Source organism: Callospermophilus lateralis, chromosome 5 (genome assembly GCF_048772815.1).
Source record: "Callospermophilus lateralis isolate mCalLat2 chromosome 5, mCalLat2.hap1, whole genome shotgun sequence".
Classification (NCBI taxonomy): domain Eukaryota; kingdom Metazoa; phylum Chordata; class Mammalia; order Rodentia; family Sciuridae; genus Callospermophilus; species Callospermophilus lateralis.
Window position 1 is genome coordinate 9,607,184 of NC_135309.1, and position 72,089 is coordinate 9,679,272.

Consider the following 72,089-nt stretch of genomic DNA (forward strand, 5'->3'; position numbering starts at 1 on the left):
AAAAAATGCTCCACGTCTCTAGCAATTAGAGGAATACAAATCAAAAACCACGTTGCAATTCCATCTCACTCCAATTAGATTCACAATTATCAAGCACACAAATAATAATAATTGTTGGCAAGGAGGTGGGAAAAAAAGTTATGCTAATCCAGTGTTGGTGGGACTGCAAATTAGTATTAAACACTCTGGAAAGAAATATGAAGATTTCTGAACAATCTGAGAATGGAACCCCTTATTACCTAACTATCCCACTCCTTGTTATTTATTTAAAAGAACAAAATTAGCATACTAAAATCAGTGATTGAGTCACTTCAATGTTTATTATAGCAGCAAAATTCACAATGGCCAAGTTATGTAATAAGCCCAGATGCCTATTAATAGATGGATGGCTTAAATAAAATGTGGTGCATGTACACAATGGAGATTTACTCAGTCATAAATAAGAATGAAATTATGGCATGCACCAGTAACTGGGTGGAACAGGAGATTGAAATAAGCCAGACTCAGAAAGTCAAGGATAGAATGTTTTCTCTAAGGAGTGGAAGATAGAGAAAGGCAGGTAGAAAAAAGGAAGGGTTGGCTACCATAAAGATAGAGGGAGTAGAAGAAGGAGTTCCGGGTGGTGGTGGAGGAAAGAATAACAAATTTGACAACATTACACTGTGTGCATGTATACATAGGTGAATTTCACCTCTATGGATAGCTATAAAGCACCAACTGAAAACAGATAAGTGAAAGAGCAAGAAGAATAGGGGAATAGACATGGGAGGAAAATATGAAGGAGGGCAACTTGGACAGGAATTGAGTCCTAAAATTTTGTGCATGTCCAGAGAAACCCAGCTTTTGTGTACAACTACACTGCAGTAATATAACAGGAGAAAGTGGGAGAGAGAGAAGAGAAGGGGGAGAGGGAGAAAGAAGAAGGAGGAAGAGACAGAAGGGGTGAGTATGAGGGGCAAGAAGGAGAAGGAGAGGGAGGAAAGGGGAGGAGGAGGAAAACAGGGAGGAGAAGTAGGAGAGGGGAGGAGGAGGAGGAGAGGGAGGAGAGGAGGAGAAGAAGGAGGAGGGTAGGGAGGAGAAGGGGGAGGAGGAGAGGGAGGAGAGGGGGGAGGAGGAGGAGAGGGAGGAGAGAGAGGAGAGGGGGAGGAGGAGGAGGAGGAGGAGAGGGAGGAGAAGGGGGAGGAGGAGGAGAGAGAGGAGAAGGGGGAGGAGGAGAAGGTGGAGGAGGAGAGGGAGGAGAAGGGGGAGAAGGAGGAGAGGGAGGAGAGGCAGGGAGGAGGAGGAGGAGGAGGAGATAGAAGGGGTGAGGATAAGGGGGAAGGAGGAGGAGAGAGAAGGGGAGGAGGAGAGGGAGGAGAAGGGTGAGAAGGTATGAGGAGGAGAAGAGCCAGGAGGGAGAGAAGCAGCAGCAGCAATGTTAATTATGGTGACTTGACAAATACCTAGAAAAATAATGAAAGAGAACATTTTCAGGGTATTTCCCGGAAGTTAACAGGAGCAGCTGGCACTGGCGTGAAGATGGGGTCCCAGGCTGAGCCGCACACCTAGGGAACACACTGAGGACAGTGAAAGGACTCCGGTGTAGTCCCTGACCTCTGGACCTGAGCCTCCCGGCTGCTCGCTCTCCCGGGCAGCCTTGGTCAGGAGGAGCCACCCCGGGACGCCTGGTGGACTCGGGGCGGACCACGCACCTGCACCTCCGAGAATGGTGGCTCTGCCGCACACTGCAGCGCACACAGCCCAAGGGTCCTCAACCTACCGGTCTGACCTGACCCCTGCTTCTGGGCTATGGAGCATCCCCAGCAGCCACTTCTAGACCCCATGGAGGAAGAGGAGTCCACAAGAGTGTGATCCACAGGGGCAACGACCTCAGTGTCCCGAGAGGGAGGTCGGACTGAGGCCACCTTGGGCTCTCGTCCTGGCGTGGCTGTAGTATTGCACCTCACAGACTCCTTTCCCCCACCCCAGGAGCTCCTCTCTCGTGTCCTCCAGTGTGTTACACCCCATGCGTCTCTCAGTTCTCCTCTGCAGCACACCCTGGGTTATGCACCTGCTGGACCAGCCCAAATGGACTCCTCGGGTCACTCGTGGCTGTTTGACTTCACCTATCACCCATCTGACTATCACCCATCACCCATCTGACTCCTTAATGTGGCAGCACCGAGGGCAGGGCTGTGCCTTATTCCTCACCATTCAGGTAAGAATTTCAAGATTAACATAAACCACTCCACACACAATCTGTGATTACAAAAGCTCTCCCTAGAATTGGAGACAGGTATGTTTAAGGAACACAGGAACCTTTATATCAAAGCACACATACATGGCCATCCAGTTGCTCAATTGAAGGACTGTATATGGCACTTATATGCATTCAATTAAAATAAAATATCCATTTTGAAGTTGAATTACTAATGAGACCTGTAAATTGCAGGTCTTCTATCCCAGTACCTTATAGAGGGTGACTTTTCATAAGCTGTAATCACAGTTCTGCTAATGCAGTCACATGCTTCTCTGTGACAACATGGTTGGAACCAGAGCCTCCCTGTCTTCCTGATGGCTGGGTAGTGCCACCGTCATCACACTGGCCAAGCTGTAGAGGGGTTCCTGCAGAGAAGCCCAGCATCCCTTTGGGGCCATACTTGACACTTCAGAATCTTCAGTGGCCCCTCTCCTGTAGCCCTGACTCTGGGCATCTGTACTGGAGGAAGTCCTAAGGTTTGGTCAGTGCTCATGTGGTGAAGCCCCCAGTGCAGGTACAGCCCCACGTCCCTGTAGACACCGGCCACTTCCACTTCTTCGCCAAGTGCCAGGGAGTGAGGAGAAGAGGGAAAGCAGTGAAACCTTCATTTAGCAGAGTATGAAGCTTGCACTGACACTTGTCAATCCAGATGTGCTTCTGGCACCTGGGAGGGATAAGTTATTAATTTTATTTTCCATTCTGTACTATGAAAAAATGGTCTCTTGAATTCAGATGAATTTAAATACAAGAAAAGTAAACTGACCTATCAGAATGGTAAGATAGTGGAAGTAAAATACAAATAAAATCAACTTCAACAAAGTAAAAATTAAAACCTGCATGGTCAGAACCCATCGCTAAAGCAATCAATCACCAGCTGTTCTGTGTGGACGAGAGCCTCAAAGTACAACAGATTTCTTGCAGAGGGAATACCACTGAGCTACATCCCCAGTTCCTCTCATATTTTTCTAAACATATTTATATGTTTCCACATAAAAGATTTTTAAAAGTAGGAACAAATGAAATCATGAGTATTAGCACATTTTCCTTTACTATGTCGGCATTAGGTTGACTCACTTTTATCATTTTTAGAAAACTATTAGGCTACATTCTGAATGTGTTTTGAGCATCTTAGCTGGAGCAGCCCACACAGCTATCACAGTGTCTAGAGCATCAAGGGAGCTCTTCCAGGGCCACATTCTGATGTGGTGGGAGACCTTGATGCAGCTGTACCACAGGATCTGCAGCCGCAGCATGACTGCAAGCAACAGAGGTGCTTGGCTGGAAGTCACACCATCCACATGAGCTAGGGTCAGGGTGGCGGAGGCTTCTGGATCTGAAGCTGTCAAGTGTGGTGATGAAGATGAGCGTTCCAGGACAGCTGGAACATATAGAAAACCACAGTGGCCTTCCTCAGAACCAGCTTGGGTACAAATGACTCATACAACATGACATGAATGGACCAAGTGAATAGAAATGTGATTCTCAAAAGTCATCTTGTCTGTAGCTAGAAAGGTGGAGTAATACCTTTGAATGCTTCTTTTATTCTATTTTATTCCTTAGAATTGATACAGAATGATTTGTTTCAAAGAAATGATTAAAATACTTAAGTAAATATGAATGTAAGGATAAAATGGGATCGTAGGTCTCATACTGAGTGTCCATATTCAACCTAAAAAGAAAAATAAATTATCAAACACATGATTACTTAATTATGAATATAAGAAAAGAAAAGTAGTTAAATCCCAATCACATTTTTGTGTGTTTCTGTAACACAATCTGAGCTAGTGAGGCATGTTTCTAATCAACATCAAGGGCCTCTAGGCTGGGCCTTAGAGTGGCCACATTTTTCAGGATGATCTTTTACTTGCTTGAATCAAATGATGATATTTTCCATATTGAAAGGACCCTCGACCCATGTCCACCCAGTCTCAAAGTTTTATTAATTCCATGATTTTTCTCGAAATATAGTCTTTTCTCAAGGTAACCTGCCGCAGTCTGGCTGGGCACAAATCACGAGCCACCCATAGCTTTGTAGATTCAAACAGCAACTCTTTATTCCCGAACTCACACCGGCCTTCTACAAACACGTTCTGGGGAAATCCACGTTCTCTGCCCAAATTCACACCCACTGGGCTTCTGTCTCCCCAATATATTCTGAATCCCATGAGAACTCAAGGGGAACTCAGGCAGCAGGATATGCCCTATTCTAAATGGGGAACACCCTAAACTCGGATTATCCTAAACCGGGAATACCCTAAACACGGATCCGCCCTGGTCCTTGAGCAAGGTCACCTTACATGCAATGTCGCTGCAAAATGTCCTATTTCCACGAGTCCTTCCACTAAAGAAACATGGGGGTACACTGACAAGGAAATTGTCATACCTACTTGGCTGATGGCTCCCAGTAGTAACCTTCTCAGGAGCCCCCTGCCCTGCATGCACCCCCTTCTGGAAATGTTATCTTCCTTGGATCCCCAACTCTTCTGGCCCCACTCACCTTGTAGCTTGTAACTTCCTCATACAGACTTCTTTTCCTTCTAGAATTATTTGTTGACATTATATTGTTGAGCAGAAGACAAGAAAAAGACAAAAATGACACTATGAACACTTCATGAAAAATGTTCATTTTGACAAGTGTTTTTGATATGAAAACCTTGTGAACATTAAGTCTGACATGAGCATTTAGATTTTTTACTATAAGAAAATAACAAATTATTCTGAGACACAGTTGACATCATAATTGCAACTCATATCAAAAATTTGAGATAGGGGACTTAGCAGGTTAGTGACCAGATGGTTGAAAATAGCTGGTTATTATTCATAATTCATCAAATGACACTGAACTTTCACCCGATAGGCAGCAGTCAGATGCTGAATCAATATAAAGATGAAAGGGATGTGATCCCTTTTGTGTTACAAAAGGTCTTGTGAAGAATGACTGCAGAAAGACATAATCCTCCACCCTATCTAGGTAGGAGCACACCCTTGGCACAAGTAATTATGAAAAAATAGTAATGGACAAACTCTATCTCCTATGAAAAGAAAAAAAGAAGAAAAATTAATCATATGTAGTTTAAGAAAAGATTCCATTTGGGGCCTTTTTGTGCACAATCACCTATGAAATTACATCTGCAATAAATTTCTAATAAATGCAGTGAGTCACAATTTTGCTTTGATGGTTAAACAAGGCATATTAAATAATGTGAGAGTTGGGTAAGGAGCACAGTCTGCCACAGGATGTTCTCAGGGTTTGTGCTCACCATTGCTGTCTCTATGATTACTGTGTCCTTGTTAATGCTACTATCCTGTCACCATGGCTTCCATCTGCTTCAAAGAGACCGTTAGAAAGTGATCTAAGATATAAGGGAATGTGACTGAGCCAACCAACATGCAGGAGAAATGTATTTTGTGCTTACTGATGGGTCAAAATGTGCTCACATTTTGCTGTGGTCCTGAGCTAAAGGGGAAGATGGTCAACCACTTTGACCTCTTCTCTAATGCCCCTGTTCCAAACTGTTGCTAAAGTAAACTCTCCCAGGGATTTTCTCTCCATACAGGGAGTTATACAGTTGTTAATTATGCCCCCTTCTTGCCCAGACCATTCCATCTTGGCCCCTCAATCCCATCTGCCCCTGAGGAGCTGGGGCACCTGGGTCGGAATGCTTGCTGTGGCTTCCCATATGTGCAGGGCTGATGGAGAGAGGGTAAGGCCATGTTCCTCCCATGAAGTCAACCACCTGAACCCACAGGCCCACTTTATACCAACCACTGCTTGAGTTTGTCCCTCTGAATTTTCAGAGCACTGCTTCTTAATCCATGAGATAACTGCCTGGTGACCATCTGTCATCTGCTAGTTGTTGTCACTGCCCTTGATGGGAATCTGTGATCAGGTGTCACAGGGACATCATCTCCACCAGGTCTGACATGGACCTGCACAAGTGAGCCCTCTGACAGTAAAGGTTTCCACCAGGTGCAGTAGGTCAAGCCAGAAACCAGCCCACCAGCTCGACCATTCATTGCTGCCCATTCCTCACAAAGCACCATCGGCTATGCACTCTTCCAACACAAATGTCTCTGATAAGCTACTGTCTCTTCTCTATTCTGTCCCTGTGTTGCTGTGGTGGCTCTAAGGCATGCCTTCTCCACCTCTCTTTTAATTCCACAGAACCTGGGTGGGCTCAGCACCACCCATGTGGGACACGACTACTCTGCTCCCTTGAAGCAAATTGTGTGGAATTGGCTGTGTGCTGGAGGATCTCAGCCCAGGAGCTGGGAGGACTTGGAAACACAGCCTCTATCCCCTCTTTATCCTGGGTTCCTCACGTGCTGTGATGGTCTATGTCCCTGCAGGGCTTCTGCCAGCTTCACAGGACCATCCCTGGGGATTCAGATGGAGAGAGAGCTGGCACCGCCACGTACTGCTGATGATGAGGTACCAGCCCAGTTTCCATCTGCCAGAATCTGCCCCATCCCTGAGGGACAAGCAAAGAATGACCCTTCTCTGAGTTCTCTACAATAACTACAGTTGTGTGTATTTGAGATTTATAACATGATAACATGGGGTGCATATCAACAGTGAAGTGGCTACAGCAGTGGGGCAGATTGATTCCCATCATCACCTATGGTTACAAATATCTGTCATCACATTGCTATTTTTGTGAAATAAAGAGCTAAAATCTAGTCATTAAACAACATTTCTTTATACAACATCATCTTATTAAATTTAATCTTTAAGCACATTTGCTTATTCTTCTTTTTTAAAAATTTCTATGAGGTCATTCATACTAATGACAAAACCTAATTCTCTAATGATGCACTATAAATTATAACAATAGAGTTTAAAAACTATTTCCATGCTTTGGTGGAGGAAATTAATTGCACAGACTCAAGGAAGTCTGAGAACCTATGGAGGTGTGTAATGTGGTGATTATCGGGGTATTAGATTACTCTGCTGCCTGTTTTAGCCTTAGAAGGCAAAGGATGTAGCACATGAGATATAAAATTCCAGAAAAGTTTGCGCTTTCACTTGCTATTTTCAGCAAAGAACCATGAGTGAGATGAGTGAGGAGTGATGGTCTAGTGGCTTGAGTGGACACAGGCAGGTGGAGGGGAAGGGAGAGGAAGGAGGAAGCAGAGCCCTTGGGGACTGTTCTGTTCCTGGACCTTCCCCACCCCCCTCTCCCTCTCTCCCTCCTCTCTCTCTCTCTCTCTCTCTCTCTCTCTCTCTCTCTCTCTCTCTCTCTCTCTCTCCTTTCTGGCTGCCATGAGCTGAGCAGCTTTCCTCCACTGTGCCCTTCTGCTACAGAACTTCTGCCTTGGAGCCAGCAGACCATGGACTAAATTCTTTGAAACTAAGAGCCACAATAATTTTTTCCTCATCTAAGTAGTTTTTGTTAGGTGTTTTGGTCACAGTGATGACAGGCTAACACAGTTTCCTACAGTTCTCTGGAATTTACATTTAGTTAAATTTAGATTTAACTGATACATAAAACCATACACACTGTGCATAGTAATGGGGTTCCATGTGGTGTTCAACAAATGACTCCATTGTAAAATCTTTAAATCAGCCGGAACATGTATATCTCCTCAAGCATTTCTCACCTCTTTATGATGAGTACTTTCTAAATCCTTTCTTCTAGTTTTCTGAAGTGTGCAGTGTATCATCACTACCTGTTGTCACCCTACTGTGCAATAGCACACCAGAATTCCTTCTCCTATAACTACAGCGTAGTCACCAATGATCTACTTTCCCCATCTCTCCTTACCCTCTATGCCCCACCTCCTGGTGACCACTCTCTCACTCGCCTATGAGATAATTATTTTTCCACATTTGAGTGAGAGCATTGACCATTATTTTTCTGTCCCCATCTTATTTCATGTGACAGAGTGATCTTCAGTTCCATCTGTGTTGTCATGAATAACAGAATCACATGTGTCCATGTCTGATGGTGTGTCTTTTGTGTGTCTGTACACATTTCCTCTCTCCATTCTTCAACTGATGGACTCAGAGGTTGCTTCCATTTCTTGGTTATTGGGCACCCTTCTGGGATGGACACAGCACTGTCAATGTTGCTTGATGTGCTAATGTCATTTCATTTGGATATACAGGGTGGGGTTGGTGGGGCGCGGTGGTTCTGCTTCTAGTTGCTTAAGGCACCACCACACACTGCTTTCCACAATGACTACACTAATTTCCTATGTGTTTGGGGGAAACAACTGTTTAATTAGATTTTGAGGCCAGTTTTCCTGAGAGAGCTTTGAAATTTTGGGGTACATAAATTCACATTAGTTTCTTATAGTGCCTGTTCACACATTAGTCTGAAAAAATGATTCATTTTGTACTGCCACCTGCTGTGCAGAACTGACAATATTGAGTGGCTTTCACAGAATTAGAAGGGGCAGTCAGAGGAAAGCACAGCTATATGGAGTCCTTCATGGATTCTTCGTGCAATTCTTCATGATTTCAAGAGTTTTCACAACTGATTCTGCTGAAAAGAGCTGAGCAGCATATGGTGGGATACACCAGATTGCTGACACAGCCTTAATGGTCTCATTTAACACACAAGCAATTTGAATTTCCAAACATGTGGGTCCTGAAGTTTGAAAGCCATTAGATTGTGTTGGCTCTTGTCAATAATTTACCTCCAAGTACTCTCCCACCATAGTGGTGAGCCAGCGCAAAGGAAGGATGAGCAGATTAGTATGAAGAGACCTATTTCTGACACCAGAATTAGACAAGAAGACAGGATAGATAGGAAAATCGAGTCAGGTCGGATAAAGGAGGCCAATTTGAGTGAGTTCGGGAATTTGGAGACTGTTCCCTGAGGCACTGAAATGCCTTTAGAGCCCTTCCTTCACCCTTATCAAATAACCTGCCCCTGCTCAAACCTTAGTTGCTAAGGTAACCTGTCCCAGGGATTGTCCCTCCATACAGGGAGTTATACAAGTTGTTAATTATGCCCTCCTTCCTGCCCAGATCATTCCATCTTGGCCCCTCCAGCCCATCTGCTTCTCACCTTTGGGCCATCACACCTGAGCATCTCCTGTGCCTAGTCACATATGCAGGAAGGAGAGAGATAATGGAAGAGAGGAGGAGAACAAAGGAAGCCTGAGACATATTAAAAAAGCAAAAGTATCTCACTTCTTGAGATACCAGGATACCAGCTATGGTCCCCTTTTCCCTCCTGGGAGAAGTCCATGTGATTTTTAGATAAACCCTGCATTTTATGCTTGCTGCGGTGAGCTTCTCTAATGCTATACTTCAACATGTGAGGGAGCAGTACTCGTCACTGTTAACTGGTAACTGGTGGTATCATTTTCACCCATGAAGGAGGTGGTTGTGTGAACATATTCTTTGAGCTGGTATTTTAGGATGAGATTAAGTTTTTTCCTACTTCACTACACACAAATGTGCTGAAGACAGATTAGGTTTAAAACCAGCCCTAATTCTAGCTCCTTCTTTCATAGAAAATGTAAGCTTCCACTCCTGAATTTCCCTCATGTATTCTATACCTTATCAGTGATATGAAGACAGAGAGACAGGTCTGAAAAGCTATTTGAGACAACATATAGTGAAAACTGACTGCAATCCTTTGTGTGAGTTGTCACTGAAGAGTCACTGCAAGCAAAGTTTCTTAGGGGTTATGCTGTAAGGACAGTACCTCACAGTCCACACTGACCACTAATCTCCTACTCCTCAAGATGTGGATTGGCTCATGTCAGGGCCGAACCCTGTGTCCTCCACAGATAGGACTTATTCTGAAGGGGCACAAGGGCAGCCTGCTCCTGTGAGAGTCACCAGGAGGCAGGACACAGCAGGGCAGAGGGCTATACTGCAGAATTACTGCCAGCCTCAGAGGCCACCTGCAAGCTGAGGGTAATGTTTACCAAGCAGGCCAGGGGTCCTCAAAGGACCGTCTCTTTGGATCTTATTCTTTAGCTTCTGTAACAACCTTGAACACCCGCAATAAGGTTTGCCCGCTGTTATTTTTGAACATGATGCATCTCAATAAGTGAGTCTAAATACCTATCCACACAGAAGGGGAATGTCGTGCAGTCTGTACAGGGAGTTACACTGGGAGAACTGGGGAAGCTTTTTCTTGGGAGCACTGGAAGAACCTAAGGCCATGTGGTTGCTGATATGAATGTAGGCTTTCCAGAGCTCTTGGATAAAAATCATTAAGGTTAACGCAGACACAGTTTTTGCCTGGGTTTACTCATCCAACATGTTTATGTCATTTCTACGTAGTATTCAAGATGATAAAACATTGAGTTTAATCTAAAAACAAACAAAGACAGAGCATTTAGTGTTTCATGATTGAAATAAGACTAACTTCAGGCAACTTTCCTGTTCATTTTCTATATGGGAAGGTACTTCTGAGCACGTTTTTCATGGCCGTCAAGACATCTTTGTTCCGAAAGCTGTAGATAACAGGGTTGAGCGTGGGCATGAAAATGGTGTAGAATATAGCTAAGAACTTATCCTGGCCTGGAGTGTGGTATGACTTGGGTCTCATATATGTGAAAATAAAGGGTCCATAGTACATTATGACCACAACCATGTGGAAGGAACAGGTGGAAAAGGACTTCTTCCAGGCCTCTGATGACTTCATCCTAAGGACAGTGAGAAGAATTTGCACATAAGACACTGATAGCACGAGGAAAGGAATCAGCAGGAAAATAATGCCACTCACATAAACCCTTCATTCATAGTGTGAAGTGTCTGCACAGGACAGCTTCAGCATGGCAGGAACTTCACAGAAAAAGTGATCGATGGCCCTAGAGCGACAAAAGGGGAAGTGGAGGGCCAGCCCTGTGTGCACCATGGCGTTGAGGGTTCCAACCAGCCAGCACCCTGCAGCCATGAGCAAACTGACCCTCTCACTCATGATCACTGGGTAGTACAGGGGGTGGCAGATGGCCACAGAGTGGTCACAAGACATGGCAGCCAGGAGGAGGCACTCACCACCCAGCAGCATGAGGGACAGGAATACCTGGATCCCACAGCCTGCAAAGGATATAGCTCTGCAGCCTGACAGGAAGTCAGCAATCACCTTGGGAACGATGTTGGAAACGTGCAGGATGTCCATGAAGGACAGGTGGCTGAGCAGGAAGTACATGAGGGTGTGGAGGCGCGGGTCCCTGCGGATGAGCAGGATCATGAGGGCGTTTTCTGTTAGGGTCACAATGAAAAGGCCAAACAGGAAGGAGAAGAAGACCACACTGGAGTGGGAAGAGGAGAAGAGTCCCAGGAGGATGAAGTCAGTGTTGGCGCTGTGGTTGTCGGGCCTCATCTCGATTCTGCTTTTCCTAAAAAGAGAGAATTAATTAATTAGAAAAAGAAAACAGTGCTGCATCTCGATGTCACTTACATAGGTCTGCCTGATAAGTGAGGTTACTGATGCATGCTTTGTCATGAAGACCCATGGCTTGTTTCACAGAGCGGGCCTGCACTTGATCCGCTCCTGGGTCATGCTTAGCTTGCTCAATTGGCCTTTGAGTCTCTGTTGGGTCTCAAAGTGTCAGTTAATTCCACGTAACAAACTGAAGTCCAGTCTTTGGTCAGCTCTCACCTTCTCAAGGAGGCCTACCCTGCACAGCCTTCTTAAAATCCCAATGCTCCTGCTGGACCTGGACTCCTCTGGTCTCCTTACTGTTCTGCTGTGTGGGGTTTGCAGCCCACCTTGGCCTTCTGTTTATTAAATGAACAGGTCAATTCCACTCACCTCTCATTGTCGTTGCTCCACCAGGGTTAACCTCATGATGCACACTGCCCAGGACAGACCTGACCTTCAGCACTTGCTCAATCATGGGTGTTGAGCTCATGACTAACATACATGGGCCATGCTAGAGAGACCATTCTACCATGAGCCTGGTATGTGAGAGTCCTCTCTCAAGGGCCTGTGCCACAGCAGCCCATGAACAAATGAGTAAATACACAAATAGACACATAAATATCATGACAATAAAACTTCATTTTAAATAAGTAGATAAAACTTACAAAGGATGAAATATAGGATGATTTTAAACATTTTCCTTCTCTATATGTAAGAAATGAAAGCTATATGTAGTCAAAATCAACAACGTATCTTTAAATATATATTTTACTTTTCTCTGTTTTCTTAATGTGTAGAATTTGAATCATAACTTTTTTATTCTACATATGGGAAGTCATAGGTGTTCATGTTATTTATTTATACTTGGAAGGTGGTTACTTGTATCCTTATTTAATACTTATTTGTAATGTTCTGTATATATAATCTCTACCTCAATATGGAGATTATATATATCTATGATTAATATATATAATTAATATATAGACATATAATTATATAATTAAGAACAAAAAAAAATTGATCATCTCATTGATAATTACTATTGAGCTTAAATATAATTAATTTTTATATTTGCATATATGAAAATTAAGTCACTAACAGTGCATAAATGATTTAGCCTTGCATATATTTTTTATAAATGCTGTTTCTTTATCATGCACTAGATCAATTCTTAACCTTATTTCTAATTCTCTGGACTGCTAGCAGCATTTTGCTGTGGTCCTTTTTTTAATGAAATGACCTAGAAGTGAGTCAAAAAGACCAGCGCTGAATGAGGTTTGTGACCCTGCCTGTGCCCCTGTCCTGGCTGTTCCAAAGGCTCTGATCCACAGTTCAGAAGCCTTGATGACACACTCAGGTGGAGACTTCAGGCAATGTGCCTCCTGTGAGCTGGTTGGTTACAGACATTTCCCACATCAGTGAGAATCACTCACAACTCAAACTGAGCAATACTGTGTCTCTGGAAGCATATTTTCCCTCTGGTTTTGCTTTTTCAATTTTCCACTTTATTGAAGTCACCCCCTGACCATTTACTACTGAGATCCCTGTGTTTAGCAGACCCCGTGCCCATTGCAGGTGCCACTAAAGACTTACCACAGACAGAATTCTGCCCAGCGACCAGCGCTGGCTTCATTAAAGAAGGTTCGAATTGTGAGAAAACGCTAGGGAGTTTTAAATTAAAGAGACAAGACTCTAATTACCTTTAAAACCAGCACCAGGACGGCTTCTCCTAGCTCCAGCTTCTAGCCACCTAGTGTGGTAGCAAGGTTTACTAAAGAGACTAGTGAGAGAGAGAGAGAACATGCCAGGGAGTGGACTTTTATTGGGGAACAAAAAATTCCAGGGAAAATCACATCCAATGAAGGTTAAGGGGGGTAGCAACCCAAGGTCAGGGGCCACGATTGGGTCTTTGGGTCAGTGGTCAGACACGCCCTGCAGAGACAAGCCCTTGGACCTGGAGAAGGGTGGGGAAAGCTCTGACACAGCTGTATCTGCCTCTCATCCAGCCAAGGAGGTAACTCAAATCACGTGCAAGGATAGCCTCCCACACAGAATTTTTAAATGGACTACAACATCAAATATTTTCAATTGCTCTTAAGTTCTTCCTCCTGTGAATTTCGGAGTTGACTGTGTTCCTGTGGTGTTCACTGAGTCTACACAGCCACATCCACATTTTCCCTGCAGCCCTGGGAAGCCAACATCGCTCACTCCTTTCTCCCTCAGTATCCTGCATCTACCTCCGGGGGCAACTTCTATAAGGCATCTAGAATTTCCACAGGCACATTTCACGACTCTGCCCACCCTTCAACCCAGGTCTGGAGCACACTCCTTAGATGCCAGGATTATTAATGAAACTATACCTTCTGTGCCATTCAGTGCCATCTGGATTGACAAGCAGAGCTACACCTGAATCCAAAGATGAGTGCTCTAGCAGCAAGCTAGTTAATGTGTGAGGATAGAGAAAGAAGCTGGTACACACCTGGCAGCTTCTCCCCTGGACATACAACTCTTTCCCAGAGTGAAGTCTGTTTCCCCACCTCACTCCACAAATCCTTATTAATGTTGGAAAGACATGCAAAACAGACTTCCTACCCACCTCTCCTCTATAATCTTGCAAGCTGGCCCCAAAATATGCTCTCCACATGAGTTTCAGACTTTAATTTTTTCATGAATTTTATGTATGGATGGATACATATAATACATTATATATATATATATATATATATATATATATATATATATATATATGTATGTATATATGTATATATATATATATATATATATATATATATATATATATACATATAATCATTGTAGAATGTTATACATTTTGAAATAAGAATTTATTCCAGGAACATATTAATGAAAACAAAATTCACTAACTTGGGCAAGTGAGATCTGGGAAGGGAAAATCTACTGCCTCTCATGACAATTGGCTGCTCTGAAAGTTTCTATTAAATTGTAATTTGGGGAATCTTCAACCAAGGATAATTCTAGTACCTTTTACTCAAAATGCTGAGCCCTCACCATTTCATGAGATAGAAATTTAAAGTAGTAAGTTATAAAGAAAACTAAGTTAATTATCGTCCTCTAGTTTTGCCACATACACATACAGTTTCATCCTAATGCAGACATTTCTTTTGGAACTCATTTTTGAGTCTTTCTTTTTTTCTTTTTTCTTTCTTTCTTTCTTTCTGTGCGGAGGGTTGAACACAAGGGTTTGTGCATGTGAGGCAAGCACTCTACTAACTGAGGTATATCTCCAGCACTTGGAACTCACTTTTAAGTACACACCACTCTGCTACATCACATTCCCTCACTCCTCCTAAGTCCTGGTCTGCAGGCCCTCCACTGGAGTCTGAGAGTTTGGGTGGTGGATCTTACCTACCTGCCTCCCTTCCAAGCCTGGATGCTTTCTGCAGCACACACCCTCCACCCAGCACTCTCAGAGGATTCAATGTCTTCAGTTCTCCATATTCAGTGGTAAAGTCCCCCTCCACTGGATCTCATGCTCTTGGCAAACAGATCAGTCCCCTAGAACCAGGCAGGCCTGGCAGGATGGATGCCCAGTGCACTGGTGAAGCATCAAGGTGGGTGTGCGCTCTGCTGCAGGCTCACCCTGGAGACCCGAGTCTCACATGTGCACTTGCAGGGCTGCCTCCACCTCCCTGGACCTCACCAGGTAAACACCACAGGCAGCATTTCTCACTTAGCCTCCTCTGCTCACTGGGGCATCAGTAACCCTCACCCCAATGGCCCTGAGCCCTGGCTTGTGCAAAGAGACATATCCAAGAGAGTGGCTGAGGGCACCAGAGCTGCCTGGACTTGGCACTCCTTCAGATGGGATGGATTTGGCAAGCACACTGCACAAGAGTCATTTGGAACCAGCAAGCAAAAGCACAGAGGACAGGTCTTAATGGGAGCCCTGTGGCAAGTGGCCTCAGGGAGAAAACAGTGGTCTTTTCATAGGGCAGCAGAAGGAGCCAGTCCCCATGGCATGGCCTGGGAAGGAGGGGGCGGGAGCAGGCCTAAGTATCATGGTGACAGTGGTGGACACCTAGGGCAGCCCTGGCACTCCTGCAGGAGCAATGGCAAGGCTGGTTCTCAGGGGAGAAGGGATGGACTGTTTTGCCATCAATTAATCATGTAGAATTAAATTTATGGTAATGATGATAACAACAAGAAAAAAAGATCAAGAAAAAACAGTTTTTAGAAGGAACAATAAAGTTTTCCTTAGCCTCTCCACCCTGGTCTGTTTCCTCAGCATATTTTATTCCTGCTCTGCTTAGAGTCCTCTGCAGCTTCCACCACCTGACCAGGGACAACTACTGAGCCTCAATCAAGAGAAGAAAAGGTGGTGAAGAGGGGAACCAGATCCAGACAAGATTATCAGAAGAGGAGAAAAGAAACACAACAGTAAACACTGTAGGTGGTATTTTAAACCACAGCCTTGGGATGGTTTTTTTAATTCACTAGCTTTGTCTTTGAAGATTACACAAATATATGTGAAAGATAGGTCTATTAAAAATGCATAGCCATGGCGATCTTAGTTTTAAGGGTTTCTCTCCTGCACTCAGGCGGACCTGGACTTGGGAAGTACAAGGAGGGGTCAGGCTGGGTCGGCGGGGTGCTGCGGGTATGCTCAGTTCATAGAGCGTCAGAGCTGTCGACGTCCAGTGGTCTTGCTAAATTGTGGAGGCTAGCCTTGAACTTGGATTACAGGCATGTGCCACTGCTCCCGACTATCGTCTCCATTTTACAGTGAGAGAAGTGAAGGCTTGAAGAGTGTCCTGACTTGCCAGACCACAGTTGACTATAAGTAACTAAAACAATGGAAAGTGAAACCCTGGATAAGAGGGGAACTACTGTGTAACTGAAGACCCATGTGTGCCCCACCAGAATGACCTCTCCCTGTGCCCCCAGAAACTATTACCTGAAACGCGAGAGATTTGTCCGCATGGAGGGTCACGCTGCGTATGCAGCAAATCGCCCTGCGGCCAGAGTCTGCGGCGCTCGCTGGGAAACGACGGTAAGATAACAATGCAAAGATACAGTGCTACGGATTCTGCAGGCTCCCGCCAGCTGTGCAAATACTGTACTCAGAGCTGAATTCTGGGCTTGAGACGGGGAAGGAAGCCATCCAATTCGGTTCTCCACATCGGTCAGACCACAGAGGAAGCCAGCGGCCACCATCTTGGAGAGCTGACGTCATCATCTCTGTTTTTTTTTTTTTTTTTGACTGATCACAGCTCTTTCAGCTATAGATCAGCGGGGAAAACTTAAGGGCCCCTCCCAGCTCTCCTGTGAGCGCAATAGCCAGACCGAGGGCGGCACGGAGCCGGCGGGAGCCGCGGCTTCAGCGAGGGAGTCGGCGGCAGCGGCGGCTGCGGCGAGGGAGACGGCGGCAGCGGCGGCTGCGGCGAGGAAGCCGGCGGGAGCTGGGGCTGCGGTGAGGGAGCCGGCGGCAGCCGGGGCAGCGGCACGGGAGCCGGCCGGAACCGGCGGGAGCCGCAGCAGCGGCGCGGGAGCCGGTGGGAGCCGCGGCGGTTCTGGCACAGGAGCCGGCGGGAACCGCGCGGCGCGGGACTCCCAGCTACCGCTCCCACCAGTGCTGACAACTGAGGTCTCTTGCACCGACTCGCCTTGGCATGGGACTCACGGCTACAGCTCCCACCGGTGCTGACAACTGAGGTCTCTTGCATCAGATACGGGGGCGTGGCTACCAGAAGGTAAGCAAGTTTGCTGGGGGTGCTCAGCCCCAAGCTCTACAAACTAAGGGCCTGAGGGAGGCAAACAAGGAGAGTGTGCCCAGGCACTAATGAAACAGCTGCTCCACGCGTGTGCAAGGTAGGCAGAACTGTGACCACCGACAAAACAGGCCCAGTGGACTGCCAGACACATCGCTCAGGTTGGGGGAGGGGCAGAGCCGCCGGGTGCCTGCAAGTTACGCAGACCTGCGAATCACCAGCTGATCAGACCCAGCAACCGCGGAGCGGCAGAGCCACCCCCGGGCCTGCAAGGTAGGGGCACTTGCCACCCACCGGCAGGTCAGGCCCAACAAACTGCGGAGGGGCACAGCTGCCCCACGAGCCTGCTAGGTAGGCAGTACCCTGACCACCAACAGAACAGGCTCAGAGGACGGCCAGACACATCGCCCCGCCCCGGTTGGGGGAGGGGCAGAGCCGCCAGGCGCCTGCAAGGTAGGCAAACCTGCGTCTCACCAGCATATCAGGCCCAGCAACCCGCGGAGCGGCAGAGCTACCCCCGGGCCTGCAAGGTAGGCGCACTTGCCACCCATTGTCAGGTTAGGCCCAGCAACTCTCGGAGGGACACAGCTGCTCCACGCACGTGCAAGGTAGGCGGAACCGTGACCACTGACAAAACAGGCCCAGTGGCCCGCCAGATACATCGCCCCGGTTGGGGGAGGGGCAGAGCCGCCACCAGCGCCTTTTAGGTAGACAGACCTGCAACCAACAGACAGAACAGACCTAGTGGCCAGCGGAGGGGCAAAGCCGCTGCTCACGCCTGCAAGGTAGGCGGACCTGTGACCACCGAAAGAACAGGCCCATCGAAAGTACAGGCACAGCGGCCTCCCGGCGTGGTAGGCACATTGCCTCAATTGGAGGAGGGGAAGAACCACCGCCAAAGCCTGCGAGGGAGACTTTGCAGCTATACAAGAGCAATATAAATATATAGGGGGAAAAATCAATAACACAACAGTTTCACCAAGCAGAAAGAAACGCGATCAATATGAAAAGACAAGGAAAGAAAGGACCACAAGCAATGCAGGTCAACTCAACTTTAGAAGAGGTAATTTCTGCAGCAGATGGAATGTCAGATAAAGAATTCAGGATATACTTGCTTCAGATGATCTGGAGTCTCAAGGAAGACATTAGACAGCAAAATCAGTCAATGAAAGACCACTTCGACAACTTTGACAATCAATTACATAAACAAATCCAAGAAGCAAAAGATCAATTATACAGGGAGATAGAGGTTATAAAAAACAAACAAACAGAAATCCTGGAAATGCAGGAAACAATAAACCAACTTAAAAACTCAATTGAGAATACTACCAGCAGAGTAGAACACTTAGAAGATAGAACATCAGACAATGAAGACAAAGTATTTCAACTGGAGAAGAACATAGACAGCTCAGCAAAGCTGTTAAGAAACCATGAGCAGAACATTCAAGAAATATGGGATAACATAAAGAGACCAAACTTAAGAGTCATTGGGATACAGGAAGGTACTGAGGTCCAAACCAAAGGAATGAGCAATCTATTCAACGAAATAATACGAGAAAACTTCCCAGACTTGAAGAATGAGACAGAATCCCAAATCCTAGAAGCCTACAGGACGCCGAATGTGCAAAATCATAAGAGATCCACACCTAGACACATTATAATGAAGATGCCCAACATACAGAATAAGGAGAGAATTTTAAAAGCTACAAGAGAAAGGAAGCAGATTACATTTAGGGGTAAACCAATCAGGATAACAGCTGATCTTTCAACACAGACTCTTAAAGCTAGAAGATCCTGGAATAACATATTTCAAACACTGAAAGAAAAGGGGTTCCAACCAAGAATTGTGTATCCCGCGAAATTAAGCTTCAGGATGGAAGATGAAATTAAAACCTTCCATGATAAACAAAAGTTAAAAGAATTTGCAGCTAGAAAACCATCTCTTCAAAACATCCTTGGCAAAATATTACAGGAAGAGGAAATGGAAAATATCAATGAAAACCAACAGCGGGAGGTAGTACAGTAAAGGGGGGGGGGAATAATCAAAGAGGAAAACAAACCATGTTTAGTAACATAAATAAACAAATATGGCTGGAAGAACAACCCATATCTCAATAATAACCCTAAATGTTAATGGCTTAAACTCACCAATTAAGAGACACAGGCTAGTAGAATGGATCACAAAACAAGACCCAACAATATGCTGCCTTCAGGAGACGCATTTGATAGGAAAAGACATACATAGACTGAAGGTGAAAGGTTGGGAAAAATCATATCACTCATATGGACTTCGGAAACAAGCAGGAGTGTCCATACTCATATCAAATAAAATAGATTTCAAGCCAAAGTTAATCAAAAGGGATGAAGAGGGACACTACATACTTCTTAAGGGAACCATACACCAACAAGACATAACAATCATAAATATATATGCCCCAAACAATGGTGCAGCTATGTTCATCAAACAAACTCTTCTCAAGTTCAAGAGTCTAATAGACCACCATACAATAATCATGGGAGACTTCAACACACCTCTCTCACCACTGGACAGATCTTCCAAACAAAAGTTGAATAAGGAAACTATAGAGCTCAAAAACACAATTAATAACCTAGACTTAATTGACATATATAGAATATACCACCCAACATCAAGCAGTTACACTTTTTTCTCAGCAGCACATGGATCCTTCTCAAAAATAGATCATATATTATGTCACAGGGCAACTCTTAGACAATATAAAGGAGTAGAGATAATACCATGCATCTTATCTGACCATAATGGAATGAAATTGAAAATTAACGATAAAAGAAGTAAGGAAAAATCATGCATCACTTGGAGAATGAACAATAGGTTACTGAATGATCAATGGGTTATAGAAGACATCAAGGAGGAAATTAAAAAATTCTTAGAGATAAATGAAAACACAGACACAACATATCGGAATCTATGGGACACATTGAAAGCAGTTCTAAGGGGTAAATTTATTACTTGGAGTTCATTCCTTAGAAAAAGAAAAAACCAACAAATAAATGATCTAATACTTCAACTCAAAATCCTAGAAAAAGAAGAGCAAAACAACAGCAAAAGAAGTAGAAGACAAGAAATAATTAAAATCAGAGCTGAAATTAATGAAATCGAAACGAAAGAAACAATTGAAAAAATTGACAAAACTAAAAGTTGGTTCTTTGAAAAAATAAATAAAATCGACAGACCCTTAGCCACGCTAACGAAGAGAAGAAGAGAGAGAACTCAAATTACCAGCATACGGGATGAAAAAGGCAATATCACAACAGACACTTCAGAAATACAGAAGATTATCAGAAACTATTTTGAATCCTTATACTCCAATAAAATAGAAGATAGTGAAGGCATCGATAAATTTCTTAAGTCATATGATTTGCCCAGATTGAGTCAGGAGGATATTGACAACCTAAACAGACCAATATCAATTGAGGAAATAGAAGATACCATCAAAAGACTACCAACTAAGAAAAGCCCAGGACTGGATGGGTATACAGCAGAGTTTTACAAAACCTTTAAAGAGGAACTAATACCAATACTTTTCAAGCTATTTCAGGAAATAGAAAAAGAGGGAGAACTACCAAATTCATTCTATGAGGCCAACATCACCCTGATTCCTAAACCAGACAAAGACACTTCAAAGAAAGAAAACTACAGACCAATATCTCTAATGAACCTAGATGCAAAAATCCTCAATAAACTTCTGGCGAACCGGATACAAAAACATATCAAAAAAATTGTGCACCATGATCAGGTAGGATTTATCCCTGGGATGCAAGGCTGGTTCAATATACGGAAATCAATAAATGTTATTCACCACATCAATAGGCTTAAAAATAAGAACCATATGATCATCTCGATAGATGCGGAAAAAGCATTCAACAAAGTACAGCATCCCTTTATGTTCAAAACTCTAGAAAAAATAGGGATAACAGGAACATACCTCAATATTGTAAAAGCAATCTATGCCAAGCCTCAGGCTAGCATCATTCTGAATGGAGAAAAACTGAAGGCATTCCCTCTAAAATCTGGAACAAGACAGGGATGCCCTCTCTCACCACTTCTGTTCAACATAGTTCTCGAATCACTGGCCAGAGCAATTAGACAGACGAAAGAAATTAAAGGCATAAAAATAGGAAAAGAAGAACTCAAATTATCACTATTTGCAGATGACATGATTCTATACCTAGCAGACCCAAAAGGGTCTACAAAGAAACTATTAGAGCTAATAAATGAATTCAGCAAAGTGGCAGGCTATAAAATCAACACGCATAAATCAAAGGCATTCCTGTATATCAGCGACAAATCCTCTGAAATGGAAATGAGGACAAGCACCCCATTCACAATATCCTCAAAAAAAATAAAATACTTGGGAATCAACCTAACAAAAGAGGTGAAAGACTTATACAATGAAAACTACAGAACCCTAAAGAGAGAAATAGAAGAAGATCTTAGAAGATGGAAAAATATACCCTGTTCATGGATAGGTAGAAGTAACATCATCAAAATGGCGATATTATCAAAAGTTCTCTATAGGTTTAATGCAATGCCAATCAAAATCCCAACAGCATTTCTTGTAGAAATAGAGAAAGCAATCATGAAATTCATATGGACAAATAAAAGACCCAGAATAGCAAAAACAATGCTAAGCAGGAAGTGTGAATCAGGCGGTATAGCTATACCAGACTTCAAACTATACTACAGAGCAATAGTAACAAAAACAGCATGGTACTGGTACCAAAACAGGCGGGTGGACCAATGGTACAGAATAGAGGACACAGAAACCAATCCACAAAACTACAACTATCTTATATTCGATAAAGGGGCTAAAAGCATGCAATGGAAGAAGGATAGCATCTTCAACAAATGGTGTTGGGAAAACTGGAAATCCATTTGCAACAAAATGAAACTGAATCCCTTTCTCTCGCCATGCACAAAAGTTAACTCAAAGTGGATCAAGGAACTTGATATCAAATCAGAGACATGGCGTCTGATAGAAGAAAAAGTTGGCTATGATCTACATACTGTGGGGTTGGGCTCCAAATTCCTCAATAGGACACCCATAGCACAACAGTTAATAACTAGAATCAACAAATGGGACTTACTCAAACTAAAAAGTTTTTTCTCAGCAAAAGAAACAATAAGAGAGGTAAATAGGGAGCCTACGTCATGGGAACAAATCTTTACTCCTCACACTTCAGACAGAGCCCTAATATCCAGAATATACAAAGAACTAAAAAAATTAGACAATGAGATAACGAATAACCCAATCAACAAATGGGCCAAGGACCTGAACAGAAATTTCTCAGAGGAGGACATACAATCAATCAACAAGTATATGAAAAAATGCTCACCATCTCTAGCAGTCAGAGAAATGCAAATCAAAACCACCCTAAGATACCATCTCACTCCAGTAAGATTGGCAGCCATTAGGAAGTCAAACAGCAACAAGTGCTGGCGAGGATGTGGGGAAAAGGGTACTCTTGTACATTGCTGGTGGGACTGCAAATTGGTGCGGCCAATTTGGAAAGCAGTATGGAGATTTCTTGGAAAGCTCGGAATGGAACCACCATTTGATCCAGCTATTCCCCTACTCGGTCTATTCCCTAAAGACCTAAAAAGAGCACACTATAGGGACACTGCTACATCCATGTTCATAGCAGCACAATTCACAATAGCAAGACTGTGGAACCAACCTAGATGCCCTTCAATAGACGAATGGATAAAAAAAATGTGGCATTTATACACAATGGAGTATTACTCTGCATTAAGAAATGACAAAATCATAGAATTTGGAGGGAAATGGATGGCATTAGAGCAGATTATGCTAAGTGAAGCCAGCCAATCCCTTAAAAACAAATGCCAAATGTCTTCTTTGATATAAGGAGAGTAGCTAAGAACAGAGTAGGGACAAAGAGCATGAGAAGAAGATTAACATTAAACAGGGATGAGAGGTGGGAGGGAAAGGGAGAGAGAAGGGAAATTGCATGTAAATGGAAGGAGACCCTCAGGGGTATACAAAATTACATACAAGAGGAAGTGAGGGGAAAGGAGGAAAAATATAAGGGGGAGAAATGAATTACAGTAGAGGGGGTAGAGAGAGAAGAGGGGAGGGGAGGGGGGAGGGGGGATAGTAGAGGATAGGAAAGGCAGCAGAATACAACAGACACCAGAATGGCAATTTGTAAATCAATTGTTGTGCAAATGATGTGATTCTGCAATCTGTATATGGGGTAAAAATGGGAGCGCATATCCCACTTGAATCAAAGTGTGAAATATGATATATCAAGAACTATGTAATGTTTTGAACAACCTACAATAAAAATTAATTAAAAAAAAAAAAGAAACTATTACCTAATACAAGAACAAAGAAAAGCCTAAGTTTTCTTCTAGGATTTTTATAGTTTTAATTCATATGTAAGTGTTACTTATTTCAAGTTAATTTTTTATATGACATGAGTTAGGTCTTGTGCTTTTTTTATTCCTTTACTAGGTATGTTTCTAAATCATATATGATACTGCTTTTCAAGTTGTTTGGACTTTGTTTTTTATAAACGTAAATGAAACTTTATGATGACACCGTTTTTCCAAATATCCCTTTGTCCAATTGTTAAATGACTTTGTTCAAAATAAAAGTGAGCAAATAGCTTGAAAAAAAAAATAAATAAATAAAAATAAAAATAAAAATGCATAGCCAAATTTATTTTCTTTACAAATTCAACAATTTGTTTAAAGGTGTCAAATTTATTTCTTATTAATTATTGTGAGTATGTAATCATTTGTTAAACAAAGACTGTTCCACAACACCCAAGTCCCAATTTTAAAAAGTTTTTAGATTTTCAGTGGAATCTGCCCTCCATTGGAAGACCAGTAGTTTGTAAGAAATCATAATTAAAAGAAATAAAGTTACAGTTTCTAGCAAAACAGAGGAGGTGGAAGAGATCTCTCTCTCCCTCTCTCTCTCTCTCTCTCTGTCTCTCTCTCTCTCTCTCTCTCTCACACACACACACACACACACCAATTAAACTGGGCAATGAATTACAAGATATGTTAGAAAATTCGTAACACATGATTCATATTTCTAAAATTCCCAACCGTGTTCTGAGTGCCCTATTCTTTCTGTTATAAAATCAATGGCTGTGTTTGGTTTGGAAGTATCCACAGAATCCTTTTCCAAAACTGAAATAGTCCAAAAGACAAAAAGGAACATAAGCACATAGACAATCTGCTGATGACAAGTCCTCAAGGCCCATTCGTCATCAGGAAAATTCAAATGAAAAGCCAAGTGCTCACAAGAATTGGCCAAAATGGAAAAGTTTCCATAATACTGGGAACATTTGGGATCCGTGTTCATTGCTGGCTGAAGCACGCAGAAGCTCTGAAAAGCGGCTGAGTAAGTCACCGCCATTCCAAGACGAACAGAGGCATGCGACACATAGCGAGGCTGGAGGCAGCCAAGTCATGGTGGTTCGCACTGCACACTGGGCAGATGCCTCTCGGCTAAGCGATAGGCCGAGGAATGCGAAGGGAGGACCACTGGCAGGAAAACAGCAGACACACCAACAGTGCGACTTGGGACTCTGACCAGCGTCCTGACCTTGGAGGGAAACACCCAGGCAGAGACACCACCTGCAGCCACTTGGCCTCTAGACACAGTCGCAGAGCGGCCGCGCCCAGGGCCAGGGTAACAGCGCAGATGCGCAGCCTTGTAGGACGGGCAGGGGGCGCCGTCCTGCGACGCTGCATCTCCATATGCGCTGGCTGGGGGCTCCTGTCTCAGGAGCTCAAACTCCAAGCTTCCTTTAGTTTCCAAGCCTCCATTAGCACCAGGGTTGGGACAGGCTCTGCTGTCCAGGAGGAAGCGCTTCACAGGTTCTGCGGTTGGCCGTGGCTGGGGGAGGGGAAGGGACACTAAGGAAGAGCCCCCGCAGCTGACGCCGTTGGGGCAGTGAAGGGTGCTGTCCAGGCCCATGTCTCCTCCAGGATGACACAGCCTCCCTGCCTCGTTCCCTTGCTGAGGCCCAGGTCCTGTCCCAAGGGGTGCTCTGCCTTCCTGCCTCAATGGGCCTTGTTGCTTGAGGTGGGCGTGAGCTGCCAGTGCAGAGACTTGTGGAAACCTCTGAAGAGGATGCCTGCAGTCTAAACACCCAACTGTGGAAAGCATACACTGACGGGCAGCAAAGAAACTCAGTCCTCAAAATTACTAGACACTTAGTTCATTTTTTAAAAAAGAAACCACTGTGGTGCATGACATAGAAATGTTACTGACATTTTAACTGACAGAGTTTTAACAATCCACAGTTTGACCTGCTGAAGACAGCTCAGTAAACAAACTCAAAGTGTGGACCTTCAAGCATGATCCAGAGTAAAGCAGAAAAAATATATTTATATCTATATCTATGTATATATGAAAGTTAAATACCTTCTCCCTAAGAAATACCAAGGTCTTTTTACAGGCCTTCCTGTTTGGACAAGTAGATGGCCTTTTAGTCATTATTTGCATGGGCTTGCTTTTCCAGTGAGAAGGTACTCTGAACAAGGTAGAGGAGAACGTAGCTGCAGGAGTAACTAAGCAAGACCTCCAGAGAGCAAGCAGGAAGCAGGTCTGATTTTATTGTGCAGTTACCATGTATATATAATCAGGCAGTAGCTAAGCAGATTATAGGCAGCCACCAATGCAATTTCTACTAACTGTCCTTGCAGTGGCCAATCAAGGAGTGGGCCGTGGAGCAAGCACAGGGACTGCAGCACATGGCCTCTCACCCAGGGCTGTGCTTATGGGGTCAATGGTTTGTTGCTCACATGCCTAGCACAGGGGAGTGGCCTGCCACTCAGAGGCCCTTTACATATGCCATTTATGCAGTACCCCAGGCACTTGTCCCCACATCTCCCCCTTTGACTGTGCTTCAAGAACTTCAGCCAGCAGTTTGGGGAGTGCATGTGGAGGACAGCAGCCAGGATGAGACTATAGGAGGTCAGGATGAGGCAGAAGGGCACCAGGAGCATCAACACACAGCAGAAGTACATGACATCCTCAAAGACAGACGTGTCAGCACAAGCCAAGCACCCCAGCGTGGGGGCCTCACAGAAGAAATGGTCTATCTCTCGCCTGCAGCAAAATGGGAAGTTCAGGGCAACAACTGCCTGCATCAGCCCGTCAGCTGCTCTCAGGAACCAGGACCCCATGGTCATCCTCAGACACAGTGGCCAGCTCATGAGCATAGGATAGCGCAGAGGGTGGCATATGGCCACATAGCGGTCATAGGACATGGCTGCAAAGAGGAAGCACTCCAGAGTGCTTCTCACTCTCACACAGAGTGAGAAGGAAGAAGATCTGCAAGCCATGCCAGCAGGGGAGATGGACTTGATTCCAGTCAAGTAGTCAGCAGCCATTTTGGGCATACTGATGGAAACCAGCATGGCGTCCATGAGGGAGAGTTGGCTCAGGAGGAAGTACATTGGGGTGTGGAGCTGGAGGTCTCACTGAATCAGGAGAATTATTAGGGCATTGCCCACTAGGGAGGTGAGAGCTAATGTCAAAAACATCCCAAAGAGAAACTGTTGGGCACTGGAGTGGCCCAAGAGTCCTGGGAAGATGAAGGTGGAGCTAGTGTTCATGTTCACACCTGCCATGATTTCAAACAGAAGAGGCACCGGCAGTTCACTTTTTACAGGACAGGTTGACTAAAATTTTAGACTCTTGAGGGAAAGATTGGCAGTCTTAATGTTAAAGTTTAGTGAGAAGGATAAAAAAGCAGAAAGAAAACAATTAAGGTGTTGCTTAAATCTTGTGATTCCTCGTGGGATATTGATGGTTAAAAGGAAAGAAGGCACGTTTGCGTTCTACTATCTTTGGATGGAAAATATATGTCACAATTCAAAATCATCAGGAGGAAACTTTGTGGAAACAGAATAAAATAGAGCTGAAATTTGAAAGCCTCCAACTTCCTGCACCACAGTAAAGACAGAAAGACACACATTCTAGCCATTCTGCTTCTGCTTCTGTCAGTGCCTTGAGCCAACTATCACTTTTGAGCAGCTGCTGGCCCTGTGATGACACAGAGGCTTCTCTGGTTATCCCCACCCCCTGCTTTTTTTCCCTTGCAAAGCTTTCACATATTGAGAATGAAGTGGTGGCTACAGATGATTTCATAGTAACCGTCAATAAGCAAGGACAGCCACAGAAAACCAAGCAGATGCCCCAAGAGACCACACTGAAGTGGGACAAAAGTGTCAATGCATATGACATAGAAATGCTACATTCATTACCTCATGACAGGAACTTCTGAGGCTAATGGGGCCCACACATGATATGGGACATTCAACAATGAAGAAACACTAGATGGGTATAAAAATATAGCCTTTATGACTTCATCTTAGATCCCATTCAATTTATTAACCATCCCAGGAAGTGTTGGCACTGTAACATTTTAAGAATTTAGTACAAAACAAGAAACTTCTGGGGAAAGGTTGAAAATACAAAAATGAACAAATAAATCCATATTATTACAGGTGATAAAAAACAAATACAAATTAAAAGTGGATGATAGGTGAAAAGAACAGAAACAGTGCTTACTTCTGAGGTGCCATCTTGAACGGCATGGTTGAGTGAGACCTGGGTGCAGGACCTGATGTCTGAGTAGAGCTCTAGAAGAGGGAGGTGAGCCATGTGAGGGGGTGGGGACATTAAGCAGTTTGGTGCTCAGAGGAGGAATTCTTCTCCTGCAAAGGACAAAGCAGGCCCTAGACAGAGGAGCTGGAGAGCTGGCATGGGGCAAAGGGAGCACAGCTGGGGAGGAGAGCACAGAGATGCCTGGGACAAAATCTCAGAGTGTGTGAATCCCTCTGAGAAGCACTGGATTTTATGAGTGAGGTGGAATTGTGGCCATTGGGTTGAAACTCAAAATAAACACAATAAATATTGCCTGCAAAATATCAGGATAATTTGTCCACAGATGTTTGAGATTTTAAAGATGAACACACTCTTCAATTTTTCTGACACATAGTCTACATTAATATAAACAAAAACCAGAATGTGAATTAATTATATTTGATTGTGAATAGTTGTGTCTGCCTATGAAAAAATAGTTGCATTTATTGTTTTTTTGGGTATAAAAATGTTGAACTCAATAACTTGGTGATATCTGGCAATAAAATACTGTGCCACGTATGATTTATGTAGAAAAATAAGGCCTGAAATTAAATTGGACTGAAAATAAATTGGGGCAATAATATCAAATAATGTGAAGCATCTCTTTATGTTATCACAATACTGTACAGTTCTAACAATATGTGCTAAAGATGTTTCATCACTTAGAGGAAATAACTCTCTGGTAGAGCTGATTACAGGGGTACATTTAAACAAGGATGGAATGAAAAGAGCTCTTAAACACATAATGGGCCTGTCAATAGGTCCACTGTTCCTGGATATGGTACCTCCTCTCCCTTCTGGAGGCTATGCCTTCAAGAGCAAATCTACATTCCAAGCCAGTCACCATCACCATTGCTTTTGTGGCATAAATGGGTGGGAGTGGAGCTACATCAACATGATCAGCAGTGCCAGAGGAGCAGCACTGCTTTAATTCAGTAATGTTGAATTTGTATAAAAAATTCTCTCTACAAAAAACTTGGAAACTCCAACACCTAATAATTTCAGGTGAAGGTTTTCTGCTCACTGTGAGGCACATTTTATTTAGTAGATTTGTTCGAGTCCAGCTCTGGCAAGGGATCTCAGGAGACGAATGGATGGTGAGGAGGTGGCGATAGGCGGCCGAAAAACAACACGGACACAAAGTGAAGGTGCTGAATCCCAATCTTTACTTGTGAAGTTAATCATATATACTTTTCATTTTGGCAGGCTCCCAGTATTTTGTGGTTATAAAACAGGAATCATTATTCAAAGAAACAAAGTATTACGTAGCTACAATTAGATAAAAAGAATATATCTTGGCTTATGCATAAGCAAGCATTTTTACTTTCAGTCCACATTTTGCTTTGAGCTGTTTCTGCTTAGTTAGCTTTTAATAATAGTTAGAAATGTCCCAGACTATTGGCCTATACCTTCACTATTCATTCTTGACTTACTGACTAGAACTGGTGCCACGGTTATGGCAAGTGGTTAACTTGAAAAGAGAGGCTACTAATTTTAATCAGACAAGAGTAAGAACACCAAACCATTGTGCACAGGAACAAGAACAAGTTGCCCAGTACCAAGCACTAATCTGTCTTCTTAATATTAATTTCTCTTCTCTAGATTTTAATTTAATTTCTAAAAAACTTCCTTGACTGTTTTTCCTATAGGGGGTTTCTCATTGAACATTAACAATTTACATTCCACAGCTGAATCATTGCATTTAGAGCAAACAGATTTATTCTTTGGAAGTGGTTGCATTAATTGGGAAAGTCATGTTTTTTCATTCATACTTAATGGTCATATGAAAAGTTGCACCTATACTTATTATCAGGAATACAAAAACAAATCAGCCCATTCCCAGAAACATACTGCTCTCCTACAGAGGATGGATGCCTTGCAGGATCCACCTCAGTAGGGCCTTGCCTTTGCCTGAGTCAGGGGAGGGGCACAGCATAGATTGATAATATAATAAATCTACTACTACACTTTTTTCTACTTTATAGAGTTACAATTTCTTTTTGAATGTGAGTGTTTTTCTTGTAAAAACTGAGAGCCACATTCCTAATTCTATATATACAATTCATAGTATTTATAAGATTCTAGTCAAGAAACTGTCAAAATAATATTGAAAATTGTCTTCACAGATGTACATCTGGTCTAACTGGAATGCATGTGGAACTCTTTTCTGTAAACATCATCGAGAGGAATGGGATCACTGCTAGTGGCCAGACATTACCTGATGAAGGCCTGGAGCTGGGAGGAGGGTGTATCACTCCCAGATCTCCATGGTACCCAGTGCAGGACATGCCCCATCCATGTCCTGGTGAGTGTGAGTGCGCCTCACCTCTGCTCCACAGGAACTTTCCTTCTGCTTAAACTGCTGCAAACTCACTGGTCCCTAGGAAGGCTGTGACCCAACCACAGCAGACAAGAAAATGAGGAGCAAGAGGAAGGCTCCCAGAGCTTCTGCTTCCACAAGAACCCTTCCTTCTGTCACTCACTTTTCTTTTGCAAGCACAAGTCCTGAAGTGACACTGACATCAAAGAGGAAGAAAAAGGTTTACTGCTCATGGTGCATCAAGGGAAATCTTCCCCTTGTCTCCAGAGCTAGTGATCACACCTCCTCAGTCATATAGGAAGACACCACATGTGGATAAATCTTACCTTCCATTCTGTGTTTCGGTACAAGTGCACATTTGACACAATGTGAAAAGACAAACACAATGTCTTACTGTCAGAATTCGGACTCACTTCTCTCCCACAACTGCACAGTTAGCTGGTCATACACTCAAGTTGATTCCCTGTGTTGTACATCATTCCCCTTGGAGTAGTGAAGGGGGAGTTGCTGCTCAGAGCACGTGACTTCCTGATTTAGGGTCCACATCAAGCAGAACACTGCTCACAGAGTAGGCTGGGAACAGCAGAGCTCCTACGTCACCACATGGCATTCACCAGTAAACACAGGTGCCAAGTCAAGGGTCAGGAAAAGACAAGGCCTTGCTGAGCCTCAGAAACACAATTAGAGGAACAAAGCCCAGTGAACAGAGAAGTCTGAATTCACAATCAAAACACCAGCAACACAACTGGGCGTGTACCCTGGTTCTCCTTAGTTCAAAGTTTGAAAGGTGAATCCATTAAAAATAACCATTATTTATTTAAAAGTTCGCAAGATACAAGGTTATAGATCATGACTTACCTTGTAAATATGAGGAGGAAGTGGAGTTAAAATGGAGTGTATTCATATTTATGGATTTATATTTGTGGGGCTGGTGACAGAGTGCAGGTCCTTATTCATCCTAGACAAGTGCTATACAACTGAGAGACACCTGTCTTGTTTTAGTTTTTTTTTTCTTTTTGTTTTTTTGAAGGTAATCAAAGTAACCATTTGATTAATATAACCTGATATTACTGTAAAATAGTCCATACAGAGTTTGTGGTAATCACTAAGCAAAAAAAAAAAAAAAAGTGATGCAATGAAAATCAAAAGCAAAGATTCAAAACATAACAATAGATGAAATTGCTTAACTACATGGAATTCAGTAAGAAAAAAAAAGAATTAACATACAGCAAAAATAGATAAAAACCAAGGGAAAATAATAAGATCTTACCTATTAATTATTACATCATTTGAACATAAAACAAATAAATTGAACATACAATGAATAAATTCTTTGGTTCTAAAACATTAAGCAGCTGAATGGTGAAAACACCAAAGAGCAACCCCGTGTGCTTCCAAGAGAACCACTCACATGTGAGAACACACAGAGGAAAGTGCAGGAAAGAAGAAGATATTCCATGAATGGAAGTCAAAGAGAGCAGCCAGCTAGGCTTGAATTTAAACAAAATGACTGATGCTGAAAGAAACAAGAGTTGAAGTCACCATCTTTATACAGGAGATGATTCAGCAGGAGAATAAAACATACCCAATATATAAAGCAACACTTTTCACTGTGAGGAGAGAAACAGCAGTGTAATAATAACAGGCACCTTGAACACCTGCCTTCAGCAATGGGAACCTCAACCAGACAGAAAACCAACAGGGCAGCCCTGGGTTTAACTGTGACTGGAACCAAGTGGATGTGGTGGGCAGGCAAGAACATGGCCCCCAACCTGTTCTTATCCAAAGACTCTGGCATCTACCCAAGGAGATGGCGTTAGATCAGAACACAAAGAAAAGACGACTGACTCCAATTAAAATCAAATTAAAGCAAGCTTATTATTTCGACCAGCCAGGCTGCCTCTCAAAAAACACAGGAACAAGACAGCACTGCAGCTTTCTTGCAGCCCAGCTTTATAGCCCAGAAAGTTAAACAAAGGTGGGTCACAGATAACAAAACTCTGAGGATCAAAACACTAATGCTAGTTTACATTTTTGTTGGCCCCGAGATCAGAATTTATGAAGGTCATTAGAGCCTGAGTGAGGGTCCTTATCTGTCCAGGGAAGGCCAAGATTTATGAAGCATCATTAAAGTTTCGAGAGGGCTGCTATCTGGTCAGAGAGAGCCAGGCATGGGTGAGTTCAAGGCACGGCAGGCATTCCAAGCAAGATCAGAATTTGCAGTAATTTATAGTAAAGCCAAACTTTGATTTTCGTGTGGCAAGATGGTTCCCAATTTTAAGAGGGAATCAGACTCAGCCTATCACAATAAAATTTTTAACTGATTCACCAAACACTGCACAGAAATACTTTAAAAGGTAAAATGGCAAAGTGAAAACAAAATAAATTGAAAGAACACAAAATCAGCAGTTCAATAGAGCAAATAAACTAGTAACTTGTAATGACAGCACGAGTACATTTTGGGAGGTGCCATTTCAGTAAATCCTCATGTTGGAATCACATAGCATGTATCTTGCCCAGCCAATTTCTGAAAGCCCCCTTGACATCTTTATTCCTCACGCTGTAGATGAGGGGATTCAGCACAGGAGTGAAGACAGTGTAAAATACAGAGACTACTTTGCTATGGCCCACTGAGTTGTAAGACTTGGGTCTCATGTAAATGACCATGAGGGTGCCATAGAACAGCCCTACCACAGCCAGATGAGAGGAGCAGGTGGTTAAGGCTTTCTTTCTGGCTGCATCAGAATGCATTCTTAACACAGCAGCCAGGATGAGACTGTATGAGGCCACAATGAGAGACAGAGGGATCAAAAGCATCAGGGTGCAACAGATGTACATGAAAAACTCAAAAATAGTGGTGTCCGTACAGACAAGGCGCACCAACGAAGGTGCCTCACAGAAGAAGTGGTCTATCTCCCTGGAGTGGCAGTAGGGGAAGCTCAGAGTCGCACTGGCTTGCATCAGCCCATCAATTCCTCCCAAAAGCCAGGAGCCTGCTACCAGTTGCAAACACAGCTTGTGGCTCATGAGAACATGGTAGCGCAATGGGTGGCATATGGCCACATAGCGGTCATAGGACATGGCTGCCAGGAGGAAGCACTCTCCCCCTCCCAGAGTGAGGAACAAGAAGATCTGGGAACCACAGCCAGCAGGAGAGATGGACCTGGAGTTCAGCAGGTAGTTTGCTGCCATTTTGGGGATGATGGTGGAGACCAGCATCAAGTCCATGAGGGAGAGCTGGCTGAGCAGGAAGTACATGGGGGTGTGGAGTCTGGGGTCTGTGTGGATGAGCAGGATCATCAGGGCATTGCCCACCAGGGAGGTGATGAAGGTCATGAACACCAGAGAAAACAGGACTCGATGAGTCTGTGTGTGGTCAAAGAGCCCCAGAAGAATGAAGTTCGTCCCTGTGGAGTCAGTGGAGTTCTCCATGGCTGTGGGCAACCTGGAAGGCAGGAGGATGTCTGAGGAATTTGGCCTAGTTAAAATGAGGATCTGGAACTTCCTTAAAATGGCTTGGTCACCTGACAGAAAGCCTTATCCTGGAGGCCTAGTTATTTAATTTTCTTCTCTTCAGCAAAACATTTTCCTTAGCATTCTATGATTCATAGCTGCCAGGAGTTTAGTATATTCTCAATTCCAGCTAAATTACACAAAATGTGTACATGGCCTTATACAAGGCTCTCTCTCAGGCTGCAGCAGAGTCCTAGTCTGAGAAGGCTGATGCTTGGCCTGTCATTGCCAGTGTGATGCCTTTCATGTCATCCTGGCCCAAAGAAGCCATGTTGTGTAATCCCAGGTTTCTACATTGGAATATCTCCCTGTTGGAGGACTTTTGAATTCATGTAGATTAGTGGATGTTGCATTCTCTCTTGTGATTGTAACTTTTCAGTTTTCTCATACCTGCATAAGGGAGTTTCTGGAGATATCCTTCAATGCTAGGATGAATTGAAATTTAAAATTTGAATAAGCAATCTAAACAAAATATATAACCACTGAAATCAGACTTTGCTGTTTAGGAAAGAAAACATGAGTAAATTTCTCTATTCCACAAAGGTAGAGGTATGCCCCACCAAGCCCACCTCCTTATCTGGTCACCACTTCTCCTCCTGACCAGGAGCCATTGGTCAGTACAGCACCCTCTGGACAACTGTCTTCCACATCTAGTAGGTACTCAAAGAGCTGCTATGTTAGACTGAAAATTCTTATTTTAAAAGTTCATAATTTCTTAGAGGAACTTAAGTAACATGAAGAAACAAACTATGCTACTTGCAGGCCCTCACACTTAAGTAATCCTAGGTTCTTACAGGCAGGAGACAAGCGCCAGTCTGTTAATTAAGACTGGTCCAAACAAGCTTCTTCACATGAAGTTTGTGTTGAACACTCAGCGTGGATTATGAACAGGAAACAGAGCCTCTCCCTTAATAACAGAGATGGCTCTCTTGTAACTGAAACCTCCAGATGGCATTTCTATGCCATGATGTCCTGCATGGGTGAAAGGCTCTCTTCTCACACCTCAGTGAGATTTATCTTCTCCTTACAAATTCAAGTTTGCACAGAGAGCAATAGATTAATGACTACCAATAAAATAATGTGGGGATTCAGTCATAATCTATGTGTAGCAGGCCATTTCTGATTTATTTTTTCAATTTAATTAAAACCCAAGATAAATTTTGTAAGTGGGCAGCACACCTCTAATAAATTTTGAAGCTATTGTGACTAACATAGTATCCCAACAATTCTCTTTAAATTTAAATACTTAGATGTTCTTGTTATCAAAACAGCCATTGTTATAATTGTCATAATATTTAACATTATTGTTATTATACTGAACATATTAATGTCATGTCCTCTTAATTGCATATGTATGTAGATATACATCCAGTTTACAAATTCTTAATCACTGCTGTATCAGTTAGACATTATGCATATAGCATATTATACTTATAAATGACTGGTAACTCTCTAATACTCATATTGTGATCTAAGACCTTTACATGTGGTAAGAGTTTCTGTAGTAATCAATCTTAAATTGTTGCCTTTATTCTTTGAGGATAAATGAATCCCTTACTTTCTCACTATATTTACCTGTCAATCTTTTTTAATTCCTGCAGCTGAGATGTTGTTAGATATTTTTAGGAGAAGTAATAATTTGCCAGTCATAATACCGTGAAAATAAGTTTTGAGTCACATTTCCCATGATACCAAGGCAGAAACTGTCCTACTCTTTGACCCCTGGATTAATCTGCAAACCCATTGTAAAATATTTTCCTCTTCTTTCTATTGAAAATGTTTCTTACACATCTTGTTATTTATACACAATTGCTTTATTTTATCATTTATATTTATTGTAGATATCTTAACTGAACTATTTTATAGAATCGAAAATTTTATAACACTATTTAGGATCAAATTTTGCATTATATACCCCCACATTGGTGCACTTACATGCTGTTACTCATATGTGGATGGGATGCATTATGTGAGTAGCTTTTCAAATTTGAATGCTCTTCATAATTTTGGGATAAAGGTGCCACTCTTTGCTATGTAAACTGTATACATAATCACTGAGTTTGGTATTGATTTTCACTGTTAGCAAATAGTGCTATCATATATCTCAGTCTTACAAATGTACTGGTCCGAGCTTGTCTCCCCACTGCTTGATGTGGCTGTGCTCTGTGACTGGCTCAACCACAAATGAAGGAGGGCATGCTGTGGCTAAGCCTGGCAGCACAGTGTATCATGGATAGAGATGTGATTATGGTGGCTTAGCAAATAGTGCTATCATATATCTCAGTCTTACAAATGCACTGGTCCAAGCTTGTCTCCCCACTGCTTGATGTGGCTGTGCTCTGTGACTGGCTCAACCACAAATGAAGGAGGGCATGCTATGGCTAAGCCAGGCAAAGTATTTTAAAATAATTTTGTGATCTGATTGAAATTTTCACTCACTGAACACGCCTTTCTATTTAAATTTCCACATGAAGTATCCTGTGGAATGTCTGCATCTTAACAAGTGGACACCTAAAATCCAGAAATTTATGTGAGTTGTTAAGACAAATTCTAAATATTAAACAACTAATATGTATTTGTCTTCTGTTCCTTATCTTAATAGAAACATTTCTTTAAGTATGTGCATACAGAAATATAGATTTTTGGTCTGGGGACTTAACTTTGAAAAATCTATATATCTTACCAGTAGTTGGATAAAATTAGGCAACTTAAATCAATATTAACCTCAACTTTATTCTGTACAGATTGGACGGCCTAACAGTATGTATTAGGATAGTATGCACTTCTTCCATTGTTTGGTGATTACAAAAGAAAATTCATGCAAAAACATTGTAGCATGCATGACCCTTCATTTCCACAAATATTATTAGGTTTAGAATATTAATACAATTGGTCATGAATAGATACTACTTACCAAAATACTTGGGGAAAATAAATAAACACTTTAGGATTATAATATTGTGTGTGTGTGTGTGTGTGTGTGTGTGTGTGTGTGTGTGTATGCTTAATAGACAATACTTTCAACATCACTTTGGACTCTGAACTTTGTCCAAGTCTCATAAATTCTTTGAATACACAATAGTCCCAGAAGAGCACCACTAATTTAATCATTGTAAGACTATTGTGCCCTTTCATTATTAGTCTTGAAATTCTTCATAAGTTACCAAATTAATTTTAATTAGTAAAATTAATATACTTAAATAATTGAATTAGTAAAATTAATATCCTAAAGAATTATTTTGAGTTAATATATCATGGATATTTTCATGTACACTATAATTTTCACAATTTTTTTTCAAATTTGGAAGCAATAAGTCAAATGATAAAATCCTAGAATGTGTTCATCACACACAAAAAAAGATATTGTGGCCAAATGAATACAATTATGTGTGCCTCCATACAATTAATTTCAAGAAACATTTGTGGGGACAAAGAATTGTCAGTTCGCTGCCTTTTCCTCTCTATATTGAAAACAATAACATCCTGCTGTTGCTTATTTCCCAATTACATAAGCTTTGTATTATAGAGAGCTCACTTCTTACATCTATAGTTCACCCACTATATATCTATATATCTATATCTATATCTATATCTATATATATATATATATATATATATATATATATATATATATATGTTCACCCACTTTAGTGTGGCTCCCCAGAATGAAAAAAGCTACAATCTTTCCAACGAAGGTGCATGTCACATAACTTGCTGACCAATACTTAGATTTGTCCTGAATAGGGTAGTTTTCTTCAATCAATCACAGAATTTGCCATAAAGCACCCTTCACTAGGTCTCCCAGGGACAGAGTGTTAGCTCCATTCCAACACGGATGATAATAGCTGTGGAAATATCACCCTAAGCCCCACTTGGTCAAGGATCATCTTATCTAATGTTACAAAAGATAAATGAGGCAGACTGTGCTTACATTTAAGAATTGCAGATGTAGAAAGACAGTATTTAGAAATGGGGTTTTTTAGTTTCCTGAAAAATCAAAGGGAAATGTTTGTTCTTAAACTAGAGAACATGACTCTAGAATGCAGGCCTGAGAGAGTCTTCCTAGGTTTCCCCATTCCCAGGTATCATTGCAATTACAACAGTGTCAAGACTCATGTACTGAATAAATCAAATAACATAAAATAATTAATGGACTTTCCAAGGCTTAGGCTGCATCCAAGGATAAGCTTTCTGGTAACTGACAAGTTAATTCAAGTAGGGCACACCACTGTGATAGTTATTCTCAATAGATGCAGTGCCCACAACACCCTTATTGCACAAAGAAGTAGGTGAGAAATACTTTATTAATTTACCACAAATGAAAACTCTTTGACTATAGGAATGCTGACCTAACCCATGGGAAGCAGTGGCTCTGTCCCCCTTGTAGTTTAAATCACTAGCCAACCCGTCAGTGTGTTCCAGTGAACCCCCCATTCCACAGGAGTGGGTTGAGGGCATGCAGGTGGGCTTGTGCATGACATTATTTCTTGTTTTCTACTTTGGCAGTGACAGGTCCTGAGGGGTAGTCACACCTGTCTGCAGTCGGTGTTTTAAAATGTGGATAGAAGCTGTATCCCAAAGTCATAAGGAAAACACAGGAGTGAAGACAGAGTGATTAATCTGTTACTGTTTCCTAGTCAGCTCTCATTTCATCATAGAAACCACTGCTCTCATCTACCCAAAACCTCCCAGAGTTAGGTGCACAGGTTTAAATGAGAGGATCCACTGCATTTATCTAACCCAGAGCTGAACCTGAGCATCTCTCACTGTTCCTGAATTCCCCATCAATATTTTTTGCCTAATTTCAACCTGATAAAATAAAATCAATATTTAATTTAAGCATAGAAAATATGTAGTCTCTATAGAAATTGACAGGTTTAATACAATTACTGTGTTTATGCACAAGCATTCAGACTTCAGTTTCTCCTGATACTATGCGCTGCCTGTTGGAATAGCTTACTATCAACTACACTGTGATAATTTTAAAAATATAATTTGTTCATTAACGTGGGGTGAAAATGTAGAGCTAACCTTGTACCTGGAAATAACCTAAAGGAAGGAAAAGAATCTTGAGTACACTGAAGTTGTCGATTCTTTAAGTTCCTTTTCAATAGACAATGAGAACTATTATAGAACTATGAAATTGTTACCAGGGAACCCATAGTGACAGTTACAATGGTCATGCTATTTGACAGAAGTAACAGCTATGTTTTGCAAATTTTACAAAATGTGTTGGCAGAGAGTAAAGGAAAGTTAAGAGGTTATTGGATGAGATCAAGATACTTTAATTCTTGGTTTTAAAATTATGTACAGGCCTTAAAAATATGAAAAAAAATTGACAGCAATGTAAGCTTTACAGGACACTACCTCTTTCCAGCACTCAGGTTAAGTCTTGGCACTGACCTGCCTCCTGAGCAGCCACTGTGCAGGGCCCGGAGCTCCCAGGCTCTTGTCCTGGACCACTCTGTACTTGTATAAAAAGCTCTGTTGCTTGTGCAAAATGAGAGGCACCCATCCTAAGTCCTAGAGCACCTTACCATCAGGCTTAGAAAGTCTCAACAGGAGCATGTTCAGTAGGATAGGGTGACAAGACATTTTCTCTTCTTATTAGCTCAATGCAGATGATTCTCAAATCCCAGGATATTGGATCCCTGAAGAAAACTTCCTGCAGGGCTAGTGCACTGTTATTACCAGGATATGATTCATTGAAAGGAGGCAGATTTCCAACAATAAATGAGATGGTACTTGTAAATGAATTCTCTCTTTCCTGGGAATGCAATCCACTCTGTTGGCCTGTACTTTAGCAATATCCATGTGTCAAGAAAGATCTGAAAGTTACAGAGGATAGAGTGTCTTAGAAATACTTTGCTCTAAAATATGTTATTTTAAAGTGGAAAACAAAATTTGGACTAAATGTTACTCAAGAAAATAAAAAGTTGTGAAAGAAGTAATTCAGATGAGAACAAAATAAGTCAAAGTAAAAACCAAAGTAGTTAATCTCCGAGCATTTTATTTTTATTTTCTTGGAGTTGAATTTGTACTAATTACTTTTTCCTTTGACTTTTATACAAATAATATCTAGACATTTTCACAACACATAAATATGTTTCATTATTTTATTTTAAAATTAAGAGCTTTGAAAGCTTGCCACATGTCTTCCCTGAAAATTATTATAGGTTTATAAAAATTCACCAGTTAAAGATAAAACATATAGTCTGACCACCTGAAACATCATTTTTGAAATTCTATTTTTATCATTTTTATCTAACATTTTATATTTTAACATAAAATGTTTCTATAAAATTTCAGATTCTCAATGTCTTCATTCTTCCAATGGAAATGGAAGACTGTGTTAAAGGGTTTACTCTAGGGCTGGGGTTATGGTACAGTGGTAGAGCGCTTGCCTAAGATGCATGAGGCTTTGGGTTCTATCCCTAGCACAACATAAAAATACTGAACAAAACAAAATGCATAGTATAACCAAACATGTAATTTTATTGTTTAAAGTAAAATGAAAGAGAATAAAGATATTTTACACAAATACACAATTAGTAAAAACAGTTCATCTTCAGCCATTGAATTAAAGTGAGTGTTTGAAAATACACAACAAACAACTAAATATATAATTTCATTTTTTTCTTTTAAACTAAATTTAATATAGCATTTTAAATGTCATATATGGTCCATGAATGAACTACCAAGTTGGGCTCATTGGGGAGACTACATGCTTTATTATTTCTTTCCAAGAATAAAAACATGCAGTTAACAAAATTAAAAAAAAAAATCAGACAGTAAAATAATACAAAAATATAGAACTTTCACAGCAATCATGGGAAGCCAAACTAAAAACAAAATAAGTTACCAAGACACTAGAAGTTCTAAAAAATAAAGTCTGATAACACATGGATGCAAAAGAATCTTGAGCACTGTGGTGGTGGAAATGTTATATTAACATTCTGTTTCAGAAAACAAGTCAAGAAAAAGTTCACCATCCATCTACCTAAATAATAGTTGTTAAAAACAACAACAACAACTTTTGATCCCACAAATAAGCTTTAATTTCCATAGATCCAAACTGAACATAGTCCAGACATCCTCCAAAACACATGGGGTAACACATTGTGGCATTTTAGACAATAGAAGACCTGTAGAAATTAAACAGGGTGAAGAACTGGTGAGAGCAGAGTTGCAGGGGAGTCTTTGAACTGAGAGAAAAACACAGTATGTAGGACAATTCATCATGCGGTCCCAAGGACAAGAATAGAACAGGCCAAACTAAATGATGGGATAAACAGCATACCCATGGTCGTTCTTGAGGGTGCTTCACTGGTGGTGGAGGGAATTGGGAGACTGGTGCATGTAGCCTTTCTTGATTACAGTGTAGACTATTAGGCTTGTATTTATTGAAATTGCTTGAAAGAAAAGGCTGGGTTGTGAGTATCATACTTCTTAAAAAGTATACCTCAGTTGAAACATAGATAATAATCCCATAATTGCTGGAATAGTGAATTCACTTTTGGAGTTAAAGTTCATTAAAACATGCAGGTTTATTGATAAGTAAAATGTGTGGGGCAGATATACAGATCCAAGGGAATCCAATTGTTCTCCCTTATCTCTGGTTTTGTGCACCATAGACTCAGTTACCTGCAATCAACTTCAAACTGAAAACTTAAAATTAAAAAATCCAGAAATACATATTCCATAAGTATAGAATCTGGCACAGCAATGCTCCAGTCTGACCTGAAAAGATGAACCTCTCCACTTAATGAGAAAAGAATTATAGGCAGAGGTTGCAGAGATCTTTGCTAAGAGTAAATATACATGTGAAACTGCAAAGAAAAAAAAAGAAAAGCATGCTACTTTTGCTCTTGAACCTCAAGTTGCAAAAGTTATTGCCACAGCACTCAGTGTTCAGCTAAGGTCAACAATGTTTTCAGAGAGAGCATCAGTGGTTCCAGGTAGCCCCTGGGCAATGTGGATCATGTCTCTAATTCATAAGGAGGGGTCCCTGTAATTACAACTCTAAGAATCCCACCACTCTCTCTGCCCAACCACAAAAGCTGGGGCAATATAGTGTATTGTTAATAAAGCATCAAGGCCACACACTGGCCACACACTTTCTCAGGGCCCCCTTGACCTCGCTGTTCCTCAAGCTGTAAATGAGGGGGTTCAGCATAGGGGTGAGGATGCTATAGAAGGCTGACACCACCTTATCGTGGTGAGCTGACCTGTAAGATTTGGGTCTCATGTAGATTGAAATGGCAGCCCGATAAAAGAGCCCCACTACAGCCACATGTGAGGAGCAGGTGGCAAAGGCCTTCTTGCGAGCTTCTGGGGAGCGCATGTGGAGGAAAGCAGCCAGGATGAGACTATAGGAGGTCAGGATGAGGCAGAAGGGCACCAGGAGCATCAACACACAGCAGAAGTACATGACATCCTCAAAGACAGACGTGTCAGCACAAGCCAAGCACCCCAGCGTGGGGGCCTCACAGAAGAAATGGTCTATCTCTCGCCTGCTGCAAAATGGGAAACTCAGGGAAACAACTGCCTGCATCAGCCCATCAGCTACTCCCAGGAACCAGGACCCCATGGTCATCCTCAGACACAGTGGCCAGCTCATGAGCATGGGATAGCGCAGAGGGTGGCATACGGCCACATAGCAGTCATAGGACATGGCTGCTAAGAGGAAGCACTCCCCACCACCCAGAGTGAGAAGGAAGATCTGGAAGCCACAGCCAGAAGGGGAGATGGACTTGTTTCCAGCCAAGTAGTCAGCAGCCATTTTGGGCACAGTGGTGGAAACCAGCATGGCATCCATGAGGGACAGTTGGCTCAGAAGGAAGTACATGCGCATATGGAGCCGGAGGTCCCACTGAATAAGGAGAATCATGAGGGCATTGCCCACTAGAGCCGTGAAAGCTATTGTCAGAACCATCCCAAAGAGATACTGTTGGGCTCTGGAGTGGCCCAAGAGACCTAGGAGAATGAAGTCGGAACTGGTGTTCCCACTTTCCATGATTTCAAACAACAGAAGAGACACTGTCAGTGGAAACATAGGAGAGAGATTAATTTTTTAAATGCCCCTTGTTATTTATATCCTTCTAAATAATCACATGTGTAATAATGAAACCTATTTCAAATCTTTCATCTCTCATTTTTCTTCTTGTTTTTATTTTTGGTGCTGGGAATTGAACTCAGTGGTGCTCGGCCACTGAGCCACATCCCCAGCCCTGTTTTGTATTTTATTTTGAAACAGGGTCTCACTGAGTTCCCTAGTGCCTCACCATTGCTAAGGCTGGTGTCTAACCTGCAATTCTTCTGTCTCAGTCTCCCGAGCTGCTGGGATTACAGGCATGTGCCACCACACCTGGGTTCATCTACTTTTTAAACATGTTTAAATCAAGATAAAATTAACTAAAAGGGTTTTTTTGTCATTTTGAAGTTTCACATGATAAATGCCTCATAGGTTGAGTGTTGATTAATTTGCAAACCAAATCCTAATTCTTGAGAAGTTGCAACTGACATGCAAGAGAGGCTTTTTTAGTTAATTGGTGCCCAAATAAATAGGTGAGCAGGAAATGCTGTACGTGTGTCATTCATATTGAGGCTTTAATGGTGTCCTGCATGATCAATATTCTTAGAGATGAATTATCAATATCTTACTTTCAAAAAATGATATACTTAATAATGAAGATTCCAAATCTAAAACACATGAAACTTGGTTAAACTACCAAAATCATGATGTTTTCCCTGACACTGACTGAATCTGGAAAGCCCTTTCTAAAACTGGAGGGCTTACCTGCTCAGATCTAGAAGGCAGGAAGACAGCGTCTGCAGACAGAAGAATAACTTCATGTGAAGTTGGTAGTACCTTAGTCACTTCCACAGTTTTAAACTTAAGGTAATCAGTGTTATTTGAGTTTGTTAGTTAGGGTGGAGATCTATTGCTCAATGCACTCTCTCATTAATCCTTCAACAGTGCTTTGTATTGATTCAAAGATGCACCATCTACTGGGTAAGGAAAAATCTGGTTCTTTATTACAAAAGTGTGCAGAAACATTAATTTCTTCCTCATTCCCCATAGAATCAAAATCTTTAAATCAATTTTTCTCTTTGATCTTCTCCTGCTAGAACTGGATGAAGAAGCCCAGAACTGGACAGATATAGCTACTAGTCTGTCCTCAGGGATGCTGCCTGCTTCATCATACTCACATGGCAGAAGGTGTGCAGCTCTTAGGGAGTGCCAAGATCCACCCTAATTCCAAATGCTAGTCATGACTGGAGAGCATCCTGCCTTGGATTGCTCCACCATGTGGACATACTTCTTTGTCAAATATGTCTTCACCTGCCAACCTCTGTGCTCTGCACACCCCTGAATCACTGAAGCATGATCTGTGTGCCTGGTGACCACATGAAAACCCTGGCCATGGCTCTCACTGGCTTCCCAAGACTGGAGGAAACCCTAATCCATTCTTCCTTACTCCAACTTCTCAGTGTTAAAGATGGACTAAGCTTTAGACCTGTTTAGAAATCATTATGTAATTCAGTAACTCTAGGATGTTGGGCAAGTTCCTTTAATTTTTTGCACTGTATTAAACATCTTTAAGTGAACAGTGACACAGTGACCTTAAGTATATTCACATATCGGTACAATCCTCACCAGTGTCTACCTTGAAAACTCTTTTCAACTCCCCAAAATGAAACCATGCACCAATAGAGAGAACTCCTTGTTCTTCTCCCAGGCCCCTAGCAGCCTCCATTCTCTCTCTCTCCATAAATTGGTGACTCTAGGAAGTGCACCTGGAGGAAGTTACTCCCATTCTTGTCTGTTTGCACTACCTGGTGTCCATGACACCAGGGTGCTGCTTGGGTGTCAGAGTTCCCTCCTTCTTGAGGGTCACTAGTGCCCCACTGGCTGTGGGCAGCACACTTTGCTTATTCCTGTACACTTCAGTGGCCGCCTTGCACTTCCATGCACTTTTCTGAGCATTTGTGTGATTTTAATGGACATTTGACAGCAGATGTTACAGCTTTTACTTTAATAAAGTGATAAGATGTCACATGAAATAGGACAACTTCAGTGATCCTTTTGCTTAAGTCATGCAAGAGAGGTTTATGAGTTTTTAGAGAATAAATTCAGCAACTCTCATGACTTTTCAGTTCATTACAAAGCTTCTACTTGTGTTTAAATCATTTTAAATTAAAAATCACTAACACTTAACTTTTCAAAGGATAGGGATTTATTATATACTTTTTGAAGGTAGAATGGGTGTATAAATGTGATTTGCCATTACAAATGTAATTTTCCAGTCAGCATTACATAGCATTTAAATTCAAAGAAAGAGCAAATGAATTCTCCAAATAATAAAATGAATCCCAGTTAGTTATTTCTGTAAGAAATGATAATGTGTGACTTTACTATAATTAACTATCTATATATTTATATTACACAAATGAAGTAAGCTGACACTAGTCAAAAATACTTTCAAAGCTATGCAAATAGAATTATTTGGGACTCATTTCTAGAAGGATGATCATGGATACAAAGTGTTGCTAACAGAGTAATAAAGCATTAACTCTGCTGGCAAATAAAATACAACATGCCATTAAAAAGAGGAAAGGAAGCTCAAATCCCAGAGTTGGGAAAATGTATTATCCTGAAAAACAAAGATTTCCTTTTTCTTTCTTCCCTCTGACTTCATGGGTTTGGAGATTTCTTACCCACATTTCCATCTGCTTCCATCGCTTTTTCTTAGAGTGATGTGAAAACGGTTGCTTTTTCCATGTCTTTGCAATGCTGTGAGGAGCACAGCATTCCCCTGCCCTTCTTCCTTTTTAAAAAGCTTTTGGGTAATCATGGGAAATTTAAAGCAGTGTCTGTAATTTTCTTTTCTATACTTTTTTCATTTTTTTAATTTATTTATTTTAATTAGGTATATATGAGAGCAGAATACTTTTTTTTCACTTTTTTTATTATTAGTTGTTCAAAACATTACAAAGCTCTATACTTTTTTCAGACTCATTGCCAAAATTTGATATTAAAATGTTAAGTTTCTTACCCAGTGTAATGAGATTATCTTCTGTAACAAATAATATCATGCAGACCTTTTATTTGAGGGAATCAATGGGCTGTTAAAGAATCCAGCTGGTGAGTACCAGCTAGCACACACTGCAGCTCTCCGGGGGTAACAAGCACAGAAAGGAACAGAGGATTTTCTCAAACTTGTTGAGCATGAAGTGCTAGGATTGGCATCCCCTACCCACGTGAGGGGACACTCACTGCAGCAGGCTGCATCTGCGTCCTCTGTGAGAAGGTCCATGTGAGAAGCATGGTCGCAGTTCCCTCGGGCTGCAGGAGTGACTTGCTGCTGCTTTGTCCAGCTGGAGTATATCAGTGCCCATGCACAGCTACAGGGTGTGTGACCTGTACCCACAGGGGCTGGAAGCACTCTCATTAGCCAGAGCCACGTGATGAGACACTTCAGGGTCAAAGAGGTTTAGATTTCAGGGGTGTTTTAAAGATTCCCAGGATTCTGACATACTTTGTATGCTTCAGAAAGCTATGAGTCACAAAATAATAGAGGCTCATTCTGGAGTAAAAAGAAAATGTAAATACGTGTTCTAGGAAAAGGTCATGATTTTAAAACACATCTATGGGTGAAGTTATAGGATCCTGGTATTTCTTTTATGAATTCCAATGGAAGAGAAGATTAAAAACTAAACCACTGACACCAACCACTGTCAAAAACTATAACTGGAATGAAATGAAGCCAAGAGTAGAATTCAGCTAATTTTTTTGCCCTTTTTAAACTAAATTTAATAGAATCAATGCTAAAGTACAGGTGCCAATTTGCATTTATGAATCAGAGTTTTATTTTATGTGTATGTTTGCATTTTTGTGTCTAGGTAACAACATCCATTATAACAGCAACAGTGCTGGGGAGAGCTCTCACATTTCCTACCTGTAGATGTTGACTTTTAGCAAAGTGTCCAATCCCAATCAGATGCAGAATGTGATTGATAGAGCACATGGGTACAGTCTACTTTTAAAGTCAAATCTCCTTATTTCTGCTGAAATATTTGTAATGTGATTTAAATAGCTATTGAAGTAGTTTCAATTTTAATTTCATTGAATAGATAAATGAATGAAATGAAAAAATCAATACTGCTATAGTGAACTGCATATGCCAAAGTAAACTCACCTACCAATTGCTGTACAGATTGTTGAGGTGAGAAATGGAGTACTCATGGCTAGAAAACACAGCCTGAGGCATCTAGAGCTGAGGGGGGATTAGCAATTGAGCTTTGGTCTTGCTAAAAACTGGCCTTGAATTTATTTAAAATTGCAAAGTTAACTTAATGCCAACATGGTAGGCAGAAAATGGCTTCACAAAGACTTCCATGTAGCAATCACAGGAATCTGTCAACAAGGCCAAGAAAAGTTTGCCCAAGGTGAGCCAGGCCATAGCAGTCAATCCCTGCCATGTCCTTGGTGGTTGCTGCAGGGAGGGTAATGAGTGCACCTCTGAGAGCTCTGCCTCTCCTGTGAAAATGCAAGCACTAACTTTTCCTTTAGTTTCCCTAATAAGGTGAAGTACATGTCAATGGGATCAGACAGCATGTGCTACATTTGTCTTACTTTTATTTTCTCCAGAATTGTATCTCTGAAATTCATCCATATAATAATAGGTACCTAAATGTTAGATTTGGTGCAAAATTACCTGTTCATTCTGTTCCAATGTAAGTAGATATTAGACTAGTTTTCATTTTTGTGATGAGAGAAATGATGCTCTCCAGACACTTTTGTGCATGTGTTCAGTAAATATTTATGCAAATTTGGGGCATCTATACCTAGAAGTGAAATTGGCAGGACAAAGAGAATGTGGAGTTTAATTTTTTAGATTATACAAAAATGTCTCCTACAATGGCTTTCCCAACCAGCTGTAAAAGACTCTCCTTTAAGTATGGGGCAATTTTTGTTATTTTCTCTTATTAACTTGAGACCTTCTGAGTTTGAAGTAGACATCATTTGAGTTTTGCTCATGTCTGCTAGGCTGAGGACCTTTCCAACACTGACTAACAATGCTGTGAAGTGACATTTCAAGATGATTGGACTAGGATTAAGCCCCAACTTCTTTAATAAGACTCCTAAAGCACAAGAATTAATTCTAAGAATCAATAAATGAGATGGATTCAAACTAAAAAGCTTCTTCTCAGCAAAAGAAAAAATCAGTGAGGTGAATAGAGAGCCTACAATATGGGAACGGATTTTTACTACATGCTCGTCAGATGCAATATAAATCTCTAGGATATATAAGGAACTCAAAAATCTTAATACCAAAAAACAAATAACCTAATCAATAAATGGGTCAAGGAACTGAACAGGCACTTCTCAGACGAAGATATACAATCAATCAACAAATATGTGAAAAATATATTCAATATCTCTAGTAATTAGAGAAATGCAAATCCATGCTACTCTAAGATTTCTTCTCACTCCATTCAGAATGCCAGCTATTAAGAATACAAACAACAATAAGTGTTGGTGAGGATGTGGGGAAAAAGGTACTCTCATACATTGCTGGTGGGACTGCAACTTGGTGCAGCCAATATGGAAAGCAGTCTGGAGATTCCTTGGAAAACTGGGAATGGAACCACTATTTTACCCAGCTATCCCACTCCTTGGTTTTATACCCAAAGGACTTAAAAACTGCATACTACAGGGACACAGCCACAATAATGTTTATAGCAGCACAATTCACAATAGCTAAATTGTGGAACCAACCTAGATGCCCTTCAGTAGATGAAAGGATAAAGACAATGTGGTATGTGTATACACACACACACACACGCATGCACACACAAACATACACACACACGCGCGCGCGCACACACACACACACAGTGGAATATTATTCAGCATTAAAAGAGAATAAAATCATGGCAGTTGCAGGTAAATGGATGGAGTTGGAGAATATAATGCTAAGTGAAGTTAGCCAATCCCCCAAAAAACAAATGCCAAATGTTTTGTCTGATTTAAGGCTGTGGTGGCCATAAGGGGGTGGGGAGCATGGGAGGATGGGGCAAAGGGAAAAGCAGGAGGGAGAGGAAAAGAAGGAGCATGGGGGTAGAAAAGATAGTGGAATGAGATGGACAACAATACCTTAAGTACATGTATGAAGACACAAATGGTGTGACCCTACATTGTGTACAACTAGAGATGTGAATATTTGTGCTCTATGTGTGTAATATGAGTTTTAATACATTCTGCTGTCATATATAACATTAAAATTTTAAAAAAAAGATAATTGGCCTTGTTTACTGAGCTCTGGGACATAATCTAGATATGTAGAGATTCTTTCACAGCATAGCTACGTGGCTATTTCAGCTGGTTTGAGCTGCTTGCATTTCAATGCATTGTATAGTTTAAAGTAAATCTTTCTCTAACTTATCAATATTTTTCTTCATGCTTGGCAAGGTGTTTTTTTTTTCAAATATAAAATACTTCTTTACCTAAACCCTGATAACATTTGCCTATATTATCTTCTTGAAATTATTGCTGTACCTTAAATGTTAAGATAAAAAGCTACCTGGTTTTAGAGATTAGCTACAAAATAAGTCTCTTTAAGTGTATGTGGATATTCAATTGAGTCAGCCGATTTCCACATAAAGACAAGAGCTTTCCCACAGCCTCCTTTGTCTTAAGTTAGTAATCAGGGTATGAGTTCTATTGTAGTTGCCCTATTTTGCTTTATTGACCTGTATTTGCTCAACAATAATAATTACTTAATTATCACATTTTAAGTAAGTTCTGTTACTCTATAGCACAAACAATTTCATTTGTGGAATTGGAAGACAACTGGAAAAATGAAGTCTGTTTGGAGCTACTTTATTCTCTAACATGATTAAAAGTTCTGCAGTGTGCACGTGGACACACACACACTGACTCACTGAGAAAATTTAATGGAGGGCAATATTGAATGAATTTAGGAAGTAAGTTGGAGAAAAATCCCCCTTTTAAAAAATTGTACAGTTGATAGGGAATTTATGTTTTTCCCTTAGCTATGAAGGTGAAGCCATTGCACATGCCCATGAGTAAAAATATTGACAGTGGGTATAAAGGTTTCGTCACGGACTCTCCATCAAATGTGTCTTTTCTTCCCTGTGACTGCAGCCAGGTTGTGCTTATTAGCTGCTGGATCACACTCTGCACAACTTCAGTCCAGTGTTTTCAGCAAAGTACTGACTTATCATTGTCCTTGGGCACTGGGGAATTCTGATGCGTCATTGACTTGTATATAAGGTGTTAAAGCTATTCTGGAAAATGTCTGTTTCTTTTAAAAATAGACATTACCCATAACCAAGCAATTTTAGTCACAAGTATATATCCAAGATGACTGAGATTATATGTCCACTAATCAGGAAAAAAAAAAAAAGCAAAACAGATCACCATAGAAATCTTCATGGCTGTTACTTTCTTCATAGTCACAAATATTCAATGCCAGAATAAAAATGATTGTTATATATTCATGTAGTATAATGCTAATCAGTTAAAAAAATAATTACATGAAAATATGAAGCATGTAAAATTTTATAAAGAGGTTGAGGAAAAGAAGCTAGAAAGGCAAATTTGATGAAGTCAAAATGATGATTGCTGTTTCCAGGCACAGGTTACCAAGGAAGTTCCACAGGGAACCGCATGATGGGACTGTTTCTGTCTTGGCTTCCACCAGTACTCCACCCTGTCAGCCACTCAGGCAAAATGGTACCCTGAGCATGAGTTCTCCTCCTTCCCCCACATTTAACATCCCATATGTCCACTGCTCCTTCTCCCCTTTCCTGACTGTGGCCTCTTCCCACTTCCCACCATCACCCAGGGGTGGCACCCACCTGCTGATAAGCCTAATGCTTCCTGGCTCTGGCCCTTGATCCCCAAGTGGAGCTGGCTGGGGGCTCTCTCTTTGATGACCAAACACACGGCACCTTTTGTAGAGTCCTCGACAGCAGCACCCACTCCTGGGGAAAGTGAGAACAGGAAACCCGCACATCATGGCTGCCCAGTCCCAGATCCCTGAGGGAATATGTGAGCACCTTCTGCATTCTGGATGAGGAACGTCAAAAATAAGGACAGTATTTTCTTCTTTGGAAAAGTTTCCCCACCTTCATTTTCATCACTGTTTTGGCTGTTTCCTTTGGGTTAGCCTCCCTTTTCTAAAAGCCTTATCTCCAGGACAATTATGGAAAATGCTCTCCTTGCTGCGAAGTCATTTTCCGAATCAAGCCCCCATGGCCCATGGACGGTGAGTGGTTGGTAAGCCATGCTTCCCAGGTGGGCACTGTCTGCTCCTGGTCTCCTGGGAAGATCCGCTCACACACTCTGTGTGCCTTGGGTCTGAGTGCCAATTCCCTGGGCTGCCAGTGTTCCCACCAGTCCTGAGCCTGGGATGGCAGAGATGCTCCTTCTGACTGTCCTCCTGCTTCTTTCAGCATAAGGAAAAAAAAAAAGGCCCTGGGCAGCTCGAGTCTTTCCAAACCTGAACATTCTTACGCGTGCTCTCCTTATGGTGAAATTAGGAAGTTTCCCCAAGAATCAGGTCAAGGGACTGAAAGGCACGCGGGAATTTCAAACCCAGAGAAATCACGGGAGGGAGAGAGAGTAAAAGAAGGCATGAGGACCAGGGAGCCATGCAAGATGACTCACCCAGGAACAAGGAGCACGGGAGCTTCGAGGCCTGGGAAGCAGAGGGGCACTGGCAGCCTGGCTCCTGAGCTTCTCAGGCCTGAGGTCTGGGACTGTGCTGTGAGTCTTTCTCATGGGAATTGGAATCATTGGAAGTCTCAACTTCAGCCAACATCCCCCACTGAAGCAGAGAGAGAGAAAGAAATGAGGATCTGTTTGACTTGCTCTGCAGAGCTTCCAACCCATCACTGGGGCCAGCACTGGGATGTTATAAGGACAGACACTGTCACATGGTCATGGGTATCACATGGTCATGGGTATCACATGGTCATGGGTATCACATGTCATCTGTCACCTGCTAGAAAGCACATCTGGAGGGGAGCAGTGAGCCCATCTGAAAACAGACAGACATATGGACAGCTGGCAGACTGATAACACTTGCCTTATAGTATCAATAAGATTCAGTTAATATCTGGCAACGTGTGTGCTTTACAGTGCATTCTGCTTCATGACTGAGGCTACGCAGTTAGCCACTGAGCTAGTGCCTGTGTGATGAGCCCATCTTACTTTTAATGTCCTGCATCTGCATCCCCAATGGTTGTGTTTCTAAGTCCAGACCCTTTGCTTTTCCTTGGGTCCTGAAGTGTGCTTACAGTCTCTGGAAGGAATGAAACCTGGAATGTCTGCAGTCTTTCCTTCTGGGCTTGGTGTCCTCTGATTGCCTTCCTTCTCCCCGGCCTCTCCACCTCCTTCCTTCCTCCGTTCACTGGCTGCTTCCCATATTTTCTGTTCCTTTCCACCACTTTAGACAAGGTGCTTTCTCTGTATCTGAGAACTTTTCAACGTTTGTTTTCTTTATCTAGTTGTAATACAATCCTAGAATTCTCTCAGTTAAAGAGATGCTACATAATTTTCTCAGAATATTCTCATTTGTGCTGCTTTGTAACAACCCACCCTCCCACTTAGAGGCAAGGGGAGCTCATATCCCCACAAATGTGGAGCAGAGGCCACATATCTGCCAGGGCTGAGGGCTGACCTCCAGGTGCTTTTGTTGCCATAGTTATTATTTTTTTCTACCCAGAGCTAGGGATTGAACCCAGGGCAGGTGCACTTTACCACTGAGTTGCATCCCCACCCCCTTTTCTTTGTGGTACAAAGAAGGTGGGTGGAACATACCTGTAATGGGTTTGAGAAACTAACTCCAGGTGGTGACTCCAATCTATTATCAATCAAATGAAAAAAATAACAAATAAGAAGGTTAGGTCAGCATGGTGTCTAATGCCTGTAATCCCAGTGGCTCGGGAGACTGAGGCAGGAGGATTACTAGTTCAAAACCAGCTGTAGCAAAAGTGAGGTTCTAAGCAAATCAGTGAGACTGTATCTCTAAATAAAATACAAAATAGGGTTGGGGATGTGGCTTAGTGGTCGAATGCCCCTGAGTTAAATCCCTGGTACAGAAAAAAAAAATCGAATTATATTATTGGTTTTTCTTTAACTTCCTCGAAAGACAGAATTACACAGTGCAATAATTACTTGAGACAGTTACTGTTTGATTTGTAATTTTTACAGATATGATATGAATCAAAATAATATGCCAAAATGGCATGTAGAAAAGGATTTACAGCTCTATGTGTAGAAAAATATAGAGCTATGTAGAATAATGTTTCTCTCTATCTGGAGTAGTTAGTAAGAATGTATGGATGGGTTCTGATAAGATGTTCATGGTGTGAGAAACAAAAAGTTGAGAGATCCATTTCAGAATACAGTGTTTAGCCTTAAATGTAACATTGCGGGGTAAGAAGAGCAGTCTGAGGGGAAATAGAGAAGAATGGGAGGTTACAGGAACAGTACCACAGCCTGTAGATATGGCAGATCTAGAGTCCATGCATCTGAACCCCGCTTGACACACCGGAGGTGGGGGAGGGGCCAACCTGACCAACATAGATAGAAACAGCTGTTAATTAAGGTGAAGTAAAAACTGTCTACATGCCAAGATGCACTCAATCCAAGAAGGCTCTCCTGCCACAGAGAACAAAGGGTGGTGAGGACAAGCAATGAGATATATATATATATACACACACACACACACACACGTATATATATATTATATATATATATATATATATATATATATATATATATATATATATATATATATATATAATTTTTGATACAAAGGATTTAACTGTGGGGTGCTAAAACACTGAGCCATATTTTCAGCTCTATTTATTTTTCTTTTGAGGCAGGTTTTTGTAAGTTGCTTAGGGCCTTGGTAAATTGCTGAGGCTGGTTTTGAATTTATAATCCTCCTGCCTCAGCTTCCCAAGCCACTAGGATTACAGACATGTGCCATTGTGACAGTAGCATAGGGAGCCTTGTGCACCAGAGGATAAAATGCTGATCATAACTGCCCTGGGTGTGCCTGGTCCCTCAGATGTTCCATCTTGTAAGACCATCATTAAAAGCCATGCATTCTCTGAACATTTGTCTCTCAGTGTTTTAAGGGACACACAGATTACAATGGTGGGAACACAAGGTTAAAAGAATAATTCTATAAAATAGGCCCATGTGCTGACCCCCACATGCTTTCTTTGCCATAAAGCAATTTAACTGCAGCCCTGCCTGTCCTAAGTGGACAGGAGATGTCACATTCCTCAGCAAACTACCTGTTATGTGCAGGAGAAATGCAACAGGAAACAATGTAGTAGGAACCCATGTTATTTTGCAGGGGAGAATTAGTGAACCTTTTCACAGGCCAGATTTTGGAAGATAAGGGTAATTTTGTTAAGAATCCAATTAGAAATGCTCAGCATGGGCCAAGGTGACATAGACTTGCCATGACATTGAGAAGTTGAAAGTCTGTTAGCACCTTGCTGTCAGTCAAACGTCAAGAGGTAGACCTGGGTAGGACTCTCTGAAAACTTCTCTGGGACCCCAATAAAACTGTAGTGTAGAAGAAGCCCAGTGTCCTCTCCTCTCTGAGAGAACCCACTCTCTCACTTCAGGTTCCCCTTTCCCTTTTCTTCTCTCTTCAATAAGTTCATTCCTATTACTGGGCAACATGTCTCAACTCTTTCTGATTTGATTGCAAGAATCAGAGTTTGAAGGGAGTCTTTGCAGTGCCTCTATTTCTTGAAAGGCCCCAGCTCTGTAATAAGTCCGTTGTTTGGGTTTAAACAGTGAGCACATTTCTCACACATGGTAACTCATCACTACACCAGTACATAAAAAAAAAACTAGGAAAAAATTCATTGAAGACATTTTTCATTAGCAATCAACAACAACGAGCTAAAAACAAAACAAAACAAAACAAACAAACAACAACAACAAAAAAAAAAAAAAAAAAACAGAGCAGGAGCTTGGAATGGTAGTGCAAACCATGGCAGGAGAATCAGAAATTCTAGGCCAGCCTCAGGAATTTAGCCTCCCACCCTCTCTCAAAATAAAACTTTATAAGGGACAGAGGATGTAGCTCAGTGTTAGGGCACGTCTGGGCTCAATCCCCAGTAAAACAAAACATATGCAGTGAAGAGGGATAGAGGAATAAAAAAGTCATGAGCAAATAGGAGAAAGTAAAGCAGCTGACCTACCTCACTACATCAACAGTGACGTTAAATATGAACTGAAGGACTCTGTCCCAAGTAGAGGTCTTCGGATAAAATGAAAACAAGGCCCACTTCTGTGCTATCTACAGGAGTCATTGTTGGGAGGCAAATGTATAAAGAGACTAAGATCAAAATGGTGAACCATCCACCATGCAGACAGGCAGAGGAGTGAGCTGTCTGTAGCTCCTCTCCTAACATCTGGCAAAATTGTTCAAAGCCAAAAATGTATTGATAGATAACAGCTGTGAGGCTTGGAAATGTGAAGTTAAGGTGTTACTGAAAGCTCCATCCTTGCACCAAATGCCAATCCAATAATGAGGACTCGGTTTTGAGAAAAAAGATAGAAGAATTTTTAGTGATTCGTAAAGGGGCAGCACAGGGGCTTCTGTCCCGAGGCTCTGATTCTGCCCATCAGAGGGAAGGAGGGCCTCTGTTTGGGGGAAGGGGGTTAACAGGGATTGAACTCAGGGTGCACGGCCACTGAGCCACATCCCCAGTCCTATTTTGTACTTTGTTTAGAGACAGGGTCTCACTGAGTTGCTTAGCCCCTCGCCATTGCTGAGACTGGCTTTGAACTCAAGATATACATGCCTCAGCCTCCTGAGTGGCTGGGATTACAGGCATGTATGACCATGCCTGGAACAAACTGAAATATTTTATTAGAAAGGTAGAAAGTCCTTAGTTTGAGATCAATCAGAGTTTAGAATTAAGTTCTTCTAATTTGGTTTGGGTTTGCTAATGTAGAAACCCAAAATAAGCCATATCGAAGGAGGCTATAAGGGCAGATCACATAACATTCTGTGGTCATTACCAGCTTTTGTGTCTATTCCACAGATGCAAAATGGCTTCAGTCTCAGGAAATTAGTCTCCTGATTTCCCAAGCTAAATGATTCTGTGGCATCTTTTACTTGTGTGCATATGATGATTGGGACATTTTCCATCTGACAGGCTCACATGTGTGTACTGTCACGTGACCATAGCTGGATCATACTGGGCAATGTGGGTGAGGAGGCTGGCCTACAGCTCTGAGGGAGGCCCTGTGGAGACCCTACCTTTTGTGCAACCTCCTGGCCTGCAAGTCAGAGCCCTTTCAGTGGAAGAACCTCCACCTCACACAAAGTCAGTGGCACCTTCTTCGTCAACAGGAGGTTGAATCTGGGGCCCATGGAGCTCCAATCAGGCCCTTTGGCTCTGATAAGACAGGAAAATGGCAAGCCTCTTCCTGGGATTCCAGGAAATTTACAGAAAGAGCTGTTGTCCCTTTCCCGCATCACTGACAGCCCTTCCTCAGGTCCTCTTATTCTGGTAAAGGTGAGAAACATTTTATTTTTTATAATTTTTTTTAGTTGTGGATAAATATTTATTTTTATTTATTTAAACATGGTGCTGAGAATGAAACCCACTGCTTCAAACAAGCCAGGCAAGTGTGAAACCACTGAACCCCAGCCCTAGCCCTAATTTTTATAATTAGTTAATGCTAGAGTTGAGTATGATACTAAAATTTATCCTTTATAGCTTTGGAGGTGTTTCTAAGGGCTCTGTTTTTGGGATTGAGGTCACTGATAGTTTCATGCCTGTGGCATGCTTGGTGGCTAGGAAGTTTTTGTGCAAAGACACAGAATACCTGACTGCTAGGAAACCTTCTGTGCAGAGACACAGGATGCCTAACTGCTATGGAAATGTCCTTCATGAGGAGGCTCTGTGTTAGAGTCTTACTAGCCTCCACCTTGATTTCAGGCCCACAGCTCCTGGGAATAAAGGAACACTCCTGTTGGACAACCACAATGTTTCACTGAGCCTAAACTTGTCCACATAACAGTAACTTCATACAATGGACTTTCCTGAGAGATACACAAAGCTCCTAATTTTGCACATTGCAACTTAGTATGTGACTGAGGAATAGGCTGCATGATGTGGCTAAGTCTGTAACATGCCTGGTGATACCTCGAACAATATGTACTAATGGTGCCCATGACCTGAAGTAACCTGTTGATATAAACAAAGCTAGCAGCTCAGGTGAGCAGCTTTTGCTTTTGCCTCTGCACTTTGCTCTGTCTCCTTTCATTTTCCTTACAGTTGTTTTCTTACTTCACTTGCAGTGAAAGCGTAAATGAGATTCAGACTCCATCAGTCCTGGTTTAATTAAGAAATCTGAAAAAGTGTGATGTGTGTGGGAAGGGCGCCCCCTGCCGGGCTCCTGCAGGATCACATGGCTGCACCACTGTGAGTCCATGTTGGCCTCAGAATGTGTCACCTGAGCAGGGAGAGGAGACAGAACCTCAGATCCCCCAGGCTTCTGAGGGGCCCCATATTTGCACAGAGCATATCAACAACTTTGGGAAAACAGGTGAGTTAAAACAACCCTGCAGGCACCATGTCCTGATCCAGGACAGGGGCGGCCTCCCTGTAGGATCATCCCCATGATCGGGAATCACAGGTTAACTATTGGCATGTTGATCGTCATCCTCAGCAACACCATGAAAGGCAGCAGCCACTATGAGGGTTTCACAATTGTGAATCCATCTTTTAGTTGGGAAACTTTCATTTTATTGCTGACTCATTGGATTTCCTTATACAGTCTAGATATTAGAAACTAATCAAAGATGGAATGTGAAATATTTTCTCCTATTGAGCAACTTGTTTGTAAAAAATAATTTCACATAAAATTACATTTGTAATTATAATATATAACAGTAATTTTATGTGTTAATAATGTTTTATGTATGCACACATTTTGTAATGCTTAAATCTAGAGACTTTTAATATTCTTTATGGTGTTTAAAGAACATTTTTAAAATTTGATGAGGTATTTGTTATCATATTTTCTATTCTTGTTGGCGTGCTATTGCATGCCTTAATCCCAGTGGTTTGGGAGGCTGTGGCAGAAGCATTCTGAGTTCAGAGTCAGCTTCACCTACTTGGTGAGGCTCTAAGAAACTCAGCAAAACCCTGTACCCAAATAAAATATGAAGAAGGGCTCAGCACATGGCTCAGTGTTTAAGTGCCCATGGGATCAATTCTTGGTACCAAAAATATAATAAATAAAAAGTTATAAAATATTGTTCCTGATTGTGCCTTTGTTGTAATATCTAAGACATCTTTTCCTCTCTTAAGATCACCAAAATTCCCACTCATTTTTGCCCTCAGAATTCTAGTAAATTCAGTATTTGCATTTGTGTCTGCTACATGAGTGTATGTTTTTTCAACTTTTAAAATGTCTTCATACACACACACTCACACACACACACACACACACACACACACACACACATATGCAGGATAGTACACCCCACAAAGGGGCCTACAGAGGAACTCCACACAGACACCAGTCAACAACCAGTGAGCCCTAATACCAGCCAATAAATGACCTGCCACCTGCACACTGCAGAAGGCAGAAGCCCTTCTTCTCCCCAATGGACCACCTAATGCCACGTCAAGTGAACTACATTTCCTCTATTTCAGGCCTCTGCACCCCACATATTCCAAAATACACACAGGGTAGCCCACAAGGATTTCACAGTGTTGGATACATGGGGCTATTCTTCAAAGGGCACACATGACTAGAACCTATAACAGGAGTAACCAGGCCTCTCAGTCCCAGACAATTTGGGAACATCTCCTCTGGCCCCAAAGAAAGCTGGAGACAACCTAGACACACCAAAGACTGAAGAGGTCTCCTAGAGTGGCACGAGAGGTGGGTTGGTGTGGTCACCTTCTCCCCACTCAGGGAGACATGGAGGGAAATCTGAATAGTTGTGGGCCCAGAACTATCCAAACCAGGAAGAGTCAATAAGAAATTTCTCCATCTCAGCATGGATTATTGTAAATAACTCTAATTATGATTTTAATCTTGCATGTACTACTTTCCTTTTTAAATTGATGGATGCTTCCCTATCATTTTATATTACCCTCTCAGCCCCTTTGACTGTATTTTTTCTAGTGTTTTAAATGATGGAGTGGAGACCCAATGTCTCCCACATGCTTGGTGAGCACTCTGCTGCTGAGCCCCAACCCCAGCCCCTCTTTTCCTTTTTTTACTTTGATTTATATTATTTATCTCAATTTCTACTTTCTATTTCTTTTTTGCCTGTTATTTTCCCCACACCTTTCCAGTCCCTACATATTATAATGGTAATTTATAATCTTTACTAAATAATTTCTCAACCTATTCCAGAATATCATTGCAATTTTATACCAAGATTAGAGGAAATATAAAGAATATTTTCAACAAATTTGCTGTTGTTTTAGTTGTTGTTGTTTCTGTAAGTTTTGTTAGTATGTCATTATATTCTAAAGTGTTCACAGTCAATAGGGTTTAGTGTCTTCTCTCAAAATGTTGCTGACACCGGGAACAAGAGAAGATACACATTGAATGCAAATATCAATACCTGGATAATTGTGTGCCTGGAGTAGTTAATAGAAACAAACTCCCTAAATAGTTCATTCCACAAAAACAGAAGTGATAATCTTCCAAAAATATGGGTCAACATAAAGACATTGTGAAGCAAAAACAAAACAAACAGCTCACAAAACTTCAGCAACAGATCCCATTGACAACAGAGTAGAGGCAATGTCAGAGGAAGATTCCTGAAAATTCATTGTTAAATGTTCAATGAGTTAAAAAAAGATGTAAGAAATGAACTTAGAATATACAGGAAGTGAAAGATCATTTCAATGTGGACAGAGTTCCTGAAAAAGAATCAAACAGATATCCAGGAAGTGTAAAACCCAATAAATCAAATTAAAAATTCCATTGAAAGCATCACTGATAGATTAGATCACACTGAAGACAGATTCTCAGGTCTGTAAGAGAAAGCATATTAACTTGAAAATAAAGTTGACAACAAAGAAAATGTGTTAAGAGACCAGTACCAAAATGTTCAACATTGAGACAGCATTAAGATCCAAATTTGAGAAATATGGAGAATACTCCAAAATACAAACAAAATCATTGCATGAATTTCTCACTAAAAAAAATTAAAATTTCCAAATTTTAGGAATGAAGTAAGAATCCAAACACAAGAGCTATGAAGAACCCCAAATAGGCAAGATTTAAAAAAATCCTCTCCAAGGCACACTTTCATTAAAATGCCTAGTAAACAGGATATGAATAGATTTATTATTTTTAAATTGCAAGAAAAAGTAGCAGGTCAAATTTAGAGGTAGGTCAGTGAGAATTTCTACTGATTTCGAGCCCAGAACCTAAAAGTCAGAAACCTTTGGAATAATATACTGTGTCCTCAAAGAAAACGGGTAACAGTCACCATTACTCATCAATCATCATTACTTATGATGAGAACTTTCTTCTCCACAGAAGGAGAAACTCAATCTAATCTCAGAGTCTTCAATTTTACATTGTTTTGAAGAAGAGTATTAAATTACATATACCCATACTTTTCCTATTTTAAAAAAATCACATTTACTCACCGGTGAGAACAATCCAGCTGAGAAACAATGGAAAGAGGAGATGAAGAGATGGATGGACCCTTGCAAAAGTGGACCGGTGGATTGGTGCAAGAGCAGGGCCACTTCCAGCCCTTGGAAGGGGACTTGAGTTCAGAGGAAGCTTGCATTACTAGATTTCAGAGAATAATAAAATAACTGTGACATGCCAAAGACACAAAAAATGTTTTTTTTTCCTAAGTTTGAATCTAGATCCATCAGTATGGCTTGTACTCTTCTTCTGTCATTTTCATTATTCCATATGGATTCTGTAGTCCTGGTGACTAACTGTAAGTGGGTATTAGCTGGGTTGGAGTTTTGCCTGTAGACACAATAGGTACAACTCTGCAAAAGGGGGAGACAGGAGATATCCACAAAAGATGAACAATGGCAATAAAAAATCTCTGTGTGTTTATAACTGAAATCTGAAGCAATGGAACTCATTTATTAAGTTTTGTACTTCATCATATTTCCATATAATGGGTCACTGATATGTATGTGTACAATGTCCTTAAGTTATCTTTTGACAAGATAAGATATGATAAGACTCTTCACATCACAGATAAGTACCCAAAACAACCTGAAATGTACCATTCTCTGTTTTACCAATCTGTAGTTTAGTAAGATAATAAGAGATTGTCATGTCTGTCCATTCCTACTCCTGAAACAGACACTTTGCAGGCACTGGCATGCATATGTCCAGTTAGGTCACAGAATGTCCCTCCAATGAGTCTTATTTTAAAGATTTGGAAAATAAACTAGTGTCTTATGAAATTGTCTCAACATTTTCCTAGTCAGGTTAGATCTGGCAGGCTGGACTTTTCTCTCTGACTCTAAGTCCTCATTTTATCAAAAGACCTCTGAGTCTACTTTCCCCTTTAGTTAAATTGCTGGCTGCATTATATTTTCATGAACCAACTGTTCCTCAAATACAAGAAAGTGTCTTCTTATAGCATAATATAATTCTGTCAGAAACACCAACAATTTCCTCTGGAAACTGACCAGACTGTAGAAGGCAATTATTCTTGCTCTAATGTAACTGTACATCCACAGACTATATTTCTAACTAGAATAAGATATATTCCAAGCTTGTATAATACTATCAAAATGGTTTCTAATGATATGCATAACTAAGAAAAACCAATAAAATAAAATTTAAAAGTATAAACATGAAGTGATGTAAACCTGGTACGATTCTACAAGGTGCTGTTCTCCAGGGGTGCAACCCTAGTTGAGGCAGTGATTACTTTGCTTCTGAGTATTCTCAGTGTTTAAAGTATAGAAGGAAGAGAGGAAATGGCACACATTCAGAACTCTGTATGTGCTAGACACACAGAGTTCACTTACTTCCATCTCTAGACTTTTCATAAAATATTTTGAGTTTAATTTAGCTGAGATGCAAACAATTTTCTTATTGTTCTTGGGCTGGTTGTCCATAATACTTAAAAAATTGGGTAATACTTTTATCTTTGCAAGATAAACTTGGGGTCCAACATTTGCTATGCCTATTGTAATAAGCCCTATCTAATGACTTTTTTCCACTCTGTATATTTGAGCAATGTGCCTTATAGGTAAATTGAGGGAAACACTATTTTTAGACCCCCTTTGTAGCCACTGAACAATATTCTCCAAGGTATAATGTAACCAAAGGGAACTGTTTCATGGGATATTGATGCATGAAGTAATGACCCATACTCAATTAAGAAAGTTGTTCTCCATCAGTGAAAATAGGTTCCATGTTTAAAGCCAATGTTCTGGATCCTAAAAAGTTCAAATCCTAGATTTACAGGGACTGGAAAATAACTATGATAATCAGTTACCTGACAAAATAAAAAATTTCAACTTAGAAAAAAAATGTAGTAACTACCAACAACACATTTTCATGACATCTTATGCCACAGAATGCTTGCCTGCAGAATGACTGGCCCAAGGAAGTCATAAATGTACAGCAGACTGTATGTTCAGGGATTGGCACTGCCAGGGCTGCTAGGCCCTTTCAGAAGTTAAACTAGGTCTAAACTGAGGAATGAAGCAAGTATCCAGCAAGTATCATGTCCTGATTTGCATAGTGTATATGTCAAAGATTGATTTATGAAATTATCTAGTCACATTTTCTTTGTTTGATCTATATTGCTAATTTAACTCTGAGGATCACATTTGGTTTAGTTAATCAGCAGATCTGCTGAGAGCCTATGATGCAATAGCCCCTGAGATGGGGACCAGAGACAGAGGACTCAATGTGTCCCACCCTGTCCCTAAATGGCACCCAACTGTGCTGATGTGCCCAGGCCTCAGGGGTCCCTGGCATGCTTGGCTTCCTTTGCTAAACCCAGGGTAGCCCCAGCTGTCCTCATTGCCCACTGCCCAGTCTCTGCCCTGGGCTCCTCCTCTCAGCTCTCTCCTCAACCAGATCCTCCTGTGTGAGCTCCAGAAAGGGACCTGACCTCATGTCACACCCACTGGCCTCTCACTGGTCCAGAGCAAAGTCTGAATCCTCCCCTCCCTACACCCTTGCCCTGGGGCCTGAGCTTCCAGAGCCCTCTTGTCCCTGCTGCTGCCCTGATGACCCAGGCAGGCTCCCCCAGGGCTGGCCCTGCTCCTCAGTCTGTGCAGAGTGGTCCAGAGCCTGAGGGCTCCAGCAGCACCTCCTTGGAGTGGTGCTTAGTGCTGCTGCCCAGCTGGCCCTCTGTCCTTCCTCCCTGATCTATGGTTCCTTCCCATATGAATGGCTAGGTCACCTCAGAGCATGTGTGAGCTGCTGCTCTATTGTCTGTGTCACCCACTAAGAATCAACTCCAGGTTGTGAAATCTTGTGTAATTAAACTGCCAAAGCAAATCAAACCCAGCAGCACTGCCACAAAACAGAAGCAGTGAGCACATTTTGAAGGGATGAATGCATCTCAGTGCTGGGGACATTGTGGTTTTCTTTCTCTGTAGGCTCATGAGATTTGTCTCGACGCCATGCTGGATACACAGGGACCTGTGATCCCATCAGTTCTCAGGTGCAGTGATGCTCTACTCCTGTTGGCTTCCTGATGGTGCCTTTTTTACTCTCATTGCTTGTCAACCTGACAGCTCTCAAAATGTTTTCACACTTCTAGCTTGCCACTGTGACTATAGAATGTAATTGTTGTATATTATTTATTCTGTCAATTTCATCATGTGAAATTTGCTTACTTGAAGAAAAGGATAACATATAAGAAATCCTACATATTTGATATAAAGCTTGTAAAGTTTCCACAGATGGAAACTTCATTAGGAAAGAGACAATATTCAAGGAACATGTTACAGTTAGGGTGATCTTTTAGGAGTCATAATACCTTCACAGTGTTAGAACAATGCTTTGGATGGTGACTCACTTCTAGAACCAACAGAGCAGCTTCTGTTTAGGAGGTGAGCAGCACAGCTCTGGGAGAAGACCCTGGATAGCTGCAGCAGTGCCAGTGGGAAGGGGAGAGCAGACACTAAAGGTGTGGAGGAGGCAAGGTCACTGAGAATGCAGACTCAAGCACGTAGGGCACTTCTGCGCCCCACAGGCCATGTCTGTGGTGAACCTGAGTGCTGAGTTGGGGAGCTGGGAAAGCAGGATCCTGGCTTCCTCCGGGGCTGAGCCTGGTGCATAGTCCTAGGAATGCTCCTGCCCAGCATTATGTAGGAAGGACTCCTTAAGCGATTTCATTTGTATTTGTTGAACCTGGTAGTAGACTTTGTATTTAGAATTAAGATGGTTACAAGGGAGAATTGAGACAGGAACATTCAATTCATATATTAAAATCATTTGATTCTTTTTCATATATTCTTTGGCCATTTGTGTTTCTTCTTTTGAAAAGCATCTGTTTAATTCATTTGCCCATTTATTAATTGAGTTGTTTAATGTTTTGCTAATAAGTTTTGTGAGTTCTTCATATGTTATAGATACTAATTCCCTGTCAGAAGAGTACCTAGCAAATATTTTAAACCATTAGTAATTATTTCCTTTGTGTGGAGCTTTTTAATTTGATGGCATCCCATTTATAAACTTTTAGCATTATTTCCTGAACTTCGGGTGTCCTATTGAAAAAGTCATTGCCTGTGCCTGTATGCTGGACTATTGACCCCATGTTTTCTTCTAGGAATTGCATAGTTTCTGGTCTGATTCCTAGGACTTTGTTCTTCTTTGAGTTGATTTTTGCATAGGGTGAGAGACAAGAGTGTTGTTCTACTCTTCTAATTATGGGTAGCAAGTTTTAATAATAATAGCCAAGCTAGTTTTAATAACAATGCTATTACAAACACTGACAAGTCTGTTGAAGAAGAGGGACTCTTATACACTGTTGGATGGAATGTAAAATAGTATAGCAATTATAAAAAAAAGCTGGGGAGTTCCTTAGAAAATGAAAGTAGAACTTACAGAGGATTCAGCAACAATAGTAATGGGTGCATATTCAAAGGAAATGATTTACATCAAGGATATGCCTGCACTCCCTTCCTTATGGTAGCACTTTTAACATCAGCCAAGGCCATTTCATACTAGTTAAGGAAGTCATCCAACAAAATATAACAATTGTAAATATTTATACTCCAAACATCCATGTAACTACATACATACAACAAACCCTTCTCAAAATAAAGAATCAGAGAACACAATACTGAGTTATTTCAACACAACTCTATTACCATTAGATAGGCCATCCTGAGTAAAGACTCTTCAGAACTAAAAAAGAACTAAAAAGTATTATTAATCAAAAGGATCCAACAGATATCCATCAAATATTTCATGCACTGACATCCAAATTCACTTCATTCTCATTCTCACTTCATTCTCAGGCACATGGAATTTTCCCTAAAATACATTATGTTTTAGGGCTCAAAGCAACTTTATCAAATACAAAAATTACATAATTCCTTGCATCTGATCAGACCACAAAGGAATAAAATTAGAAAACAACAAGATGGAAAGCAGAAATCATTATAACACCTGAAGATTACATTGTACACATTCAAAAGAAGAATAAATCATAAAAATATCTGTTATGGGCCAAGCTATAGAGCAATGGCCAGACAGACTCCATTTACCCTGAGACTCCATATCCTGTAAGAAAAGGTTCTCCCATAGGAAATCCCTGGCTATGTACCCATTAATACTTACCTAGCATAACATACGTGGCAACACAAAATAAAAATTCTTATTCACTGTAAAATTATTGACTTGGTTTCCATTTTTCCTGGGCAATGTACCCTGTCAGATATTGATTGTCTAGACATTAGTACCTTTCTCAAACTTGTACTCAACTAGAGTCCTTTTGACCCACTTCCCTTCTGCTTGCTTGCTCCTATGCAAACCTGATAGGTCCCACAGGAAATACCAATGTACACATTGCGTTGTCTTGCTAACTGCTCAGTCCAGCTTCTGTACCTGCTTGATTGCAGCTACATCAACTCAGATGTGGTTTTTTGTCTTTAAATATCCTAACATGATCAGGCTCCTATTGCTTGTAGAAACAGTTATGGGTCCTGTGGGGAGAAGTCACAGCTGGCCAAACAAATAAAGACTCTTCAATTTGGGCAAAACTGGGACTTGGAATGTTTTCTGAGTGACTTTACCCACAACAAATCAAGGGGGAAAAAAAGAATTTTTTTAAACAAATAAGAGAAGAGATACAATATACCAAACATCTGAGATTGTATGAAGATAATTCTGAAAGGAAAATTTATAGCTTGATTTTCTACATTAAAAAATAAAAAGAATTGGCTAAAATTTTCTGTTGTCTATACTTCAATAGCTATTCTATTGCAAATTGTCCTTACCTCTAAAGGACAAAACACTTTCTTCAGAGTACTCAACAGTTTTTCACAAGTGACCTTGAAATGGGATTTGCTGCATCCCCCTTTCTCCAGGAGCAGAGAGTTGACCTTACATTGCAGACAACCTCCTCCAAGAATCCCTGAAATGCTCCTTAAAGACAAGCGAATCTAACATTTTTTAGGCTACACTGGACCTAGTTGCAATGTGTTCCTCACTTGTAAGTCTCACGAGATCTTCGTGATGATGGTGTCTAGGAACAGGGCAGGCCCATATGGGGTTCTTCCACCAAAGACTCTGAACAGGCAGACACTCTTAGCACCTTCAGAAATTTCTGCAATGCAGAGGTTTTCACAACTTATTTCATGATAAGAAAACCATGGCTACTTGTGATAACCAACAATTATTGAGGATTCCTAGAGCAGGAAACTGATCCTCATGGCCCTGGTTATATCATTATTTTAAAAATTCATATGCTTGCTTTTTGTTGAATTTGTTAATTGTACAGAGTTCTTGCACTGCCAAAGCATTCCTGAGAATCCAAAGAATAAAATGGTATAATGGACAGGCCCACTGTATGTTCAAACATGATTCATATGCATTTTCTTGGGGTGTGGAGTACCAGGGATTGAACTCAGGGGCACTCAAATACTGAGCCAAATCTCCAGCCCCCTTTTGTATTTTATTTAGAGATAGGAGCTCACTGACTTGCTTAGTGCCTCTCTTTTGTACAGGCTGGCTTTGAAATCACAGTCCCCCTGCCTCAGCATACCAAGCCACTGGGATTCCAGGTGTGATTCACCACACCTGGCGATTTGTAAGCATTTTGAGAATTTCACAATCTTTTATAAAATTGTAACAAGAGGTTGAATTTAAGTCTGCTGTAGGTTTTCAAATTTTCCAGTACATTATACCATTAAATGAATCCTCTTCATATTAATCTCAGTTCATTCCACAAAAGCATCATGTCTCCTTTGTGGGAAAATGCATACTTGAAGGGAAATATGTGTCTCAAGGTCCAAGAGGTTACTTGATATATTCTCTGGCTCGCAAATCATGTCTTCATTAGTGAAGAATCTTTTATTTCTCATTTAATCATTGTACCTCCTTCCTACTGGCTCAGTTACTCACCCCCAATACATCAGAAGGTTACCATCCACCTTCCACCTAACACACCAACACTATTGCCCAGAATTAGTAGGCAGGACCTATCAGGAGATACTGTGGCCCTCCTAGGAGTCTAATTTTGGCAGTGATATACTCACTAAGACTGAACTCCTACAGAGCATGCCTCCACCCCAGGACAGTTGCATTTATTCATGTGCTTCACACTTGCCAGTAGCAAACCTGTAACTCCTGCCTTTGGCAAATGGATTTATTAGATAAATCCTGGCTCTGTGTCAAGTGGTTACACACCACTATGCAATATTTCCAATGAATCAAAGAAATAAAACTAGGAAATTGCCAGACTCTCTCATTATGTGGAAAGAAAGTTTACATTAATCCTTGAAAGCTTCCAAAATTCTCCTTTAAAGATTAAGTGCTCCTGGATAGCTTAAGCTTGAATTATTAAAAACAGAAGCATCACAGCACTGTCTTTTGACCTGCCTTTCCAAATGAACACTAAAAGTGATACACCAAAAACCTTGTATCAAAGAGAAAGGTCACTTAAATAGCACTCTTACAACAGATCAGACCCCAGGGTCTCTCCTAGAGGCCACCCTCTCTATTCTTGGCAGGGGACCCAGGTTAGGGACAGAGTGTGCCAGGGATCCACAGCACAGGAGAGCTCCCTGTCAGTCACACCAGAAAATAGAGGTGGGTGGGGCATACCACTAATCTACAGCAGAAGGGGAGCTGCCCACCACACTGCACACTCCTGGGTATAGACCCCTGGGTATAGACTCAGATAGGGGAGATATATATATATATATATATATATATATATATATATATATATATATATATATATATGAGAGAGAGAGAAAGAGAGAGAGAGAGAGAGAGAGAGACATACATACATACATACTTACATATCAGTTTAAGCCATTTCTTGTCTTTGGCCCAGAGAATATTGATTTTCCACAGTTTAAATTCAAAAGTTTTTTCTTCTGAAAACTTTGCTACATGTTTATGAGTCAAACAGTAATAACAAAAGACTTTGCCAATTGCTTTCATTTGTACAGTATTTCCGCAGTATGAATTCATTTATGTGAGTAAAGCTGACTGAACGAAGTACGGGCTTTTCCACATTGTTTACAATCATAGGGCTTCTCTCCACTATGAGTTCTTCCAAGTTTTTTAAGATAACTGAATTTAGCCAAGTATTTACCACATTGTTTACATTCATAGGGCTTCTCTCCAGTATGAGTTTGTTCATGTGAGTGAAGGCTAGAGGAATGAGTAAATGTTTTGCCACACTGCTTACATTCATATGGCTTATTTCCACTATGAATTCGTTCATGTATTTGGAGGTAAGAGGAAGTAGTGTAGCCTTTCCCACACTGTTTACATTCATAAGGCTTCTCTCCACTATGAATTTCTTTATGTGAATGAAGGGTAGAGGACTCAATGAAGACTTTGCCACAGTGCTTAAATTCATGGGGTTTCTCTCCAGTGTGCATTCTGGTGTATTCTAAATAAACTGGGATAAGCAAAGTTTTCCCACATACCTTTCATTTAAAACATGCATCCTCAGTGTGCGGGACCATGTGACTTTGAAGACTTGTGAGTGAAATTAAGGTTCGGTTCGCCACCTTGTATACATTCATAGGGTTTCTCCCCAGAATGAGTTCTTTCATGTCTTCTAAATAAGGAACAGAAATAAAAGACTTTCCACAGACTTTGTACTTAAAAGTTTTATCCCCATTGGGTGTTTTCATGTATCTTTGAACATCTGTTAGAGAAGAAAATGCTTCACCACATTGTTTACCTTCAGAAGGTTGCCACCCAACATGAGTCTCTACATGTCCTTGAATACAACTGGAACAACTGAAGACTTTCCCACATGCTGTAATTTTAGAAGGTTCATCTCCCATTTGTGTTAACATTTGTGTTTGTAATTTTTTAGAGAAACCAGAGATTTCCTGCACTGTTTAAATTCACATGGATTTTCTTCACATTCCTCATGCTTATACTGTTTGTGTCCAGAGTGAGATGTGATGTGCCTATGAAGGAATGAAGGACATATGAAGTCTTTTGCACACATAATGCAGTCATAAAGTAACATGGATTTACAATGTTTGTTTCTCTTTTTTTTGGCGGGGGGCAGGTTAGGATTTGGAATCTCACTTAAAGTTTCCCCACACTATCTTCTTTACCTTTGAAGTTACCATATGACTTCTTTAAAGAATGACCAGCACATTATCAAGGCTTGATTCATTCATGATTTTCTATTTTTTAATAAGTCTTAGGCTAACATTTCTACCAACAGCAGGTAAAGCCTAGGTTTTCTGACTTATTCAAATTTCCTGAAAATAAAGAGATTGAAAGAGACAATGCTTTGCAAAACAGCTTCCCTATGTTTATTATCCAAATAATGATATTTCCATATCCAGCTTCATAGTATGTTTTGTATGACATGTACTTTGAAAAGACTGACTATCTGTTGCAGTTAAGTATGTTTCTAGTAAACAATCTTATAAGAATAAATACAAGTTGTGCATGTTTCTTTTAAAAATTATGACATTCTCAGTATCCCTCAAGGGTGTTGCTTCCACTTTTGAGTACAATTACCTTAGATTACTCCCAGAATTTTCAATTTGATCTTCAATGTCCTTGTCTTCCGATTTAATTCCTAAAATACCAACCCAGAACAATCATTATAAATTTTTAGAACCTAGCAAAATTTGCCAAATTCCAGGTGCCTTTCATGCTGCAATAATTTACCAAATGATTCCCTTTTCACATTCTACATAAATGAAGGAAATAAACAGGAGTTCTCTATTGGATTAATTATAAAAACATCATTATTACCTATAAAATCCAGGTCTCTGAGGACTTCCTGCATCACATCTGTATAAAGGCTCTTCTGGGAAGGTTCCAGAAAAGCCCACTCCTCCTGGGTGAAGTTCACAGCCATGTCCTTAAGGGTCACTAAGATCTAAAATATCCCACAAAATTGTAGTGGAAACCAAGAGAGATTGACAGCATGAGGAATCCAGAGTCAACATGTATGATGTTCAATGATTCTCTGGCTTTCCAGTTAATTCCATGATTTGGTTCATCAAATATTTACTACAATTAATTCCAACACTAGGATTGGCCCACTAAAAAAGCAAACAGTATAGTGCTTTACACTCTTCTTTTGGTGAGTTCACAGGAAGTAAGACTGGCTTCCTGATCACTGATAACTTCTTTGTTGTTTGCACCTCTATTACACATCCTAGGAACTTCGTGTGCAGTAGAGAGATAATATTAGCACCCCGGATATTACTTATCCTTAGAAAAGAAAGTTGACTGAGTAGGAAATTGCTGAAATTAGGAGACTCATCTGTTGGGACAGATCCTGCTAACCACAGTGGTTCACTGTGCCTACACAGTTAATGAAAAACAACATGATATTTACTGAGCTCCTGTTTCCTTCTGCAAGTCTATTGCTCCATTCTTAAATAAATGCCTAGAATCAGCTCTCTCAAAACAACCTCTTGGCATGGGGTCACTAAGGAGCTTCCCTCATAAACAACATTTAGGCAACCTTTCACACAGGTTGTTATAAGGTGTTAACTGGGGACTGAGCTCATCCTGTGTGATTACACTAAGATAGTAACTAGAATTTTCTAGATGCTTTACTATAGAACAAATTTAGCCAACTAGTAAATAAGAACAATGATTAATAAACACAAAAAATTTGATAATTTCTTGTAGTTAATGTCAAAGAAGATGGGCTAAGTGGAAAGATGCCACTTTTCTTAGAAATAACTCAATGACCCCAAGATATCACATTGTCCAAATAACACTCTTACAACATTTTATAAGTCTCATAATAATCTCCTTAATAAACAGTAGAAATTACTTTTATAAACCTCAGAGCAACAATGTATGCCCAATGTTTGTCAAACTCTTATGAAGAGCAGCCAGCTCCCTAGCATGAAGTAGTCATGTACCACAAGGGCATATTCTGTTCAAGGACACTTTCATCAAGGATGTGACCCATGTGTGGTGGTTGTCTACTGTAAAAGAGATTCCTAGTGCCTGTAGCAATGCTAGTGCAAGTAAACCAACACATGAGCTCTTCCAGAGTGTAGTAAAGCAGCAGGTTTGCAGCCCAGAATCTTCAAGTATCTGACAGAGTCTGGGAGTGAAACAGGCTACTCCATGGACATCTGTGAGCATGCTATGATGTCTGCACAGTGATGGAACAGCTAGCAAGATCACCTACCAGAATGGCCTGGGCCGCTGACACACAAGCATATTCAAGGACTTAAACATGTGACCTCCTGAGAGCACAGTATAACAAGATGTTGGCAAGGGACTATTTGGCTGGCCTTCATAGTATAAAAAGATGAATGTCGTAGAGACAGATCAAAATGATGGTCCAGACAAAATGGAATCTAGGTGCCAAAAGGCACTACAGTCCTCTACAAAAGTCCATTTATTATACATCCAAATGTGAAAGACTAAAATACTTTTAAGAAATGTAAAAGAAATTTAGTTTTATTTATTTGATCATGGTGGGGAAAAGAAAAAAGCAGGGATTAACCCCAGGGCACTTAACCACTGAGCCACATTCCCAGCACATTTGTTATTTTGAG

General features: G+C 41.2%; 2 protein-coding genes and 1 pseudogene across 2 annotated transcripts; all 3 read right to left on the reverse strand.

Annotated features, from left to right (window-relative positions):
* Positions 1–10,590: 10,590 nt before the first annotated feature.
* Positions 10,591–11,532, reverse strand: LOC143390383 (olfactory receptor 2AJ1-like; annotated as a pseudogene).
* A 21,278-nt stretch (positions 11,533–32,810) lies between these two features.
* On the reverse strand, positions 32,811–33,746 carry LOC143390370 (olfactory receptor 2T33-like). The gene has a single exon (XM_076842789.2). It carries the CDS (start codon positions 33,744–33,746, stop codon positions 32,811–32,813), a length of 936 nt encoding a protein of 311 aa, XP_076698904.2.
* Positions 33,747–41,919: 8,173 nt separating this feature from the next.
* LOC143400254 (olfactory receptor 2T33-like) lies at positions 41,920–42,843 on the reverse strand. Its single transcript, XM_076857552.1, has one exon. The coding sequence runs from the start codon at positions 42,841–42,843 to the stop codon at positions 41,920–41,922; it is 924 nt and encodes a 307-aa protein (XP_076713667.1).
* Positions 42,844–72,089: the final 29,246 nt, after the last annotated feature.

Coding starts and splice junctions, on each gene's coding strand:
- LOC143390370 (XM_076842789.2), bottom strand. CDS start 33,746: ATGGAGAACTCCACTGACTCCACAGGGACGAACTTCATTCTTCTGGGG.
- LOC143400254 (XM_076857552.1), bottom strand. CDS start 42,843: ATGGAAAGTGGGAACACCAGTTCCGACTTCATTCTCCTAGGTCTCTTG.